The sequence below is a fragment of the Meriones unguiculatus genome, chromosome 18 (assembly GCF_030254825.1).
Source record: "Meriones unguiculatus strain TT.TT164.6M chromosome 18, Bangor_MerUng_6.1, whole genome shotgun sequence".
Taxonomy (NCBI): Eukaryota; Metazoa; Chordata; class Mammalia; order Rodentia; family Muridae; genus Meriones; species Meriones unguiculatus.
The window spans coordinates 24,409,814-24,466,158 of NC_083365.1; the positions used below are offsets into that span (position 1 = coordinate 24,409,814).

General features: G+C 42.0%; 1 protein-coding gene and 1 pseudogene across 1 annotated transcript; one reads left to right on the forward strand and one right to left on the reverse strand.

The window, feature by feature from the left end:
• Positions 1–5,771: 5,771 nt before the first annotated feature.
• Fam98b (family with sequence similarity 98 member B) lies at positions 5,772–29,852 on the reverse strand. Its single transcript, XM_021662666.2, has 8 exons — positions 29,741–29,852; positions 20,617–20,762; positions 19,422–19,556; positions 18,399–18,577; positions 16,152–16,232; positions 15,159–15,275; positions 9,853–10,020; positions 5,772–6,707 (listed from the first exon to the last, which is right to left on the reverse strand). The coding sequence occupies exons 1-8, from the start codon at positions 29,809–29,811 to the stop codon at positions 6,312–6,314; spliced, it is 1,293 nt and encodes a 430-aa protein (XP_021518341.2). The 5' UTR covers positions 29,812–29,852; the 3' UTR covers positions 5,772–6,311.
• LOC110553646 (protein DBF4 homolog A-like) lies at positions 29,810–40,958 on the forward strand (annotated as a pseudogene).
• Positions 40,959–56,345: the final 15,387 nt, after the last annotated feature.

Genomic DNA, 56,345 nt, shown 5'->3' on the forward strand with positions numbered 1-56,345 from the left:
ACTACTTTAATTTGCTAATTTTTAGTAAGATGATGTCCACACATGCTCCTAGGTACCACAGGCTGGACAAAGACATGGAAAAAGGATGGACAGAAGGCGTGAAAATGGTGGTGTGGGGGGGAAATCCATGAAATTAAAAAAACCAAGCAGCAAAGAGAAAATATCCAAAAAGGTACAAGTTTTCAGGGAGCAGTGAAATGCTATTCACCACCCATCTCCATGTATTGTCCTCAGTCCATTTATAACCTTCTCAAGTGATGATCTTCCACCATAAAAGCCCTAAGTTACCCTATCACCAGTCCAGGCACGAAAGAGCAAATAGTCTGCAAACAAGTTTTGAGCAAAGACTGTCATCAGAATTCCACCTAGGCCATGAGGCTGCAGAGAACAGGAGGTGAAGGTCACAGGCTGGGTTCACAGAACTGGCTCCACTCTGCCATGACTCCAGAAGTGCCCAGCTGAGGACAGACTGCCAGTGGTTGCCAGGAGACAACCCCAACAGCACTCATAAAAGGGACCAAAAATAAGTAAGTAAATAAAAACTCAAAAGAAATAAACTAATGTCTCTGTCATGTTTACATAAATCTTTAGAGCTAAAAAATTTAAAGAGCAGATATGGTGATACGGGCCTGTAATCCCAGCTCTCAGGAGGCTGAGGCAGGATGATGCCAAATTTGAGAATCAAGTTTAAGAACAGCCTACGCTGCACAGCAAGAGCCTGTCTCAAAGAAAAAGAGAAATTAGCTGTAAATTGCCTCCACTCAGTAACTAATGTTCATAAAATGGAAGAAATGCAAAAAATAAATAAATAAATAAATTCTTTTTCAACAAACTTTTTTTTTGCCTACCCCACAGTATTTTACTCACATATAAGTATATTTTGTGTTTTACTTTTCAGAATGCACAGCTACTGATAAACGTGTTTTCTTAATTAAGGAAAGCCGTTTGCTTCAGTTACCACAAATGAAAAAATAAATAAATATATACACAAAAATTCTAAGTTTACAAGTGAGAACAACACAAAGGTTTTTTTGTTTTGTTTGTTTTTCTCCCACATTCTTCAAAGAGTCAGCTTGAAAAACATGGCAGGGTAAGCAGCACACACACTTACACTTTTAACATTATCTTAAATTTTACCACAGAGGTTACTTACTACACAATAAAACACTGCACAACTGTCAGTTATGCTAGGATCTCAGACTCTTGGGAGACACAGCTCTTGGGTGTGTCCCTGATAGTGTTTCCATTAGGAGAAAACCCTGCCTTAAAAGTGGACGGTGCCATCCTCTGAGCTGAGGACCCAAGCCCAATAAAAGCAGGAAGGAGGAAAAAAGTCCGCTGAGCAAGCATGCATGCCTTTCTGCTTCCTACAGACTTCCTTTCTGCTGACTACAGACTCAGTAAGACCCACCACGTACTCCTGCCATGTGCCAGCAAACATGAACCATGAGCCAAAATAAGCTTTTACTCCTCCAAGTTGCTTCTTGCCAGGTATTGAGTGTAACTAAGATACCAGCTGTAGTGGCTAGTCTTGCCGGTCAACATCTGAAATCAACTGAAACCCAAGCGGCTGGCCATGCCTGTGAGGGATTTTCTCGGCTGGATCATTCAATGTAGGGTGACCACCGTAAATCTGGATCTTTTAAGGTGGTAAGACCCACTTGAAATCTGGGCCACAATTTCAGGCTGCAGCCTGTATGAAGGACCTGGAAGAAGGAAGCACTTGCCCTTTGCCTGCTTGGCCTCACGATCTCGGGCAAGCTCGTTCCCTCATTGGTATTAGAGCCTGTTTCTTTGGGATTCCAGCATAATGCTGAAGCCCAACTGAGACACACAGCTTCATGGATTCCTGAACTTCCCATTGTGAGGCAGCTGTTGTTATCAGACCATATACTGTGTCCGAGTCACCGTTCTATTGCTGTGCAGAGACACCATGACCAAGGCAACTCTCGTAAAGGAAAACATTTAATTAGGGGCTGGCTTTGTTCCATGAATTTAGTGCGGTACTCTTCATGGTGGCAGGCAGGCAGGCAGGCAGGGTGCTGGACAAGTGGCTGAGAGCTTTCCATCCTGATCCTCAGACAGCAGGCGAGACTGGGCCTGGCTTGGGCTTTTGAAACCTCAAGGTCCACCCCGAGTGACACACTTCCTTCAACAAAACCACACCTCCTAATCCTTCCAATCCTTTCGAACAGTTCCACTCCAAGCATTCAAATATTTGGCCTACGGGGACCATCCTTGTTCAAATCACTACAGCACACCTCTCTAATAAATCCCATATATATTTTTTCAATTGTTTCTCTAGAGAATCCTGACTAATACACAAGAATGAGAATCATGTTTTTTGTTGTTGGTGGTGGTGGTGGTGTTTTTGTTTGTTTGGTTGGTTGGTTTGGTTTGGTTTGGTTTTTGTTTTGCTGTGACCCATGACCAAGTTGTCTCAGGGTAGAAAAGCCACTGAGTTTTCAAAGCTCGGTGAGCTGTTGTGAGAAACATATAAGATTAAAGGAGCTATTAAGATGATGGAGGAATGATCTGTGAAGTTTCAGGGAGAAGCAAAGACTCTATTGGGGCTGTTTGATATTTTGAATTAACAATCTGTGGTTTTGGTCAGCTGGACTAAAGAATCAGCCATGATTAACAAGAGAACAGTACCACTAAAATAAAACCTTTGCTTTACTGGGACAATTGATGTTGCTTAGCTAGTGGTGTCTTCTGGGAAGTGTGTCCTCAGGATAATGCCCAGGAACTGTGCTCCAGAGGTGGCCAACGTTGTGACTCATGCTGGCAGCTGAACTTGGTCATTTGTAAGTCTCCCAGGTGGTACTGGCTTTGAAGGCATGAAGGGGTCATGGAGAATAACTGAGGCTTGGCACTGTGTGACAGAGCTGGAATCCCTGAAGAGAGGCCAGGAGAGACTATTGATGAACCTTCAGCTCAGTTGCAGTAAAAGACTCCAGTAATTTGAAGATGCCAGTACCATGGGGTAACAGCAGCAGAAGCCATGGGCTGGAGCCAGCCTGAGCCTAGAAGACAAGCTGTGTGTGCTGAAGAGGGCCAAGTCAGAGAAGTGACCCTTCTGAGAGAGTCGTGAGTGAATCCTAGACTTTGGACACAGAGTTATTTATATTACCAGAATTTGCTTTTGCCTTGGTTTCATTTGTGACTGTGCCCTAGTTCTCCCCTCCTGGAATAAAAAAGTAACTTATTTTGACTTCATAGGAGCCCACAGATGAGAGATTTGGAACTTTTAAAGAGATTTTGGAGTATTACAGAGACTTTGAATTTTAAAAGACTTTCGGTTCTTTTTTCAGAGACTGAATCTGAAACTGTAAGACTGTGATACTTTTTAAGTTTGAAAATGTTTTATATTGTCTTTATTAAAGTTTGATCTTGGGGATAAACAAGAAAAGAACAGTTGTGGCTTAAATGTGATGTGTTTGTGTGTCCAGGTGACAAGGAGTTAATTGTGCTGGCTAGTTTTATGTCAATTTGACACATGCTAATGTCATCTGAGGGGAGAGAACCTTATTTGTAAAAGTCCCACCATAAGACCGGGCTGTAGGCAGGTAAGTCTTTGGGGGCATTCTTTTAATTAGCAATTGACAGGGCAGGGCCAAGCCCATTGTAGGGAGTACCACCCCTGGACTGGTGGTCCTGGGTTATTTAAGAAAACAGACCAAGCAAGCCAGTAAGTAGCACCCTTCCATGGCCTCTGCGTCAGCACCTGTCACCAGGTTCCGGCCTGGTTTGAGTTCCTGCCTTGGTTTCCCTCACTGAACTGTGACTCAGGATCTGTAAGCCAGATAAGCCCTTTCTTCTTTGCCTAGTTGCGTTTGGTCATGGTGTTTCATCACGCCCATAGTAACCCTAAGGCACCAGCTCTATTTTTTTTCCTCTCGACAATAAAAGGAAAATATAAACCACTCACAATAGCAGAAATACTAGACACTAAATACTTGACACTCTATTTTGTAAAATACAATTAACAATATAGGGCAAATCCAAGGAATACAAAGGAAACAAGTCTATTCCTTTCTGTTACAGATAGGGGTCCTTTATGTATTTCAATCTTGAACAAAATGCCCATTTACAGGCTAAATTCAGTATTTAGAATGTAAGTAGTGCCTGTACTTGTATCTTTATGAATGACTTCTCCAGGGGTGTCTCCTTTCTTATTTCTCAACTGAAGATAAACAAATCTTTGGGAATTAGGTCATTTACACACAAAGCACTTGTGGCCTAGTACCATAATCTGAATTCACAACTCTTAATTGCCAAACCTTTGACTGTTCTAATTACCAAATCACATATAGGTTGGCATTTTCCAAGGATGCCTTACCCAACCTCTGATACATTGAAGCTAGAGATGATGGCCTCAGTCCTGTGATGCAGGCTGCCTTTTAGGACTTGCTATCTAAAGTGAGGGTACTTTGTAGGAAGTTTATTTTTCACAGCATCACGTAAAAATGGTTCTGTACCTTTGTTCCTTTAAAGTAATTCTGATCTCATTTTTCTCTCTTTTACTGTTTGAGATTTTCACACATGCACATAGTAATTTGATTAGATCTACCTTCCTCCCCTACTATTCCTCTCCTATCCCCCTGCGCACACATACACAGAGTCACGTTTCCTTCTCAACTTTATGTGCTTGTGGTTGATTTTGTTGTTTTTTGTTTGGTTAGGTTTTTTTTTGTTATTATTTCTTTTTGGTTTTTTGAGACAGAGTTTCTCTGTGTAGCCTTGGGTGTCCTAGACTTATTTGTAGACCAGGCTAGCCTCGAACTCACAAAGGATCTGCCTGACTATCCCTCCCTGAGGCCTGGGATAACAGGCATATACCACCACAACCCGCTATCCTTCTCACTGTTTGTTTCTAAACTGAGTCCACTTGGTGCTGCCTCCATGTGCCAGGGTATAAAACATCTACTAGGGCATTGGTAACCTCACAGGACCCGCATCCCTGGGTAAAAATGGCTTGCCTGCCCCCAGCAGTAATCAATTACAATAGCTCCTTAGCTAAATGATGGGACTTCATGATCACCTCCCTGGTGGGGGTTGGTCTGGTGCTGCTATGTATTCAAATGCTAAATACTGGTCTCCAAGATCTGCTTACTATCTAGAGTACTTTCTCACACAGAGCAAATGATGTTGTGTAAATTTTGCTCCCTTATTATCACTGATTGGCTAATAAAGAAAGGCTGGAGCCTGTAGCTGGACAGAACAGAGATAGGTGGAGCTTCAGTTCCTGGGCTGGGGATCCTGGGTACTGACCACTGGAAAAAGTGAGAAGGGGGAGAAGAAAGAAGATAGAGGAAGAGGATGTGACCTGATGTGGGCAGATCCAGCCCAGACTTATTGGCAGGTAATGTGGGGAATGCAGCTAAAAAGAAGCCAGATTGGCTTAGAAAATTAGTTTAAATTGTACCTACCCAGTTATTGTGCTAAAGCTTTTTAAATAAATCATTAGGTCTCTGTCTCGATTATTAGAGGTGGGGCTAGCTGGGTCATAGACTAGCCCTCACGAGTTTAATAAATGTTCAACAACACCTCCCCACTCCATGCTGGGATTTTGTCTGGCGTGATCTTGCAGTAGATACAACATGCACATGCTGTCACAACTGTATGAATTCATATGTGTAACTGCCCTGAGGGTCCAGAAAACACTATTTCATTGTAGTGCCTCTAGTTCTTACAATCTTTAACTTAGCTATTCAGTCGGTCACACAGGTTCAAATCCAACTGGCAAATAAGGCACATACACAGTGAGATAAAGAAGACTTTGTCTTCAGTCAACAGAAATTTAATAGGAACCTGACCAGAGGGACTTCAACCTATTAAAAAAATGGCAACTGCCTACTAAGCACAAATATTAGACACTTTCTCTATTTTGTAAAAGAGAATTAACAACATAGGACAGATCCACAGGAATACAGAGTAGGTAGGTGGGTGCCATTTATGTGTTTCAATCCTGAACAAAATACCAGCTGATAGTCTAAATTCAATCATGACAATAAAATACATTCCATTTTCCAAGTTGCTGGTAATAAATATTTACATTTTAAAAAATAGGTTTTTTTTGTTTTGTTTTTTAAAAAGACATAGCATGCTTGAGTACACAGAATATGGAAAAGATCATGTTGCAGGATCACCCGGTAGTTTAAATGGCCTTCCGTATTCAAGAATGTCAACCTCAAAGACACTACCATGATCTACCTCAGGGTGATGTTCAAGTATGCTCCTCGGAACATTACGTCTACTGTATCTAGTAAGAAGCAGTGTTCTCTAACATCTGCAGGTTTTAGTATCTTCTATACCCACCTCCTCCTCCTCCTCCTCCTCCTCCGCCATATGGATCTCCATAACCTCTTCCACCATAACCCCCTCTCCCACCATAGCCCCCCCTTCCGCCATAATCCCCCCCTCCCACCATAGTCTCCCCTGCCTTGGAAGCCTCCTCTGCCACCCCCTCCCCCGCCACCTCCTCCCCATCCTCCTCCCCCTCCTCCAGCCCCTCCCCACCCTCCTCCACCTCCCCATCCACCTCTTCCACCCCCACCACCTCCTCTACCTCCGCCTCCACCTCCACCACCCCAACCACCCCTCCCTCCGCCTTCTTGTCTCTTCTGCCAAGGGGGCATTTCAGGGGGTGGTGGCTCAATTTCATTCGGGCGTCCTCCCCTGTCAGGCACCCTTCCCATAAGCACCTGTGGGATAGAAAGAGTTTTCTTTAAGTTTCTGGTTTTCAGAGTTAAAATTTACAAAGGTCTCAAACGATATTAAAGGTTATTATTTCCAAAAAAGGAGCCAAATCTTTTGAATAACATAAAAGGATTGAATATGGTATAAACTAATACTGAAAATGTGTGATGTTTGACAAATTCTTTAGAGTACATTTTTAAACAAACTAAAACAGTATTCCTAAAAGTTAGTCTTGTTAATTTTCTCTCATTTAAATTTGTTTAGCAAAATATATGACAAACGAGGTATTAGGCACACTAAGAACTATTTTAGCAAAACATTTTTAAAGACACAAACTATATAACGTACTTAGTCAAGTTCATACTTGTGTAGAGCCATAAAATGACTGCTTGATTCTAGCCTGCTTGGAATCCATGATGTATATTGTGCCAAGCACGGCACAGTGATTTTTCATCCCTGGACGGCAGGTATTCTTTGATTGTTAGAGGTTTGCTCAACCGTTTGGATTTGGCAGGTATAGTATGAGAACTTTACTCCCCCTTTGAGAACTTCCTTGAGAATGTCCTGCTCTGTGATTTTCACTGAAACTAGTTCCTCCCCCAAATTGCCCATTCTTACTTTTTGTAAGTTATAACCTAAAGAACAATAGATGGAGACTTGATCAGATTTTTGTCTTGTCTCCATTCTTCCCGTCTCCTATTCCATCCCCTTCCCACACCCGCCTCCAGGTTCCACGATGACAGTCCTGCTGAGCGGGACACATACTCATTTATTTATAAATGGACCACACTGAACTTTGCACAGGGGTTGACAGGACAATGAGTTATCCAATAAGACCGCACTCCTCAGGCACACTGTCGCTTGTCAGTGTATAGACTACATAACATGCAGAGTTGAGCATTACAACAATCCCAAGTACAATTTGTAGCAGTTTCCTCCCAGAGGGAAACATTACCATAGGAAGCAAACAACTCAAAATAGCTTCAAGAAGTCCCTGAAACTGACCAGACTCGATAGGCCTCTCCTTCCACAGGAGTATGTAAACAGAACCGGGTGCTGAGCATCGCTCTCAGACAACCCAGTTGCAAAGACTATTCCAAGACTAGTCCTCCTGCCTGGAAGAAGAAATGGAAACCAGCCTAGCTGCCAGGAGGCAGCTCAAACCAACTGAGCACCTGAAAGGACACTCTCCAACCCGTGGAGCTGTCTGCAGGCCATGCGCCATGTTCTGGGCTCAGAGCCTTTGCGGCTGTCACTCATACTTTGACCACCTGGGCTCTGAATCTGGGGCGAGTCTCCCCACACAAAGCCTGTCATCTAACAAGTGACAGTGAGAGAAGGATTCTCCTCAACTGCTCCTTTCTTTGGGGAAACTTAAGTGAGGCACCCTAACTCTAAATACAATGTGAAATGCTTCACAACTCAAAACATTCTGAGCACCAACATGATGGCACAGTGAAAAATTCTACAAATGACATCATGGTTTGCACAGTAGAAGCTGACAGGCACATAAAAGGATATGGCACAAAATGTACCCCCAAACTATTTGTATGAGGTGTACACAAAACAAATTCCGTGTTTTAATTGATCACTGTGGATATTCTAAACTATATATAATTTAATTTTTTATTTTTAAAAAAATATCTGAATCTTTATTGAACATCATTTGAAACACAAACATTTTGAATGAGGACTACTAAACCTCATTCAAATGAAAGAGCATGCACACAAAGACCAGTTCCCTTAACTGTGCTTTTAACAACACTTGAAGGATAAACTACAGAGAGTTGAAGTTTCCACTCTTCAGTGGACATAAGCTATGTTACATGCTCTGACAGAGTGAAAGATCAACGGTAATTGTGGAGGGTGCTACAGCCCTGGCAGAGCCACGGGGAATCAAACAGCTTCCTGCTCCTGCTCTGCAGAAGGCAAGACAAACTATTCACCCCTCAACCAAAGCAGTCAACGCTTTGCAAAGCCACCTCTAGGCAAACTCACATAGAAAAAGAGGCCATGAATTGGAGAAAGAGAAGAAGGGTTCATGCACTAGGGGAATGGGGGTTACATGGGAGGGACGGGAGGAAGGAAAGGTGCAGGAGTTCATATAATCACATTATAAATTTAAAAATTATTTTTAAATTCATAGAAGTTATGTCAAATATTGCATTCTGGCAGGTGTGGTGGCCTGTGCTTTACATCCACATATTTGGGAGCCAGAAGCAGACCTGTCCATCTTTGTGAGTTCAAGGTCACCTGAGTTCCAGGCCAGCCAGGGATACAAAGTAATAAAATACTAATACACTCTCCTTACGCAACAACTTCCACATCTAAGAATCTTTAACTCCCAACAGTAATGCCCTAATAACCAAACCATATACATCTTGCCAGATATATAGAGATGTTGTCCAAAAACAGCTCACAAGCTCTCCCCAAAATAAACTATAAAATAAACACTGAGAAAAAAATGACTTTAAATAATCACCCTAAGGGACAGCAATGTAGATCTAGTAGAGCGATTACCTAGCATGCAGGAGGGGAGGAGAGGGGAGAAATAGGGGAAACCAAATGCCCCTGGCAAGAAATCCTATCTCAGAGCAAAGGGAGAAGAAATCTTTAGCAACGACTTGCATCCTTGCTTTTGAGTTTTTGTTTTTTAGTCATAAAATTGCCTGTGGATGCTCCACTAGACAGATAACTTCCTGTTCAAGCTGATGGTGATGTTCTGGGTTCATCTGTGATGCAGTTGCCATTACACAATCAAATCTCAGCCATCTTAAACTTCATGAAGACCACTGTCCTAACCTGGATCCCTACTCTGAACTGGGAAAAGATGCTTAGAGATTTTAATTTAATAAAACAAAGAAGTGGTAGCAACAATTCCTGGGGATTCTTACTAACCAAATGGATAAAGCAAATGTTTGATAAAGCTACAGGGAAAGGCAATTCTCAATTCCTCTAATTCAGAAAGCTTTGATTTACTTCATGGCTACAAAAACTGAAAGGTATACACAAGTGATAGTAAGTGTAAAATTTAAATGGATGTAAATCCTTCTGACACCCTTTTCTCATCCATCGAACATAAATGGGGGAAAAATGTGCTAAAATCTGTAAAAACAGCAAAGCAGAAAGCAACCCGAAAGAAAAACTGACCTTATTGATGGCACATGCCGTCTTCTCCCGGCTGATGCCACTGCTTGTCCTGATGATTTTAGATAGATCCTCACGGGCAGCAAGTAGATGTGCCAATGTGACTGTTGTCTTGGGCGACAAAGCATAACGCTTGGGCTGGTAAATTCTTGCTATGTTATCTGTTTTTGCCTAAATGACAGTAAGGAAGGAAAAATTTGCACATGTGACTCTGAATAAAAAGCAGTAACTTTTTAAAAAGAAGAAAATTCATAATATACAAGCAAGGAAACAGAAAAAAAGAGCAAGCGCCCCATTTCTAATGCAATGTATGAAGTCAAATACACAGACAGAAATAAGACAAATAAATAGAAGAAAATACTTCTACTCATGTTAACAATACAGAGTGGGTAAAAAATCTTGTAGAACAAAACCCAAGCCTGAAGAAACAGTGAGGACTATCAAATGTCTGGTTGGAGGTGCTGGTTATCCTGTTTCCCTCAGTTTAACTTAGATATTTAGAGTGACTGTACCCCTACTGAGAATGGTTTTAAATAAGACAAGAGAATAAATAAATAAGTGAAGTTCGAAGGGTAACCCAGAAACTAAATATGTAGGAACTTAATGACTTAAAGGACTCTTAAAGTAGAATCCTACCATATACTAATATGTGGTATGAGTAAAAATATCATTTTTAAAGCTAACATTTATACTTACTAAATGTTCCAGGATTTAAGTTTTATCTTAAATTTAAAACCTACCACACTACAAAGATTAAAGTTTCAATACATTATATACCAAAGCTTAAAACAGATTCATCAAAAAACTGAGAAAATATTCTTAAAAGGGATATGTCAACTTTCTTAACAACAACAAAAAAAGCTCCATCAAAAGGAAATCAGGAAGATGTAGGAAATAGCATCAAGACACAAACAGAAAACAGGAAATTCAAATGACTAATAGGCTTATGGAACAAGTTCAATTTTCCTGACAAGTTACTCTTCTTATCTATGAAGTTAACAAGGAAGGCGATGCCACCAGTATCAGGAGAGAGTGAGACAGTACTGATCTGCACACAGGAGCTTCAAGTACTAAAACTAATAGCCTTTCACACGGCAAATATCCTCCTGGGAAACCACCATAATACACACTGAAATTTGCTGTAAATTATGAAAGTTAGAAAAATTAAATATAGAACAATTAGAAGCAGATGTCTAAATTATGAAGAAAAAAAATTCATCCAGGGGATTGAAACTTTGAAAAAGAAACAGACAAATACTTGAAGATGGTTAACCAAATAAAAAACATATCTAAAAGCATCATTAATAGACAAGACCACACAGAAGATCATACTTCAGGGATAGAGGGCAAAGCTGAGACAAAAACACAGACATTTAAAAGGAAACTATTAAGGAGCATGAATAAAGTCTGGTATAAAAAAAAAAGTTGAGAGCTAAAATGAAATGGAACAGACAGACAGACTATTTTTGAAGATATAGTAGAAAATGTCCCAAACTTAGAGAAAGAAATAGTATTCAAACACAAGGCATATGGAACTCCAGACATGACCAAAAATGAAGCTCCACATAGCATGTCATAGTCTTAATGTCAAAAAAAGATAGAAAAATAACCCCAAAAAGCACAGTAAAAACATCAACTGATACACAAAGGCAGACTTTACATCAGCACCCATACGAGCCAGAAGCGCTTGGAATGAAGTAGCTCTAACTCTGAAAGCAAGCAACAGTGAACCAGCAATGCTATACCCAGGCATTTCCCAAAACTAGTGAAAAAATAAAGTATTTCAAGAGATACACAAATTAAGGCAATTCTTAACAACCAACCCTGCACTGCAGAAAATTCTTAATAGAGTACCTAACAGGAAGGAAGAAAGGAGGGAAGGAGGGAAGGAGGGAAGGAGGGAAAGAGGGAAAGAGGGAAAGAGGGAAAGAGGGAAGGAAGGAAGGAAGGAAGGAAGGAAGGAAGGAAGGAAGGAAGGAAGGAAGGAAGGCCTGTCTCTTTTACTCACTGAGTATGTGAAAATGCACACTCCATGCAAAGCTCAGATAAACAAACTATACCTAGGAAAGAAAAAAGCATATCCAACACAGCAATTCAACAAACTCTCAAAATTAGCACAGAGAAGTAAAAGAAAGATCAATAATTTAACAAAACAAAACATTATAAAATATATTTACAGGAAATAGTAAGCTCTTATTTATAATAATCACACATGTAAATGGCCTCAATTCACCACTAAAAAGATACAGACTAAAAAACTGGATTAAAAAACAAAAAAACCAAGAACCAACTATACATTATCTTCAAGAAATAGCTAGCAAAGACATGAAAAAAATGGAAACAAATTACCAAGCAAATGGAAACTGTAAATAAGCACGTATAGTTATCCTTATAGCAGATAAAGTAAACTTCAAAACAAAACTAATTAGAAAACATAAAAAGGAATATTACATATTAATAAAGAGAACAATTCATCAAGAAAATACAATAGTTGTAAACATTTATGCACTGAATATACTGGAGCCTCTAATTTCATACAAACACTTAATGCGTAAGTCCTTACACAATAGGAGTGAGGGTGGCCTCAAGACTCCACTCTCCTATTTAGACAGATCTTCTGAACTAAAAGCAACTAAGAAATTCAGATCTAAAATTCACTATGGATCAACTATGATATACCAGAATAATACAGAATATTCCACCAAATTCAGAATATATATATTATTTTCAGCAGCACTTTTTTCAAAACCGATCATATCTTAGGACACAAATCCAAGTCTCAACAAATACAAAGAAAGAGATAGATAGATAGATAGAGAATCCCTTATGCTGTATTAGAACACAATGGAATAAAATTAGAAATCAACATGAGACACAAAAATACTTAGACACTAAACAACATATTTTTGAATTAGCAGTGGATCACCCAAGAAATTAATACAAAAAAAACCTAAAATTCTTAGTGATGAATTACAATGAGAACTCAATTTCTCAGAACCTCTGGAGTGCTGAAAAGGCAGTCCTGAGAGGAAGGACTTTTAACTGAAAAGCTCACACAGGAAAAAAAAAAAAATCTGAGTGCAGCTCAAGGCTCTTGAAAAGCAAGAATCAGCCAATATCAAGCCCTGCAGATAGCAAGGAACAATAAAGATTAGAGAATTAATGAAATAAAGATTTAAAAAAAAAAATACATACAATTAACCAAACAAAAAGCTGATTGTTAAACCTTTAGCCAATCTGGTAATAGGGTATCATCACAACAGAATCAAATGAAATACAAATTATTAGTGATTCTATGAAAACTTATATTTTAAAAAGCTGGAAAACCTAAAATAAAAGAACCTCTAAATACAGACTATTAACCAAAAGTAAAGCCAGATGATAAAAATAAATACCTTAACGAGACATACTACAGGTAATGAGATAAATCAAGTCTCTCCTCAAAAGAAAAAGAGGAAGGGGGGGAGGGAGAGAGGGAAAGAGAAAAGGAGGGAGAGCGAGAACAGACAGTGGGAGAGAGAGAGAGAAATGAGACAGAGAAAGAGAGAGAGAGAGAGGGAGAAAGGGAGGGAAACAAGCCCAGGACCAGAGAGATTCACTGCTGAATTCTATCAAACTTCCAAGGAAGAACTCAACACTGATTCTTCTTAACTTGCTCATAAAATAGAAAGCTAAGGAACAGTATTAAATCACTCCACAAAACCAGTATTATTCTTCTACACAAATGGGTAAAAACAAGAACACTACAAACAATTTCTTTGATGAATGTAGGTGCAAAAATTCTCAAGAAAGTACTTGAAAACAAAAATCAGAAACACATTAAGATCATATATTATGATCAAGTGGGCTTCATCCCAGAAAGACAAGGTTGGTTCAACATAAGTAAATCAATAAATATATTATACTATTTAAACAAACTTAAGGACAGAACCTACATAATCGTCTCAGTTGATGTTGAAAGGCTTTTGCCTGAATTCAACATGTCTTCACAATGAAAGTCCTGAAGACATTAGGGATAGATAGCGAAGACCTCACAATATTAAAGGCTACATGTACAACAAACCCCCAGCCAACAATATAGGAAATGAAGACGAAGCATTTCTTCTAAAAGCAGGAAAAAGACAGGGATGCCTACTCTCCCATCTCTTCTTTAATATAGTGTTTGAAGTCTTAGCTATAGCAGTTAGACACGCCAAAGATATACAAGGATACAAATATGAAAGGAGAAATTTAAACTATTATTATTTGTAGATAACATGATTTCTTTAAAAAAACATCCTATGAATCAACTAGAAAACTCTTGGACCTAATAAATACAAACTTACGTTACTGGATACAAAAATCAGTATTAACAAAGTAGCTGTCTTATGTATTAATAGTAAACTCATAGCAAAAGAAAAAAATGAAAAAACATTTCATTCAGATCAATTCTTCTCAAATTAAGTGTCTAGAAATTAATTTTCTTGATGACAGCCACCTGCTTTGGTGTCTGTTATTACTGCAGACACAGGACTGGTTTCCTTGTAATACTTCATACACAGAGACAGAAAAATCATCAAGGACCACGAAGAGAATGCAAGTAACACAGAGCTGCTCCTAAGAACAGACATGTAAACTAGTGTCTTAGTTTGTCTAGCCCAGGCTAGCCCCTAGCTGAATGAAGCTCATAAATTGCTTTTGTGATGAATCCCTGAGGCTGGATACCTTGTAGGTTTGTTTGGCTTATCAAAAGAATCCAAGATAGCAGTCCTTGAAACAGAGAACGTCCTAGGATTGCCCCTATTTACTGTTCGGAACATTCTGAACTATGATGAGGGGGAGCAGAGAGAAGCCCAGGCTAACACTGGGTAAAGGATTAAAGGAACCAAGCTATCTGAAAAGCTTCCAGCTGGCAATGGCTCCATCCTTCAGCTGTCTTAAATGAGAAGACAAAACACAGTCACATGGCCTAAAACACGCAAGAAACCTGTTCCAACATCAGCACTACCTAAACCTGTTCCTACATTGCTTTCTTCATTAGTTACTCACCTCAATCAGTTCACAGAGGTACTCCTTTTATAAGTACTGGAATAAATCACACCGTGCAAATTAAAGCCAAAGGTGAAAGCCAGGGGGAAAATGTCATCAGCAAACATGAACCTGTAGGAGACTACCATCGCTGTATGTATAAGCACTGGTAAACTGAACATGTGGCTGGCTCAGAACAGAACTCAAGTTTGAATGTGGCCTAGGTGCTAACAGCAGGGAAGGCGCTGCAGGAGCTGCCCCACACTGCCACCTACAGGACACCAGTGGGAAAGCAGCCTCACCTTTGCTCTATCGGACCATCCAAATGACTGCACTGTCACATCCAATCGTTTCATTAACATCCGCCGGCGGCATTCATATTCACTGGAAAGAGCATCGTTAATTCTTTCCAGTTTTTCCTAAAGAATTTGGGGATGAAACCACAAAGATTACACTCTTTGATTCTGCTCAGAGAGGAAACCTGAAAAATCACTGTACTTTAAATAATGAGACTATGGAAAAATATTTAAATAACATTTAATTATAAAACACTTACAGTGTTCAGAAGCTATTAAAGATTCTTATCATATTTTTCATTAGATATTTTTACTTAATTAAAACATCAATTTGCTAAGCAGTACACATTAATAAGGAAAGAATATAGCAATAACTGTTGTCTGCTGGCTTCACAAACTACCCTTTCAAATCACAACTCTGCTAATATACTGACATACAAATATAAACATTTTTAGCTAGGCAGATATTTTAAATCGGTAGCTTAACTAAAGTGTAATGATAGATTACTCTAGAATATCAATTCTAATTCGCCAAAATACTAAATGTCCACTTATTAAGGAAGGCAGTTCAATGGACTAGATGTTGCTTGTCCCCTCAAAGGCACCTGTATTGAAGGTCTGCAAGGTGGCAGGTGTAGGGAGGAAATAGAAAAGCATAGAGAGCCTGTGTGAAGTGAGGCCCAGAGGGGAGTCTTAGGTCAACTGCAGGTATGACCCTGAAAAGGACTATGGGATGCCAATCTCGTGACTTTTCATCTGCTATCTTCTCTACGTACACAAACAGCCTTGCCATCCACCAGGAAGTGACAGAGACAAAGGACAGCCCCGCCGAAGCTGGCACTATGCAGTTTAGACTTTCAGTATTCAAAACTGTGAGCTAAGTCTCTTTTTAATGGTAGCCTGTCTCAAGTATTTCATTACAGCAACAAAAACATTTAAAAGTGAACTAATACAGTTATGCTCTGACTTAGTTATAAAACTAGTAAAAGGAACACTTACTGCCTGTTCTGAGCTTAAATCAACCTTTAGCAGTGGTTTTCCAACATGGTTTTTCTGGACTTTAGAAAGAATATCCTTTACCTAAAAGTAAATATGAAAGAATTACAAAATTACAAAAGAATACATACATATAATTTAAAACTATCTTATTATTTGATGTGCTGTTCTGAACACCACGTAATAACCATGTTAAGGTGAAACTAGTAAAACACCTCCACCCAGCAGTACCAAATCCCCAGTACACAAAAAGTGCCAGTTACATTAATTCAAACCACAGAGCATTCTTGCCAGAGTAAAAAGTGTAAGGTTCCGGAAATGTCAAGTTCAAATGATGAGTGTACAATAACTTTGGAATTTTTTCTCAAGATGGCATTCTTTACTTTCCAGTAAACTCTCAAGAGCGAAACTAAGACATTTTAACAAGTACTTCAATTTTTCTCAAATAAATACTGTAATGTGTACTTGTTCTTTCCTGTTGCTTTAGTAACATCACAGGTCATTCCAATAATAGTAATTTAGCCTGAACAAGTTGACTACAGAGTAAAATTCTAAGTTGTGCTCATCCTTCTAACTGGTGAGTTGTTCACTGTCTTATTTTACAGTAACCACAGCAAACAATCAGGAGCAGTAACGTTTCTTTAAGAATTCAATCAGGCTAAAGAGATGGCTCAATGATTAAGAGCATTCATTGCTCTTTCAGAGGGGCTGGGCTTGACTCCCAGCAAGATCCCTATGTAACCCAATGCCACAGGCTCCAACAGGCACGCACGTGGTACACATACATGCATGCAGGGAAAACAAAGTAAATGAATACAAAGAAATTTCCAAAAAATTCAAAATCCCCTTGAAAACTGAGATGATAATAATAAGAAAGAAATGACTGTAAACAGGACAGGTTTGTTTTTCTGGGTGTTAAAATGTTCTAAAGTTATTCAATAATTAGTAATAATGGCTACACAATACAGACATTTGTACATGTAATATGGGTGAACTCCGGCATGCGGACTATGGTGGTATATTTAAGCATTAGCCTGCACAAGCCTGTGCAGCGCTGCCCCAAACTGTAAAGCCTCTGCTCTTCAGAGCAGTGTACCCCCACAGCGTCACACAGAACCACACAGGGCGCTGCTTCACTTCTACACTCATTCATTTTCTTAAAGCATGTTGTTTCTGTGAGTTCCCCAAGCCCCTAACTACCTGCGGGGCTACTTTAATCTCTTAATAACCAGGGGTCAGCTGTTGCCTCTCACTCGAGAGGGCACGAAATGCATGAGACTTAGTAACTTGTTATGTAGCGGGCTATAAGCAGGGGCTCTGGGGGCTGAGTGCCTAGACATCAGACATCAGTCTACCTCACTGCAAAACAGAACCTCAGTTTCCTCACGCAGAGATTGCAAGCAATAAAAACACCTATTATCACAACATGCAAATACTCAGAGCAGTAAATGACATGGATTTGCTGTCACATTACTGAACAGCGTAAGTTAGAAAGTAAAAACTGTCTTTTTCAATCATAACAAAGTATCTTCTAGGAACATCACATGAAAAAAAATAAAATACAGAAATTCTTACTTCTGATCAGAAATGAATGGCATAGTAAGGTGTTTTAGGTAAACAGCCCTGGTGACATTATAAGGTAAACGCAGGAGGTACAAGGTGACAGCTGTTTTTAACTACCCGATCAGAGTTCTTATTTATTCATCTGCTATACAATACACACTTACTAAGCAACCAAGAAAGTATGCTTGCTCACCACGAGAAAGAAAGCCCAGTGTGAACACCCCATGGGGTGTGGGGGAGGCACGTGTTTTTCACCTTGCAAAATATCTACTTCTTTCATTATGTTGTATTACAACGCTAGCTACGAAAGCGATCCTTGAATTTGCAAAGTGATTTTTATCATGGAAAACTCTGGCAAAGCCTTCGGACCCACTCAGTAAGATAGATTTCCTGAATATTAACTACAAATTAAATTGTATGTATTAAATACACATCCAAAACTTAGCTTACATATAAAGCTTTGGGGGAGTATTTTTGTTTTGGTGCTGGGGAAGGTACCTGGGACCTTCCATATGGCAGGCAAGGGCTAAACCACCAATACAAACTTCTAGCAACACAAGTTTTTCTCTTGAAATCAACAGCCTATATCACAATGAAAGGGAAAACTTTTATTTAGAATATAGCATTGACACGTTAGCATTTAGTTGAATTTTTTAGTATATCTATGTACGTATGTAGGTATAATACCTTTGATTCCACTTGGCTCAAAAGGAGTGGAATGTCGGAAGTGTTTGACTTGGGGACCCCAAGGGCATCACACACAGCTTGAACTTCCTGGCAAATTTCACTGTTTTTATCTAACTGAGAATTTTTATGATTTTTCTTCTGTAATATCTGTAAAGCTTGAAGTTCTGTACTTAAAAACACTGCAACAACAACAAAAAAAAAACACCCAGAAAATAACATTAATACATGCATGAGAATTTGAGAAAATTTCCTGAACTATAATTTACTTAAAACAAGTATTAACAATATCAAAATCAAGACTAACTTACAAAGAACCAAAGAGAACAGCAGCTATAGAATGCCTCAAGCCTGAATGACAAATAGGCATTATTCACTGAATTCTAGAAGTAGCACAAAGTTCAACAAATACATGCTCTAAGGAAAACCTTAGAGCAGCTGGGGGAATACAGATCGATGAGACATGCCAAACCTCCCATGATATAAACAAGCCTCACTCAAGAACCCCGAAGGCACAAACTATATTTTATCTTCTTTTCTGTGATATATTCTCAGTGCCAAAGGCAGTTCCTGGTATAGCATTAGGTGATCAATAAATGTTTCAAAATAGTCAATCAATGCCCATCACGACCAAAAACAAAACAAAACAAAACCAAAACAAACAAACAGTAATCTGTGCAACAGCCTAATTTCCCAACAAATTTTAAAAATTAGGTAAGACTTCAGAGATGGCAGAGCAGAGTCAGACATTTCATCATAAATGGTCAGGTGTGAGTCAGGCAAAGGAAGACTTGCTAAGTTGGCAAAGAGTGCACAAGCACAGGGATTTACTGACCACACTGTGAGTGTTAACGTGTACTAGTAAAGTTTAAGCTGTTTATGTATGTCTAAGACAGTGTAACACTTTTAGTCAAACACAAAGGCCTTTCTAGTAAGAGATCCAATGTCTCAATAATCAGTCTATAAATTCTGATCTGAAAATATGATGAAGGCATGCATTTAAAAGCCCCAGGGAAGACAACTTACACAGAAGTTTCAAGCAGTCTTCTTTCTTTGTGAGACGGTCTTTAATGTCTCCCGATATGAGTACCGAGTATGGACAGGCCATCTCTTTTAAAAAACCACTTATCTCAAGCTGGAAGCTCTCTAGGTCGTCTCTCCCTTTAAAAGAAGTCATACTATTCACTGAGTGCTTACCACATAACCCACTATAAAATTTACCACAAGTTGATTTCCATTTTACATTCAGTTCCAGATTTTCACTTTCAAATTCAATCTTTAGATAGGTAGTTGCAAGACTTGGGTAAAAGCAAGCACACAATGTCTACATATAGAAAGTGACATCTAAGTTTAGAATGAAGGACATGTCATGGGATTGGAAATATTGTACATTTAAATCTCTGCTAAGTTTCTCCAGATGGACTCTCCATGAAATCAGTTAAGCTGGACATTGAGCATTAGCAGCTAAAATATTCAAAACCATCACCAGAGCTACAGATATTAACTGGCTCCATGCAACTGTTCAATTCTACTGTTTCTCCATATTCAGATAATGAATGTAATCATGGACTGCTTTCTTTAATATAATTTTGAGGAACCTGCAGCATACTTGAAATATAGGTATTTCATTTTGCTTAAAATGAAATGTCATTATGACAAAGAAAAATTAATAATAATAAAAAAAAGCTTAGGAAAGGAATGCTACTTTGTTCCTCAGTAAATACCCAATAATTGCTCAGCTTTCCTTTTATCAGACTACCTGAAATGCTACAACAGACACAGGAAGACTCCAGCTACAGGATGATGATGACTTGAAAGAGCTGTATAAGGTACTAAGAGGGTCTTAATCACAGTATTTCCATGTTAATCTTTGTCCTGAGATAAAGACCTGAGAATAGTACTTAAATTGAGGACTATAATTATGTTTAACAATTCAAAATCAGTCAGGATCAAAAGCTCTGATTTTTAAAACAGCCAGTTCACACTACCTTTTCCAGGGAATGATACTGAGTCCATGACCGCAGATAGGCAGGGATGGCTCATAATTTGTAGCAAATTGAAGAATCAGTTTTGGATTACTGTAAAATTTAATTCAAAGACTCTGTAATAACCTGGACTGAGGTTCTTTTTATTTCTGACTTTCCCTTACACCGTGGCCATGCTGTTGATAAAACATTTGCTTTACTGCTAAGTGAAGGGTGGACAGAGCAGAGCGGCTTACCCGCTGAACTGATGCTTTCCTCCAGGTTGCATAAGGTCTTTATTTGGGAGCCTAACCAAACGCAGAGCTCCGAAAACTCAGGCGAAGACAGCCCACCCTCTGCCGCCTTGGAGAGCGCCTGCTCCTCTAACAGTGGACCCTTATACCTAGAAAGAAAGAAACAACGGTTTAAAAAGGAACACAAGTTGTTTTGATATTTGCTATTTTCTAACAAGAGTAAGATGAAATCCCTGAGTGTTTTAAATCTGCATTGCCCTAATTGCTAAGGATAATGAACATTTGGGATGGGGGGATGTCCTTGGCATCTTAATTTCTTCTATTGCGAACTCTCTGTTCATATTCATAGACCCAGTGCAGTCCAAATGACTCCCCAAACACTACAGGCTGTTGCTCCTGCCCTTGGATATCCGTCAGAGGTTGAAAGTCAGCCTCTTCTGCTGAGGACACCAAGGGCATAGGACTCGGGTTATGTGAGTGGAATCTAACCTGAAGCCTCCTTCCTGCAGTCTAGCTCCCACAGTACCAAAAGGTTTTATGCACACTGCCGAGAGAGGGAAGCAATCTGTGGCCCTACCCTGCTGCAACACCTATGAAACGCAGTGACCAGCAGCAAGATAACCATAAGGTACAAACTCGTTTCTGTTGTAAACAACAGCTGTCTAAGTCATCAGGAAGGAACTCATGGCTGGCCAGGAAGGAACGTAGCCAGGTGGGGCTTGTCAGGGCACAGTCTTTGAAGAGAATCTGCATCACTTGGCTAGGGCAGCATAATTCCTTAACTACATTCTAAGTTTTACCCTCATTCCCACAGCTCCGCGTAGCTTCTCTCTACAGCAAATGGAGATTGTTACAGAAAACCACAAAAGGACACAATGCAGAGAGCAACGGATTGAGGGGAGCCCAGCCCCAATGGATAGCTCTGCAGCAGAGTTCCTGCATCCATGGCTCAGGGAACACCAAGGAACAAGGGACAGAAAGAGTGTCAGAGCCAGAATACCAGGAACTCTGCTGTGGGGCTGCTTCTCTGAGAGAAGCCTGCTGAAGTAAGACCTGAACAACAGTACCAACAGACTGCTAACATGCAAGGGAGACAAGAATCTCCTGGGGACTCAAACCAGACAAAGACCTACAGTCAACAAAAGACTGCTGAGAGAATTAGCCTTTCCCGGGATGGGCACCCTGACTGGTTTTCCAGAACAAAGTGGTCAGCCCTGAGACTACAAACAGCAAAACTGGACTCAGCAGGATGTGTATACATAGTAGAATATATACTGATAGATGTGTGTGACAATATAATCAAAGAAACAGGCTGTAAAATTGAGAGTTGTGGGATATGGGAAGAGCAAAAGAACAATTGACTTTTCTTGTTTACTTTTAATCTCTTACTTTCTCTAGAGGGGAAAACCTCTAGTCCTCATCAAGCCCTGCTACCTGTTTTTATAAATCAGACTATAGATATTACTTATATTGATTTGTGATTGTGGCTGCTTTCAGGGTAGAGTAGAATAGCTGTACAATTTACTGATCATTCTAACTAGTATTTGGCTTTTTCACGTATTTTCTAACAAATTAAAATATTATGAATAAAACAATATCAAACAGTCTTACAATAGTATGAACTATAGTGAAAAAACACAAATGCAAATTTCTAGTTTATGAAGCAAAGCTAAAGAGGACTGATGAAATTTTAACCTGCAATATTTATTTCAGTTTTATCATTTAAAATATTCCCACAAGGTGTATTAGCCAAGACAACAAAATTTTCAAAATACCTAATATAATTGCCTCAACTGTATTAGTTATCAATTTTCGACACATATTGTTTCTGCAACGAAGGCTTATTAGGCACAATACAGCCAGATTTTAGCAGAAGCCACTCACAGTTTTCACCTGATATTAAGATCTCTCTCTGTCTCTCTCTCTCTGTCTCTCTCTGGTTAGTAGAAGCACATTCATGTGACCAATGAATCTTATGAGTGGTCCCCAGGATTTGTGACTATTTTCTCACTTTCCTGACAACCCAGCCAGACATTTCTCTACCAGGATGGTATCTTTAATTCAAAATACAATTATGAGTTTCATTCCCAGAAAATTCACCAGTCACTATTTGATAAACACGATTTTGTTTTGCTCTTTAATTTTTAGGAATTTGCTTTCTTTTTCTCATTTTACTTTTATTTATTGTTTTGCTGTGTAATTATGCAGAATACATAGTTTTAAAGTGTAACTTATAAAATGAGGTACGTTCACACAAATCTCACTTCCCATGTATTTGTCTTTTAAATAGACCTCAGTGGATAGGTCCGGCTGTTCTTAAGGTTACTACAAGTTCCAGGTTGATCACCTCACAATCTTCCTGCCCCTGCCTTCCCAAGTGCTGGAACCACAGCTGTGTGCTACCACACCCCTAGCTGGCCATCTGAGTCTCAGCGCCTCTGCTCGGACTCCCACCACATAAGGAACCCTATTAGTTAACTGGGGGCTGTCCAACTGGGGGCTGTTCATCTGCAGCTATTTTTAACATAAGTATAAACAAGCTTTTGTTTCTCTTTGAGATGAGGTAGCTGCTACATGCTGTTTGGTACCTCAGTCTTACTGCAGACACAGTTGCAGGAGTCAGAGCAGGCCTTCTTAAGCTTTTTCTAGGTGTGACGCTCTTCTCCAGAGAACTTGTTATGCATCCTGGGGTATATGGGTATGTAAAGTACGTAGAAAATCCAACATTTACTGACAATAAATCATAAATTTTCTCTACTAACATTTTACCATTCAGTTATCAGTAGTACCCATTCCCCTACATCTCACCAAAGTTGCCAAACTTTTATATTTTTACTACCCACCGAGTCAAAATGAGTTGTATTTCATGAAGAATATTTTCTGGAGCTCATTCTGTAGTATAGGCTGGCTTCATACTCAGAGATCTGACTTCTTCTGTCTCAAATGCTGGGATTAAAGGCATTCGAAACCACTATCTATCTAGCTATAAATATTTTCAAAAGTACATTTTGCAGATAATTTAAGCCAGGCTGGGCATGGTGGTGCATACCTTTAATCCCAAAATTTCCCCCTACTTTTTCACAAGCAGAGGTAGGTGGTGGATTTCTGTAAGTTTGAGGCCAGGCTGGTATATATTTTTTAAAATTCATTTATTCACTTTACATCACAATCGTAGGCCCTCTCACCTCTCCTCCTGGCCCTATCCTCCCTCCCCTTCTCAAAGAAAGAGGAGGCCTCCCCGACCACCACCACATCAAGTTGAATCAGGACTGAACACATCCTCTTCCCCTGTGGCCTGGTAGGGGAAGTAATCAAAAAGCAGACCACAGAGTCCATGTCAGAGACAGCCCCTGCTCCCCTTACTAGGGCACTCATAGCTACCCATTGGCTGCATCTGTGTAGAAAGCTTAGGTCCAAGTTTATGCATGGTCCTTGGTTGACGCTTTAGTACCAGAAAGCCCTTCTGGGCCTTGGTTAGTTGGTTCTGTTGGTCTTCTTGTGGAGCTCCTGTCCCTCCAGGTCCTTCTATCCCCCTACTTTTTCACAAGACTCCCTTGCTTCACCCAATATCTGGCTGTGAGTCTCAGCATCTGTTTCAATCAGCTGTTGAGAGTATCCTCTCAGTGGACAGCTATGCTAGGCTCCTGTCTGTAAGCATAGCAGAGTATTGTTAATAGTGTCTGGGGTTCAACCTTGTCTCCTTAATGAGATTTAAATAGCAAGTCGAACACCAGGCTAGACATGCATATTTCTAAATCATCTGATCTTTGTTTCAATGCTTTTTGGTATTAGTCTAATTCTGTAACACCATCAGATAAGTGTGGCCTTAAGATTTAAGCCCCAATGTGACCCCAAACTCTCTACAGAAGCTCTTAGACCTGTGTCAACACCTGTAATTAAATGAAACAAATAACCTATTCCCCATCTCAGATGATGCCTCCAGGAGAAGACAGAGCTGTGGCTGGGACACGGTCTGCTCCAGCTCAAGGTTGCTCCCTACATTCCAGTCTCCCTCCAGGCCTTACATGGCCCCTCACTGAGACTCAAGAGTGAGTATTCATTTCCCACGTTCATTTCTACAATAAAGCATTTGTAAGAGTCAACAAACACTGACCGAATCACCAAAACCGCTGACTTTAGGGAATGACACAAACATAATCGTCAACATCTTAGTGCACCAGGTGAGGTGAAAAAACCGAAAACAACGCATCTAACAAACTTGAATGTGAATTCAGAATGAACCGTAGCAGTGACCGACACAGGTAGACTGTTCAGTGCATGCTAGGCCAGAGGGAAGTATGCAAAATACCTCATTTCATTACCATACTACCCCACAATTGAGTGCTGCCATTCGGCTCAGTTTACAGGTGAGCAAAGAGGCAACGGGTAAGCAACTCAATTAGAATTGCCACAGTCCTGGCAACTGACTAACCTGAGCTGTACAATCCTCTATTGCCTGTGTTAAGCCAGAGCGAACCTTCCGGAAATGTCTCTTTTCAATTATTTATATAAAAATATTCTATGGGATAATAATAAGTTGGGTATGAAACAGTGTATCTGACTAAAACAGCCCCAACTGTCTGTCATAATCCAGTCCAAGCAGTGCTGGGTGCAGTCTAGGAACTGCTTTCCCTGTCCCTGGACATCAGCAGCCCACTCTGTATTAGCACAGACCCGGGGTACTTCCTTACTGTCACCAGTGCTCTCTAGATGACAATCACCACGACTTCTCCCTGAGAGATTAGAGAAGTAGGAGGTGCATTCTGCCACCTTGATCTCAATGAAAGTCTGTTGCTGGCTGAGGGTAGCATTTCAGTATCCGTATTTAATTGGGGAAGTGCTACTGTTACTCTAAACAGCTACAGAACCCAGCACCTCTTATTAGAATCATAGCTACTAGTTTGACATTGCTTCAGGCTAGATGAATAAACCATGGCATTCCCATTAAAGTGTTGTGGTTCTTCCTCCAAAAGCCATTACCCAAAGCCTATTTTTTTCCCTTTTTTTTTTTTAAAAATATGTATTTAATATGTATAGGTGTTTTGCCTGCATGCTTGCCTTGCCTAGGCACTAGGTAAATACCTGGCGCCTAAGGCCAGAAGAGAGCACTGGATCTCCTGGAACTGTAATTACAAATAGTTGTGAGCCGCAAGTGGGTGCCGGGAATTAAATCTGGATCTGCTGAAAGAAGAGCCAGTGCTTTTAGCCACTGGGCCATCTCTCCAGTCCCCTAATTTATTTTTTGAATATCAGCCAGTGCAAACAATATGAGCCCTTTCTTTTCCTACCATTTACCTATACTACTGGTCCTGGTGCCACTTTAGCCCTCTAACTCTCTGCTTTCCATGCCCAGCCACACTGCTCAATCTGTAAACAACTACTCTAGTCTTCACCTGTCTCAGGCTAGCCCTACTCCTGAAGCATTAACTTCATCCAGTTCCTCCGGGTTTTGGCCTCCTTGCTCTCACAACTACCCTTGCTGTCTAAAGCACTGGACAGTTTCTCCTGCAGTTCCAGCGATGAGCCTCTTGAGCATCTAACACTGTTTTGGTTAGATGTAGATTTTCTTCTCCATCTACTCTTACCGTTAACTTGTACCTCTCCAAAGTCCACAAGCAAGTCCTATGAACACCCTGAGCCCTCCAGTCCCTAACCTCCTTCTAGAACCACTTCATGTCAGTAACATGCTCCCTGGACTTTGCCACAACTACAACTATTCTACTTCCCAAATGGCGCTTTCCAGCATGTCCCTTCCTGATCATACCTCCTAACTCCCCAGCTTCTTTTTCAACAACTGTTCTTTAACCTCACTACCTCCTAGCCAGTGGTTCCTCTTCGTTCTCCATGCTTTCTGGCTCCTTCCTATTTTTACATTCTTCCCTCTCCAATTTTGAGTCCATGGTATGTCATTTTACTTTGTTGCTTAATACATACCAATTGAAGAAATGAATCCTTGAGTACTAAAAATCCGTCACTGAGGATCATCACTAAGTCCCATAATGCACTTCTTTCCTTCACACTATGATGAACCCACTACCACTAAACAGCCATCATGTCTTTCCCAAACTATTAAATAAGATCCCAAAATTCCCTAATGTGCTGGCAGAAGGAACTTTCAAGTTAAGACATCTAATAATCTGCCAGTCCTATTAAAGAGGAAAGAAGCAAATTAACACCACTGCTGTTATAAACGATAATGAAAATCCCAACTGTTCTAATTTATCAATAAGGACTGAGGAGCCAGAGCTGGGGTGAAAACCCGATAGATCAAAGAGGCAGAGAAAGCACCCAGCTGACCTTCCTTCTCAGCTCAGGTCGGGATGGAAAAAGCCCAAAGGCTCACTAGAAGGAAAAGGCCAAAAAAAAAAAAAAAAAAAAAAACCAAGGCCAAAGGCTTGCTAGTTCAAAGCCCAAAAAACCATGGAGCTGAGGAGCTGAAGCCTAACCTAAAGCTAGAACTTGAGCTAAAAGCTCTGCTTCTTCTCCATGCTGTCTTAAATACTCAACTCAATGTCCTGCCTACTCTTTAATCCCTGTCAGCTGGTTTCTTGCTCTGTCTCTTGACCTAGGGTTAACTTTATTAAATCTGGTATACAGAGAACTCTTGGATTAAAGGAGTGTACTAGGCCAAGGTGAGCCACACATAATCACCTGTTTACAATAAAAGAAAATTCTTGGATTAAAGGTGTATGTTAGGACACAACCAGACCAAACAATAAACAGGGTTGTACAGTTCACAACTTTAGGGTTCACAATGGGATCAAATATCCTGCAACACACCATAGCTGTAAAGGTACTGCATGCTCTGGTCCAGCCTACACCAACCTTGGCCTTCGTACTCTGCCTTCTAGCGACATTACTTCCTCTTGATCTAACACAGCATGGTCCTGCATGGTTCCAGGCCTTCCCATCTCCTAACATATAGAACATACCATCTCCCTTCTAATACCATCTAATCTCACTTAGTTGATTTCTACTCCTCCTTCCTCCCTCAACTCAACTATCACTTCTTCAGGAATCTATCACTAACCCATAAGCCTCCCGTTCTATCACCCTGCTTTTTCCTTTGAAGCACTGATTACAGTGTATAAATGGCCAACCACATCTGTTTTTACTCTCAACTGTGAGCTCCATAAAGCCAGGAACCAATCTGTTTTGCTCACCAATTAACTCCTCAGAACAGTGTCAGGACACAACCGTGCTCCATAAATGCTGTGAGCCTGGGCTGTGAAGCTTCAAACCTCTGCAACACTATGTTATACCTCTTAAGATTATGACTCAGTGAGTCAGTGGTACATACCAGAACAGAACCTTTTCATCAGCTCTGTGAGTGACTCCAATGCACAGCCAGCCCAACCAGCTGAGATGGACTCGTCACAAAATCAAAGGCCATGAAATCATCTGCTTGAGGGTGTTCATTTGACGGAAGAGGAAACTGAGTCCTACGCAGTTTTCTTTGTAACACACTACATCTCTACATTGGCCTTTCACAGTTTTCCTTTTTAAGTCATTCCATTAATTTCTTACTTTACATGGCTGTCATGTAAAGTAAGAAACCATGTAAAGTAAATAACCATGATCGCACTTTCACTGAGACACTAAATGTTTTCATCACAAAATAAAAATACATTATTCAAAATCTGCATGGAGATCTGAAAAGACAGTGGTCAATTACAAATACATTATCAGTAATATTTTCCAGATTTCGTTATCATAGAGGGAATTTTTCAAACTTTAAAATCTAGTTCTTGGCCATCCCAGGAAATATCAATTCTAAAGTGTGCAACTCTTCTACTTCTCCATTCTGAATAATATGAAACAAGTGTTTCTCTGAAATGTCAGCCTTACAGCAAATTTCACTTTCTTAAACTCTACGGCAGGAACATAAGTTTAAGAAATCAAAGAATAAAGCCGTTGTCTTCCCATGGCTTAATGACTTACAAGATCTCCAAAAGTTTAAATGTCTGACTTGGGAGCCAAACTGGAGCCCAAACTCTTCAAAGTACTTTAACTTCATATATTAGTTACATCCTCAGGCAAGGCAAGAGAATTTCCCAGAAATACAAATGGCCCTAAAATAATCACTGGTTCTGTTCTTTCATTTTACAAACATTTTATTCAAGGTCAAGCAGATGCAAGGTAATAGCAAAGTATGCATCAGCAGGGTAGAATAAAAGTAACACTTGCTAGAGGCACAACCAAGTTTGAGGGAGCAAAAGTAAGGGGCGGAGCATAAAGATTTCAAGCTTCTTTAGAAAGTTACCCTAAAACGACACCGCATGTGAGAAGGGAAATGATTATGTAGAGAGCACCAACCAAGGTAAGAGATTTGTTTAGCAGTCCTCAACCGTTTGGCCCTTTGCTTAGAAGTATGCACCCTCCTTTGAACTTTTTCTCCACTCATATATCCAACCTGGCACTGTTCGTTCCTCTAGTACGTTGCCAGGGCCTCGGCAGTGAAGAAAGCCCACACAGCACTCGTTTTTCAGGAGCTGGGTGAAGTTCACAAGACAAACATGGAAAAACAGCAAGGGCTGTGAAGAAAACCAGGGTGGGAAGAGAGCAGTAATACGGCGTGTCCAGATCGCCTCATTACCGCCACCCCCTGGGGTCCTCAGAACACTTAGCGCCCTGGATGAGAAACTGTTAATACCACTCTGAAAACTGTCATTCCTCCCCGCCTGCCACACAAACGGGCATCAAGGAACGGAGAAGGTTAAATGCAGGGGTTCACACTCAACCAAGAGTCTCCTAAGAAGCCGGAGTGAGTCCTCCCGAGCCCGGGGTAAGCTGCCGATTGAGGAGCGTGCGACACAACGGTCCAGAGGCGAAGTGCGGTGCGGCGGGCGCAGGATCTACGTCCACACAAAAGATCCCCGAGGCCGGGGGAGAGCCGGCTGCGGGCTGAACGTGACGGGCAGGACAGGGGGCCGAAGCTCCCGCAGCCCGCAGCCGGCACCCGGCTGGCCTCTCGTTCCGGCCGCTGGGTCCCGGCTAGCGGGAGCGCAGAGGCCTGCGCACTGGCCCGCACACCGCCGGGCCCGGGAGATGCGCGCGCCCTTGCCGCAGCGGCCACGCGCGGGGCCAGCGGGCGCTCCCCTAGGCAGCGGTCCACGAGAACACTCACCCCAGGGCCTCCAGGGTGTCCAGTATGTCCCCCTCCATGCTAGTGTCGGGCCCGAGCTCTGGCCCTCTCATGGTCGCTTGGTCCAAAGCTGTTCGTCACTCTAAAAATCCCGCCGGAAACCAGCGTCATCGCGCCGAGGTTCCGGGGCGGGTAGCCATGGCGACCGTGGAGGCGCGCTTGGGACCCAGGCCTGGAAACAATCCATGCTTGGTGCAATCTGAAAGACGTGTTTGCAACAATAGTAATTTTTATTAATAATGGAAAATAAGCCATATGTTCATAATAAAATGGAATTTTTGTGCTGGGTCTTATCCACGTGTGGAAGTCAATCAGTTAATCTTTTATCATGACTCTTCCACCTTAGATTTTTAATTTTTATTTATGGTGTGTGTGTGTGTGTGTGCGCGCCAGTGCCCTACATGAAGCCAGCAGAGGGCATCAGATTATGTCCTATGGAAGAGGAGCCACCATTCTTAACCAGTGAGCCAACTCTCCAGTCACCCACGCACATACATCTCTCTTTCTATAACAAAAAAATTCTGAGAGGAAAGTATAATTATCTCCAGCTAGAAAGTAACAGCGTGTGCATATAAATAAGCCCATTGAGCCAAAATATGCAGCTGTGTTCCTGCTTGAAGAAGAAGAGATCGAGAGTATTATTTCATTATGAATGTAGAACCAAATAGATGATATATCCTTCCCGTTTATCTGTAGAGTCATCTCAAATATATACTCAGATTTCGTGTTGTATTGATGATCATATATGAATGTATATCAGTAAACAAAATACCAATAGTAGCTGCAAGTCCAGATTCAGTAGAAACATCCTTAATAAATAAAAGATAGGCCACTGCATGCCTTTAATTCCTGCACCCAGGAGGCTGAGGCAGGTCTAGCTCCATGAGTTCAAGGCCAGGCTTGTCTACATAGTGAGCTCCAGGCCAGCCAGAGTTACAAAGTGAGACATTGTATCAGGAAATAAACAAACAGCTTTAAAAATAAAAAAAAAAAATCAAAAAGAAGAAAAGAAAGACATCTTCTGAGAATCAAAAATTAGCATACACTGTTTCCAGCAGATTTGTGTCAAAAAAAAATCTCAGGGTTGTTTGACTGAAAAGAAAATAATGACAGATGAAAACACAAGACTGTAAAACATGATGAAAACTACTCCTAGGAAGAGCAAAATGAGATAAATATTGGCTGTTCAAAACAGCAATAGTAATGTCTTGTGAAATTTGAAATGTAAAATGTTGGGGGAAAGAGTTAGCAAATAGAGTGAGTGAATTATAGTATTCATGATTCCCAAGAAGTGATAAATAAATAACTTATGATAGTGAAGCAAGATTACACACCATTGTCATTAATGTATTCAGTAAATAAACAATCAAATATAACATAGAGAAGGGAGGACAATGCCCAGCATCTATTAAGGAGAAGGAAAAATGGAAAATAAAGTGTTAGGCCATGATGTAAGATAGCTAGAGCAACATTAAATGCCGTAAAAATTTGCTAGGTAATTAAGTATTGTAGAGAGAGGTAAGCAAGAAGATTTTATTATTTCTTTTTAAGTGAAGGGAGCAGAAACCTGCAGCAATCGTAAATGTTTGCTTTAAAATTGATGTTCAAAATGTTTTTTAAACCACAGCACTAATATAATCCAAGGGAGTATTTTGATGGGAAGACTTGAAAAATCTGTATCCCTGAGGAGGCCCATGGCATATGCTATACAGCAGTGTGATTTAGGCACTGTCCCATCAAGAGCTACATTTATTTTCCTCTTCAAGCCAGGCACTATAACCACTTTAATCAATAGAATACAGTAGATATAATGTTAAGCCAATCAGGTATAGTCTTTAAATAGTTGGTCACATATAAATATGTGTATGATTATGCATGAATGTGTATGATTAATCATAGCTGCACATATATGTGCAAATATATAAGTGTGTGTGTTTGTGTGTACTTGGAATGGGATGCCTTATCTAGAAACCCAACCACCAGGCTAAGATTTTGCAGTTATGTATAGAGACCAAGTATCAACATACTATTTGGTGAAGCCAGATTAAGATCCCAGGACATATCTATCATCTTGGTCATTTCTAACTGAGCCATCAGGTGATCTACTATAGTCCTAGGGGTAAGGGGAAAGTCAACAATTGTGCAAGGTCTCAAGAAAGAACTATCAGCCCAGTCCAGCCACCTCATAATCAAAGAGACAATAAAATATTGTAAGGAAAGGATTTATTTGGCTTACACTTCCATACTGCTGTTCATCCTTAAAGGAATCCAGGAACAGGAACTCAAACAGGACAGGAACCTGGAGGCAGGAGCTGATGCAGAGACCATGGATGGGTGCTGCTTACTGGCTTGCTCCTCATGGTTTGCTCAGCCTGCTTTCCTATAGAACCCAGGACCACCAGCCCAGAGACAGAACCAACCACAATAGTGCAGGCCCTCTCTGACCAATCACTAATTAAGCGATGCCCTACAGCGGGCTCTTTCAGAGGCATCATCTCCATTGAGGCAGCCTCCTCTCAGATAACTCTACTTTGTGTGAGAAGCTGACACAAGACCAGCCAGCCTGGTAAAGAAGCTGCCACATGCACTCATCCTCTGTGCTTAGGAAGTGACCGGAACAACACTGCACTTTTCCTGTCACAATATTCTCCTAAAACCCATCTCTCTAGGGAAACTACATCTACAGTTTGATCATATATCAAACCTAAAGCTAAAACGACCCAGAGACCTAAACATAACCAGAAACCAAAACCTTGCAAGAGAAAATGTAGGACACTCTTACGGATCTTAAGTTGGTCAGAGATTTCAGTGAGACATCGTTACAGGCACAACCCAGGAACACAGACATGGATAAACGGTGCTTTATCAAGATTAAATTTTTTGCTCTTTAAAAAAATTTTAAGAAAATGAAAAGCAAGCCACAGACTTGGGGAAACTATTCACAACCCATACTTGATGAAAAGACCTGTATTCAGAATATATTTTTTAAAAAAAACTATTAAATCACAATTTTTTTCCTAAGAATTTTTTCTTTATTAATTACACTTTATTCACTTTGTATCCCCCTGTGGTTCCCCCACTCCTCCTGTCCCAATCCCTCCCTTCCTCCACCCTCTGCATGCATGCCCCTCCCCAAGTCCACTGATAGGGGAGGACTTCTTTTCTTTCCTTCTGATCCTAGTCAATTAGGTCTCATCAGGAGTAGCTGTGTTGTCTTCTTCTGTGGCCTGGTAATGCTGCTTCCCCCTCAGGGGGAGGTAATTAAAGAGCAGGCCAATCAGTTCATGTCAGAGACAGTCCCTGTTCCTATTACAATGGAACCCACCTGGATACTGAACTGCCATGGGCTACATCTGTGCAGGGGTCTTAGGTTATCTCCATGCATAATCCTTGGTTGGAATAGCAGTGTCAGGAAAGGCCCCTGTGCTCAGATTTTTTTGGTTCTGTTGCTCTCCTTGTGCAGTTCCTGCCCTCTCCAGATCTTACTGTTTCCCACTTCTTTCCTAAGATTCCCTGCACTCTGCCCAAAGGTTGCCCATAAATCTCAGCATCTACATTGATAGTCTGCAGGGCAGAGCTTTTCAGAGGTCCTTTGTGTCAGGCTCCTTACTTGTTTCCTCTTTTCTCCTTCTTCTGATGCCCAGCCTCTTTGCCTTTCTGGATAGGAATTGAGCATTTTAGCAAGAGTCCTCCCTCTTGATTAGTTTCTTTAGGTGTACAGATTTTAGTAGGTTTATCCTATATTATATGTCTATATGAGTGAGTATATACCGTGTGCAGTGTGCATCTTTCTGCTTCTGGGATAGCTCACTCAGGATGATCTTTTCCAGATCCCACCATTTACCTGCAAATTTCATGATTTCCTTGTTTTGTTTTTTTATTGCTGAGTAATATTCCATTGTGTAGATATACCACAATTTGTGCATCCATTCCTCCACTGAGGGGCATCTGGACTGTTTTCAGCTTCTGGCTATTACAAATAAGGCTGCTACAAACATGGTTGAGCAAATGTCCTTGTTGTGTACTTGAGAATCTTTTGGATATATGCCTAAGAGTGGTATAGCTGGATCTTGAGGAAGCGCTATTCCTAGTTGTCTGAGAAAGCGCCAGATTGCTCTCCAGAGGGTTGTACAAGTTTACATTCCTACCAGCAGTGGAGGAGGGTTCCCCTTTCTCCACAACCTTAAATCACAATTTTTTAAATAAAGAACACTCAGGGCTGGAGAGAGGGCTCAGAGGTTAAGAACGCTCTTAACTGTTCTTCCATAGGTCCCGGAGTTCAATTCCCAGTGACCACATGGTGGCTCACAACCATCTATAATGAGATCTGGTGCCCTCTTCTGGTGTGCAAGCACACATGCAGGCAGAGTGCTGTATAAATAATAAGTAAATCTTTAAAAAAAAAAAAAAAAACAGACACTCAATCTCCAAAACAGCAAAAGATTTTAATATATGAAATCTGAAGCAGAAATGGAGCAACACATCTCCAGGAGCAACGCAAGCCAGTGAAAATGAACCGTTTCAGAAACTAACTCATGGCTTCCTGGGATGCTGAAAATGCATGTGCGTACAATCCTCCGCTCTACAGCTAGACATTCATACCGAAGACAGCCTGTGTCCTAAGATTTGCGTGCAAATGTTCATAGCATCATTTGTGATAGCTCCAAATGGGACATGACCTCATATCAGTACTGTCTTGATATGTAAATGGAACGGACAAACAGATGGTGATAAAATATGACTTACCAATTAAAGAAATCAACTGATACCTGAATTAATATGCATGCATTTCAAACTAATCAAAAGTGAAAGAAGCTGACGTTTAAAGGAGTGAATCATAAATATTCATTTATATAGAATTTGAGGGAATACACAGTAACTCCTACTGACAGAAAAGGATCAGCAGTTGCCTAGAGACTATGAGAGTCAGCGCTGTCAGGTGAAATGAGGACAGCAGAGCTGTGGAAGAAGCATTTGAAGATGATTGGTACTTAAAAATTATGTGTAACTAAGTCAAAATGTAGGAAGTTGCATGTGTGTGTCAGTGTAGTTCAACAAAATAGTTTTGAAAGCAATTTCATTTCTTTTTTGCTGTTTTTTTTTCTTTTGGTGTGGTTTGGTTTTTTAGTTTTTCAAGACAGGGTTTCTCTGTGTAGCCTTGGCTGTCCTGGACTCACCAGGCTAGCCTCAAACTCACACAGATCCACCTGCTTCTGCCTCCCAGTGTGCTGGGATTACACGCATGCATCACCACTCCCGGCTGCAATTTAGTTTATTTTTTTATTATTATTAAGTTTATTTCTTTATTCACTTTCCATCTCAATAGCAACACCCTCCCTCCTCTCCTCCTGGTTTCACCCTCCCACCTTCTTCTCCCTTTCTCCCCTCCCCTTCTTCTCAGAAAAGGGGAGCCCCACCCCCATTGCAATTTAGTTTCTTAATGTATAATTTTAATTGATAATTTGCAGTGTCTGGGGATTGTGAAAGGAACTCTACTGATGGTTACATACAACAAAGCCTTTAAACTCGTCCTAAAACAGCCACTGGTCCATCTCATTCGATAGAGAGCATCAATATTAAAGAAAAAAATAAAACCAAAAATGCACACAGTTGCAATTTTTGTGAAGGTCTCTTTCATTATTGGGTAGCGTGCCTAACAGTCAATACATTTAAACAATGCAGAGTTGACTATAGCAACAGAAACTGGAAGGCCAGTAACTGGCCAAATAATTAGAACACCTCTTCGGTGGAGAGATAGGTGCTGGTCACATGGAAATACGTTAAAGCTAAGACTTATGCTATTTATTCCCAAAAATCTTTTGGCCAGATTGTACCTCCAAACCCAGGGGAAGCCCAAGCTTGTGACCTCCAGCACTGACACTCTTCCAGTGTAGCAGAGTACTGTTAAGCCTCGCAGGAGGCCTAGCAGTCTGAGTATGGCCTTCTCAATGAAGGTAGCACTGCTGGACTTTGCGGAAATGGGAGTAGTGGGATCCAGATGGCACTTAGCTGTGATCCCAAAAAAAAGTGCAGGTGGCACCTAGTGGACTCCACACAAGCTTGACGAAGTGCCAAGATCTCCACGTGATTGCTCATCAACCGAGCCTCCAAATAATGCTTCCTTGTGACCTTTGTGTACAGCTGGAAGTGTCCATTCCCGTAGCACGCTACAAAGGTATATGCCTTGCCAGCTTTGAACCGTCACTCTCACAGGTCGTGTGGTGTCCATCAAGCCGGCCTCCCAAACCAGACCTTTGAGCTACGCATTGTCAGCACAATGGATGTCTATATGTCCTCTACTCTAACGGACTTGATTTCTGCACTTTTCATCCCAGTTTGGTGTGAACGTAGTGTCGGATAGCATTTTCAAATCCTAGCAAAACTGGTCGTCGATTTCAATTCTGTTCGCTCCATTCATATTTCAGCTCCAGTGTGCCAGGAACCAGAGCGTAGCTTTCAGTGAACCATAGTTTTAAACAAACCTGATGCGGAGAATTCCACACCACTGCATGACTTTATACATACAGCTTCCCACACCCAAACCAAAGGCTTTGCTGAAATTACCTTGGGCTGCTATGTCAAGGTTCCCATGTGGCGGAGGGTTACATCCTGGTAACACACACAAGCAGCTACTACCTCTGTCCATAGGCTGCCACAGAGGAGAGCACAGGAAGAGGCAATGTAGGGGCCTCCTAAAAGGTGCCTCCATTGTCATTGGTCTCCCAACTAAGGCTCTGGGCTCTCTCAGGGTTGAGCTGCAAAAAATGAATGGAACTGGAAATCACCAGGTTACGTGAAGTAAGGCAGATTCAGGAATGCAAACAGTGTGTGTCTGTGTGTGTGTGTGTGTGTGTGTGTGTGTGTGTTTTCCCCATAGATTTAAAATTATATGTGGGGGAGGGGACAAGAAGATGAATAGAGGTGAGCACAAGAGAGAAGGAAGACATCTTAAGATGAGGAGAGGGAGGGTGATGGAATGTGTGGCACATGATTAGAAGAGAGACTATTTGGAAAAAAAAGGAAGGGAACCAGACAAAGGGCTAAGGGAACATGGAGAAGATGGGGGGAGTACCCCAGACTTACTTTATTAAATGTGTGCATGTGTGTGTGTGTGTGTGTGTGTGTGTGTGTGTGCATGAGCACGTGTGCACGCCCACGCACGGGTGTACATATGGAAGGCCGGTGGGTAGGTGAAGATCTGAGGTTGATGTCACGAATCTCCTTCAGTCACTCTCCGGCTTACTTTTTAAGACGTTGTCTCTCATTGGTTGGACTGGCTAGCCAGCAGGGACCTGCCTGTCTCTGCCTCCCCAGTGCTGGGATTAGAGGATGCAGGCCCAGGCCATTACTGTGGACAAATCAGCATTCTCTCCGAGCAGGTCTCTCCCTGGGAAAGATAGGTTCTCTGTCCTTACTGCTCACTGGAAAGGTTTGGGCTAGAATTATCATGTGAGGCCTACTTCCCTGGGGAGGAAACTAGAGAGGGGCAAATCCTAGCTGGGACTCTGAAAACCTTCTGCCTAGCTCTTTCAGGAAAATGAACTCCGGCCTTCAGGTTTCCCCACCACAGAGACTAACGCGTTCCTTCTTTTCATCTAAGTGATGTGGTCTAAGCTGCTTCTGACTGGACAAGCCTGTTGGCATTTCCCGAGGTTCTACATACTCTCAGCTGAACCCCAAAAGAAAGCTTGATCTGCCTAGCTCGGGAAGTTCTACCTTGGAGCTTCCTGCCTGTTACTGAACAGCATCTTTTCCCTTCCGGAGAAGTAACTCAACCTGGCTTCCTTTTCATAAAGACATCTGGTTATCTGTGGGGATGTTTTGCTTGTACTTACGTATGTGCATCATGGGTGTGCAGTGTCCACAGAGGCCAGAAGAGGGCATTGGATCCCCCAAACTGGAATTCGATGGTTGTGGCCAATGATGTGACTGCTAGGAACCAAACTGAGAACCTCTGCAAGAACAAGTGCACGTAACTGCTGAGCCATGTCTCCAGGCCTAACCTGGACTCGTAAGAAAGTACACCTCCTGATTGCTGTGGAAGGTCTTGAGACTAACCAACTGTGGTGCTCAGGATGAGATGCCCTCCATAATCTTGGACATTTCAACACTTGTCCCCCAAATGATACCACAGCTTGGCAGGTTAAGGAGGTATGGCCTTGTTGGAGCAAGTATATCACCGGAGACAGACTTTTAGATTGCAAAGTCCCCTGCCATTCCCAGTTGGCTCTCTCTCTCTCTCTCTCTCTCTCTCTCTCTCTCTCTCTCTCTCAATCTCTCTCTCTCTGCTTCATGCTTATGGCTCAAGAAATGAATCCTTACCTTTGTCCTCCTGCCACTGCACCTTCACCCCACCATCATGGACTTTAGTCCTCTGGAAATGTGAGCCCAAATAATCCCTTTCTTCTATAAGTTGCCTTGGTTGTTGCATTCTATCAACACCACAATAGAAAAGGAACTAATTCAGCAGCCAAGCAAAATGTGAGTGGCACAAGTGAAAACATTTTTTTTTCCCCACAAAGATATCGAGATCTGGAAAACCTCTAAGTCCATAATAACCACATCATTTAAACCTATTTCATTATACGTAAATCCAGTATAAGATGGTAGATTTGAAATTAAAGAAGGGTTTGAGTTATGAAGTTTCAAATGCCAATTTAGAAATAGTATGTATTTAATTTAAATCAATTAAGATTCTTTCAGTTTCAATAGCTAGTCCTGATATGATTGGGCTTGTAAATTAAAATTCTATAAATGTGGCTGTTTCGGAGTTTGAAGTACTTACTGCTTTAAGACGTAACAAATAAATGTTGCCACATACTGACTTAAACTCTGCATAGCTAACAGGAATTTCTGAGAACATCTTTCAGAAAAAGAAATATTTCACTCTTTTAGAGCAAATTGAAATTTGTAGTTGGAAAAGAGTCAATGAAGAGCTCTTTCTGTTCTTGGAAGCCAAACACATCTACAATAACTCTCTTTCAGTAACTAGAATGTACGCACATTCTATACTGTCCATAAACCTGGAAGCATTACTCTAAGTGAAAAAAACAAAACAAAACAAAACCAGCAGTAACAACAATCACATTACCTGGTTTCACTTATGTAAAGTGTCCAAAACAGGTAAATCAATGTGTTAGTGACATTCGTTTTATCAGAACAACAGAAAAGATGCTATTGTAATAAAATACAATGACCAAGAACCGGCCCTGAATATCCAGCCAGAGGACGTGGCTCAGAGCCCAGGGTCAGGCGAGCCTCGGAGTCTTGTGTTCATGGCCATACCATGCCGCACCTGGTGGGGACCCAGCATGTAGGTGCCTGGTGGCTGCCGTGAACCTCGTGACCACGAGGATCCACAGCAAAGCACCTCTCTCAGGTGGCATCCAAGACAAGAATGAAAGAACAGACTGTCTTTAAAATCCCTAAAAACTGATAATAGACTGGAAAAATCCAAATATAAGCCGCTTTGGGGAAAAATATTTTACGTTGACTTGCCTTCTATCACCATTTGTGAAAAACTACAAAAAATATAAAGGACCTTGGAGAGCGAGTTGAAGAATTTCTCAGCGAAGATACCAGTTATCTAGTTTCAAACAAAAAGGAAACAAAGTATGCACAAACGTTGGGTCTAATTTCTCCTGCAGAAAACAACTCACCTCATCCCAGGCATGATGGAAGTTCCTTTAAGTCTCCAGACAGAGTGTGTTTGAGCCGGGGAAAGTTATTAGCTGAAAAAGCTGTCAAGGATCATGATTTTATTCCTGCTAATAGTGTATTATCAAATGCCTTATCATTGGGAGAAAGGATTCTTCATATTGATGACATTGGATAGTACATTGAACAGAAGAAGAAAGAGTTATGTGCACTCAAGAAAGCAAGTACTTCTGTGAGGGATTCAGGGAGGAGTGCAAAAGGCAAGAACAGGGAAACTCAAAAAGCCTTTTTTCAAGGTTGAAGACATGAACCGGTCTTACAGACCACTTTACCTTCAGCTAACCAATATGCCCTTGATAAACTATTTTACTGAGAAGACTTGCAGTCCATTTGATGTAGATAAGCCATACAGCACCCAAAAGCAAGCTCAGCCTAAGCTCAGCACCTTCTGAGTGAGAAACAGAAATTTTGCACAGAGCAACCCCTACCAAGTTGTTGATATTATATCTAAGTTAGTTTTTTATTTTGTGGAATGTGAAAGAGGCACACCTAAAAAGAAAAGAATAAGGTACAGTGTCGGAGCCCTTTCTTCTGTTCCTGCAAATATCCTGAAAAACACTGAAGCAAAGGAGAAGCTACCGTTGCAGCCCATTTTCCATAAGGATGTAGGAGAAAGCAACGGGTAACAGTTCAAGTGGAGTTTTCTGTAGGAAGAATCCCAGAAACCTGAATGAAAGCTTGTGTTTGCTTCAGATCCCATGCCCTATTCTTCAACTGGAGTGAAAGGGCGTGATGAGAAAACAGTGAGCATGTTAAATGCAAGTGAACCTGACATGAAACAGAATTTCACACAGCCACCTCCATGTAAAAATAAACGGGGAGGAATTCTTGATGTTTCTGAACATAAACTGACTATAAATAGAAATGATGCAAAAGAGAGGGTGGGTACCACTCCAGGTGTGCCTCAGTCACCTGCACAAGCTTCTTATCTCAGTCCAGAAGATAGTCCACCCCAGGCAAAGTTAACGGCAGATGTTACACATTTTCCAACAAAAGATCAACAGGGAAAGGACCTTCATTTTGTGTCTGGTCATGATCATGACCAGATGACATTCAGTACATCAAAAGAGCATCTAACGATGAAGGCTAGAACTCCACCCAGTATTCTCAGGAACCTAATGACATTTGGGAATATGGAGACTCTGCCTTCTGGTAAAATGCAACGGAAAGTGAGAATACTATTAGAAAAAAAAAAAAAAACCCACTAAGGAACCAAGTGCTGAACTGGACAGAAACAGAACCAAGTGTCTTCCTGCACATGAAGACAGAATTTGTGTGTCACCAGTACCATCTCTCCTGGACCTCTTTCAGACAAGCTACAATCTACACTGAAAATAGTGGAATATGTGATGTTTTAGATACTCGGGAGGAAGAAAATTCTAGTCGTCTCCTATCAACATTTTTCTCTCCCCCTTCAACTTCTACATTTGTTGGATTTTTAGTGTTTAATATACCTTTTCAGAAATGGCAGTTATATTCCTGAAATTTTATAAAGACATATACAATTCTTAGGGTGTTTTGTTTTGTTTTTACTTTGTTGTTGACAACTTTGTTCATTGAGCCATTGTAAATTTTTTTAAGATGGTTTGCATTGTTTTGTTTTGTTTTGTTTTGTTTTTACAGAATTGAGTAGCTGTTACAGATTATGCAATAAAATCTTGATTTATTTATTTTTTTAAAGTACTACGACCAAGGTATTTTATCTAAGAAGGAAGTTTTACTTGGACTTTGGTTCTGGAGGAATAAGAGTCTAACGTGGTGAGGAGGCGTGGCAGTGACAGCCACAGTGGCAGGAGCAGGAAGCTGAGAGCTCGTATCCTAACAAAAGCAGGAAGCTAGAGAGTGAACTGAAGTGGAGCAAAGACATATGTACCCTTAAAGCCCACCCTCGAGTGAGATCATTTCTCCAGCAAAGCTGCACTTCCTAATCGTCTCCTCAACAGTGCCACCAGCTGGGGATCATTTGCTCAAACACCCAAGACGACGGGGGACATTTCTCGTTCAAACCACTGCTCTCGGTAAAGACAGAAAGTGGATCAACAATTGCTTGAAACCGGGGGTGTGGGATGTTGGGACGTCATGACAGAAGCACGTGAGGTTCCTTCGACGAGGAGCTGAAGACGCTCCGCAGTTGACTGCAGTGATGATCGCAGGACCTGGTAACCTGATCACATTGCCGAAACGTGCAGTGTGGACGGGTTCACTGTGGGAAGGTGCGGGACAGGCACGCGTTAGCTGCCCCTCCCCCCCAGAAACGATAAGGCGCGGTAAGGTTGAGCGGTTCAAAGAAAGCCAGAGCCAGTGACCGTGTTTCCTACGCCATGGGTGCTCCTTCGGATCTTTACATGAAAGAGATCACAATTAATCCAGTACCCAGGGCTGAAAATCCTCTCCCATCCCCCCAGTGCATGCCTCACACCCACTCCAGTACAGTGCAAATCCTGGTGTCTCAGAGCTAAACAAAAACACCCCAGGGTTCGGAACCCCATCTCAAGGCAACAGAAATTATTGTCTGACATTCGAAAGCATGTGTGGCAGTAACATTCAGACCCTTCTCTCCCTCTCCTGCCTGTTCCATCCATGCCTCTCAGCTTCTCCAGCATCCGCTGTCCCCACACTCCTACAAAGCATCTCTTCATGCTCTCGGCTTTGTGCCACCGTGTTCCCTCTTTGCTCCTAAGCCCGCACTTTAAGAACATAGGAGAAGGATGTACGACCATTGACTCTACTTAAGCTTTCCGCCTGCATCACCACACGACATAGTACTGCCAGATATAAACTGTCCCTCTAAAGCCAAATAAGTGAGGATCCGTCTCAGGAGACAAGAATATGTGTTCAAGACATGGGCTGGGAGGGAAACGAGTATTCAAAGCAAATATCCTCTTGAGAAGGTGGAGGTTAATAAAGGCTCTTCCGGCCATAGATACTATGTTAACTCGGATACCATGTGATACAGCAGGCTGTGCTGTGAGTCTCTGGCCCCCAGAGGGCTTCTCTTTGTTTCTAAGCTGTGTCTACGCTCATCTCTTCTACTGTTACTATCAAGAATCCTATACAAGGATCCTGGCATGCTCCAGGCAATGACTTTGGTTTCTTTCCAGATATTCTTGCCTGGAGTTAGGAAAGGGTTACACTGTTCTTTGCCAGCGTGCAGGGAGCCCTCCTCCATAACAGGCGCATGGACCTGACCGGCTGGGACTGTGTCTGCATTGTAGGTCTAGCTCATAGGTGGTGTACACTTGGCCACAGGGCCAAGGCTGTGCCTTCCAACCAGCTTCATGGGGAACAAAGGTGAGTTTTTAATCTGCACTTTCATCAAAAACTTATTAATACTTCTCACCTATGCCCAAGTTCTGAAGGAAAAGAAAAAGATGCTACAGACCAGCTCTTCAAACAGCTAAGTAACATGTAGGTTTTCACACTTTCTCTCTGGGTCATGAGCAACTACATCTTGGTTTTACAACAATTTGTTTATAAGTCGAGTTATTTCTGTTGCTTATAACCACCCAAACAAAGAGAGGCCTCAAGAAATATGAAGATAAACCAAGATTACACCATGTTCAGTTTAGGATCATGGGTGACAGTAAAAATAGGTGGTTCTCAACCTATGGGTCCTGAGCCCTTTGGGGTCACAGATCAGTTATTTTGCATATCAGATATTTACATCATGACTCGTCACTGTAGCAAGATTACAGTTGTGAAGTACCAACAGAACAATTTTATGGTTGGGGGGTCACGGCAACATGAGGAACTGTATTAGGAAGCTTGAGAAGCACAGGCTTAGATGTTTTCAAAGCAAAGAACATGTGTAAGAGTTATTAGGCTACACCCTGTAACTGTATCACACCCCAAATCCCAGTCCTACGAGACCAGGGACCCCGAGACTCATTTTCCATCCCATCTCACAAACCCCACTGTTATTAACCTGGCATGGCAAGGTGATCCACTTCTCAGCGCTTTAATTCTATAGTTTATTTTAAATCTGTTTCAAGATGAAGCTAATGATTACCAGTTACCAAGAAGGGGCCAAAAATAAGGTTCCAGAAGTAATCTGATTCTACTTAGAGTCTGGTATCTTTAAAATAGACTTCTTTCTTCCTTAAAGGAAATAGTAGCAAATTATTCATCATCCAAAAAAATATTATTACTTAAAGCCACTTGTTTTTAAAAATTTATGCTCCATTCTAAAGTAACAGTTAAGAAAATGTAGGACTTGGAATTGATTTCACACTGTCAGAAAGAGAGCAATCTCTCCAAAGAGAGAATATTTATAACTGAAGCCAGCTAAAGCATGTGCATGCTGCAGTTCTTTGGGTTATTTCTTTGTTTGCATGTTTGTCTGTTTTTTGTTGAGATGGGGTCTTGCTGTGTAGTCCTAATTGTCCTGACACCCACTCTGTAGATCAGATTATCCTTGACTCCACAGCCACCATCCTTTCTGCCTCTGCCTCTGCCTCTGCCTAAGTCTCCTAAGCGATGAGATTATAGGCATGCTCCACCATGCTCAGCTAATTGTGATGCTTCTATGAAAACCTTCTTGCTCTACAGTTTGTGATGAATGTCTGGTGATTCTATCTTCTTGAGATGCTGAGGTAGAGGCTGGCACCAATGCTTAGAGCTTTTGGGTTACTTGATGTCATTTGCAGCAAGCCTGACTTTGAAAACAGCACAGAAGCACCAAAAGGAAACTGTGGGTCGCAGTAGAGTTTCTAAGTCTTATGTATGCTTGTTCAAGCTTGATTTTTGTTGTTGTTGTTGTTGTTTTGGGGTTTGTGAGATAAAGTCTCACTAAGTAGTCTAGGCAGGCTGTGAACTTGCAGTGATTTCTCTTCTTCAGTCTTCCAAGAGATGGGCTCATAAGCAAGCACCAACTCTTGTGTGTATAAAGCTTATAGAGTCCAGAGGTCAACCTCAAGTATCATTTCCTCAGGTGCAATCTATCTTTTTTTTTTCCAGATGGCATCTATAACTGTCTTGGGACTTGTCAATAAGGCTAGGCTGCTTGCCAAAGCCGCCTTCCCAGTGCTGGCATCACTATCGTGTGTCACTGTCCCCAGCTTTTGTATGTGGATGCTTGGGTTTAAACTCAGTCCCCCTTGTTTACATAGCTTGCTCTTTCCTATCTCCCAAGCCTCAAAGGTAGAAACTACTGCTATTGACTGTCTCTGCAGGGAGACCCCATTCCTCCAACCTCCCCCCCCAGGTTCTCTCTTTACACCACGTTTCTCCCAGCAGATGTCATGTGTAGTTGCCTCAGTTAGTAAAAGCACAAACACTGTTCAGATCTGAAATTCACAATGGTCTAGGAAGCTGGCATATAGTGGGCTGAGAGTCCGATGTCAGTGGCACACCTCACCATCCTCATCGCTGCAGACCAGCTGCTTAAAGAAGGGCAGTTCCCCAGGCAGAGCTTTGGACCTCACAGGTCAGTCCTTCCAGACCATAGCATGACCATATCAGGAATACCAGGGCCATCCTGAAGCCCAGCTGGCCTCCCCCTGAGCCAGCCTCATCTACTAAACCCATCCCCCTGTATCCTTGGGGAAATTTTCTTTCAAAAGACCTTCAGCCAGGACTTCCTGCTTTGGGTATTGGTTCTGGCTACGCTCAAAGACCCTGGTCTTCTTGTCAGGCAGTCCACCTGCTACCTGGGGGCTTGCTCTGTTTATTTAGGCAATAACATGGCTTTAGGTAATCCTCACAAAAGGACAGGGATCCTCCCTGATGCCCTCAAAGGGTCTTTTCGACCTTAGGTTTTCATAACAAGTCAAGTCCGCTCAAATAACAAGAAAGTCTACTTTGAAAGTGATTGCTTTTTAATGTTTTTAAATTCCGATAAAGGAAACCACTGCTTGAATGTTACTCTCCCCTTGACCTCCCAGGGTTTAAACCACGTCAAGCAAATGCACTTCAAGCGGTTTCCACAGTTTGCACTTAGTTATTGTGACCATGCACATGTCTGTCAGTTTACCATGGCTTCGCACTGGACCGCGCCGTGCATTACACATTCGATCCTCCTAATGACCCTGTGAGCATGAAGTAAGCAGCTGAATGCGTTCCAAGGTTCATCAGCGGTGAGGAAGGGGTTTGCTTAGCTTCACTCCACGGTTGCTGTCCTGCCTCCCTGACGTGAGGAACGATCCCAGTGCTTCACAGTTGAAGTAACACTTCTGCAGCTGCCACCTCAAAACCGACTTTCCACAGGCATGAGTAAAGACAGAGATATATGCACACAGACATTCATACATAAGACACATGGGCATGTACACGGACACACGTGCACCTGAAAATATAAGAAGTGACTTCTAAGCCTCTTTGCTTTATACATATCTCTCAGTTCAGCTGCATATGCATACATCATCGACATCAGCTAAATCTACCATGCATATACCTGTATATAGACATATGCATATCACTGCAGGCCCTAAACACCAACCTATTCTGGCTTTTGAGCCTGTCCCACAGGGTTTTGTTTGTATGGAGGGTTTAATGAACATTACAGAAACGAGAAGGTAGTGACCAGCTTTGTTTGGACCGATGTCCAACCCTTATCATCATTCCTTTGGCTTAGAGCACAGGAAACCAAGAAACAATGGCCATTCATCAAGCATCTTTCTGGAAAAGATGGTGAAAAAACTCACCCTCTGGCGGGGGGAAGGGGTAAGGACACCCAGAAGCTTTCATGGCCTTTAGGGAATTCAGGACACACACAGTCCTGTTCTCTTTGCTAGCTAGTTCGGGTGGCTTCCCAACATTCCAAGACAGCAGCAAACCAAGATGTCCAGAAGCAGAAAAAAACTACATCAGAAGGTGTAGGGAGCTCTTGAGGCCTGGTGCTAGGGCTTACTAGAGAGAATGGCCTCATTCATTCATTCATTCATTCACTCACTCACTCATCCATCCATTCATTCATTTGTAAAAGGTAGGTCCACAGTGACACAGGATCACAACACACAGGTTAGCATGAAATCCATTAGGCGAGCATCAGACTTGCAGGTACCATCTTGCCTGAGCCTTCCAAGTGGCTAGGATTATAGGCATGCACCATCCGACATAGCCAGAGAAGAACACTGTTTCTTTCCTCATTCATCTCTGTCCCACATAATTAGGGTGGAGAGCAAAAACTGTTTGTAACTCCAGTCCTCAGGATCTACCATGGCTCTTCTGGCTTCCCTGGATTCCAGGCACACACATGATGTACATATATGCATACATACATGCAGGCAAAAGACCCACATGGATAAAACAAAACTAACTAAATCCTTTTTTAAAAGGAATTAAAAGTGTGTTGCCCTTGAAGCAGGTACGATCTACCTGAAGGTACAATCAGTTTGCCTCTCCCCCAAGAAGGGGTGAAAACCGGTAACACCTTGTTATTTGACATAGTTTTTATCTGTAAGGACCCTTGCTGAGTATGCAGCGATGCTAGAAGGTTAAGCCAAGGGAAACCAGTCTTCCATTTTAAACTGGAGCTGAGTGGGGTGTCGCCTATTCACAAGGACCTATTTATTAATCTGTCAATTAGTGTTTGTTAAGTACGTACTGTATGTAAGACTAGATTTTATGCCGAGACCTAAGTTGTAAAGATGAAAGAGAGTCTATCCCCGCCCAGGCTCGTGCATAGTTCAGTGGTGTGCATTTCCCGGGTCTTACGACATGCGCGAGTTGCTTCAAGAGGTTGAGAAGCTGTGTAGATCTCGTGCTGCTCGAGTTCTGTGGAGCCGTGCACCTCACCTCGCTGTGGGCGCTCCCCCTAAACACGGGAAGGATCTGTCTCTCGACAGCAGATGTCCAGCATGGGAAATGAAGGGTGTGAGTGTTGGTTTCCATTTAAAGCCATGGGAGAGGGAATGAGAACCCCGAATCCCCCCCCGTCGATTTCAAAGACACGACGAGCTTGCGGTGACAAACGGAAGCAGGCAGCCAGCAGGAGGAGGAGCCCACCCGCCAGAATTCTTCTAGGAGGAGAATCTCCGTGGAGCCGCTAGGGGCCGACACAGCTCTGATGCGCAGAGGGGCCTGTCCTGGACCATTCAAGGAAGCGCCAGAAAGGCTCCCCGTTCCGCTTTTAGGTTTGGTCCTCACAACTCGTTCGTCTGACCGTCAGTCCGTCCATCCATCTTCTGTTTGAGACAGGGTCTCGCTATGTAGCCCTGGCTGTCCTGGCACTCACTGTATAGCTTTCAAGATGACAGCTATCTTCCTCCGGTCTCAGCATCCCAAGTACTGGGGTTGTGTGGGTGCACCACGACTTAACTGTGGGATTTTGCTTCTTCTCAGAAATACGTATTTACGGAAAAGTACACACTGCTGCATTCACACATTAAGAAAACAAACCACACTCACTGAAAGGAGTTAGTGTCTGGGAAGGGTGAAGGTCCTACCTTAGTCATTCAAGCTGTATCATGAATTCTATCCCAGTCACAAAAGAGATAAAAGAAGCATGCGCTGCATTCACTGGGGTACAAAAATGCCCAGGCAGGGTAACGGACCTGGTGATAGACCCTGCAGAGTCACGGGGCTGAGATAAGAGGGATAAAGACCAGCTCCCTGTCTATCCCAAAACCAAGACTGGACTTTCTCTGCACAGAACAGGTGCACAGCTTAGAACCCCCGACAGGGAATGGGCCCAACGTGCAGAAGACTCAACACAGGATGGGAACTTATAAACAATAAACTATCCAGCTCTGTTCACATTAGCAAAATACGTGCACTACCAAAGTGTTAATCACATTGTTGTTGTGTGCGCATGCGCAGGTGGGGTTATAGGTCAATGCTAAGCTCAACCATATTTTCTGTCACCCTGTCATCCACTGAACTGGGAACTCACTAGGTTAGACTGGCTGGCCAGGGAGCGCCAGGCACCTGCCTGTCTCTGCCGCACAGTCCTGAGACGACAGGCATGTGCCGCTGTGCTGTGTCTGGCTTCTTATGTGGGCGCTGGGTGTTCAAACTCAGTTCCTCACTCTTGTGCAGCCATCACTTTACCCACAGAGCCATCTCTGCAAGCAGGGAGCACGTGTTTAAAGGACCGGCTTAGTGAGGATAATTTGAGAGAGAGAGAAAAAAAATCCCGCTAATGTTCTTAAAATAGGGAAAACCATTAAAAAAAAAAGTAGAAATATAACACTCCAGAGATGTCTATGGCCTACTGAGATAAGCAAAGCATACTCATTTGAAGAATTCAGCCCCATCGCCATCCACGCTGATTCTAAGTTTAGTGTTGTGGGTTATTTGACTCCCTCACGATGGTAATGTTGAGATGTCAAATGTAAGGCGACATTTCGATTTCAAGTTGAATGTGTGAGGGACCAAAGTGCCAGTCAGCATTCTGTGTGTGTGTGTGAGAGAGAGAGAGAGAGAAGACACCAAGGTCAAACATCAAACTTCGAAGCAGTAGGAGAAGATCTGCTTGAAGAGTTTTCGCCTGTGTTTTTGTTCTTAACTATTTAACAGTTCATCTGTTTCACTATTCAATTTTAGTTTTCAGCTACAGTGTTAAATGGGAAACTGCTGAAGTTTCAACTATCAAGAAAATATAATTTGCGTGAGCCCTACATTAATGTTTATGCGAATGTATATTCTCAGAGATTTTGAGTCTTAGGCTAGTCAACTTGTTTTGGATTAGGGACAATGGTGCCCTTTTAAAGTAAACAATTAGATAAAATTAATTAATTAAATACAAGCAGACAGATGGCAAAATGGGGTTTCCTACCAACCCCAAACACCTGACTTTGATCCCTGGGCCCCACAGGGTAGGAGAGAATTAGCTCCTGAAAGCTGTCCTATGACCTCCATGAGTGCCCTGGCATGTTTGTGCAACACACACACATACATACATACAACACACACACACACACACACACACACACACAAGGTTTTTAAAAATAGAAAAAAGGTAGAATATGGAGAAACAAAAGGCCCATCAATCCCAAAATTCCATGTGTTCTATTTTCCAGGCAACTGATGTCTCAAAGCTAGTGTGCTTTTGGTGGTGTATCTGCAAGCTGCTACCTTGCAGGTTCACCATGGAGAACACTAAGAGGCCCACAGAGGGGCCTGAGAGTCTGCTGTGAGCAGATGACAGTCAAGGCAAGCAGAGGGCACCCATCCCCACCTCTAACCCAACTCAGGCACATTACAGTTGTAATGAGTGTAAATGTACTCGAAGGCAAAATGTTGCTGCTAAAATACATGATTTAGAAGTGATGGAAATATTATCCCTTGGAAATGCCCATTTTGGAGGCTGTCAGCAATTATTTTTCTATTTTGTCTGTATTTTCCAAACGTCTAACAATGAGAAAGCATCGTTTGCGTAATTAAAGCACTTCCACAGTTACATCCGAATAAAGAGTGGCTTTGCTTACTTCTCTAAAAACACAAAGTGCTGAGAAGGCATTCTGCTGGGATCTGGGCATTTTACATGCGAGCTGCAGTTTTCAAACAGTAGCACAGCTGTTTTGTGTCTTAGCCTGAAGCTGTGAAAAAGGGGGAAAGATTTCAAAAGTGGGAACTGGAAAAAGAAACCAAGAAAAGTAGCTGCTATTTCCAGGCTGCAGTCTCCCTGGCAACGGTGTTCTCAGAAACTAAGCCTTCCTCCCAGGACTTAATAGGATGGATGAGTGAAGAAGCCTCAAGAGCAGTGGAGAGCAGGGGATCTCTGAGACAAACAGAGAACTGGGCCAGTCAGAGAACCTCAAACACATGGTCTGCTGCACACTGGGCTGTCTCGTGGCCAGCATCACAGAGTGGTCCGTACAGACCTACAGGAAGACAGGACCAGTGGGTGTGTGTGCATAGATGTCAGGAGGAGACCTCTGTAATCTGAGCAGGCCCAAGATCTCAGGGACTAGACCATGAAGTGCATCTCCGAGGACCAGCTACTAAACCAGGCCAAATTAACAGCAACCAATTGGCACATACAAAAATAACCCTACAAAACTGTTAAACGTGGTACAGAATCAAAATCAATCCTTTAGGCAATATAGTAATGATACTAAGAGAGTAGAAACTTGGTCTGTGATGCTTAGAGATGAGAGCTGTGGGGGAATGATCAGGTTTATATGTGATCATAAGGGTGGCGTTTCCAGCCTGACTCTTCATGGCTTTTGTAAAGGGTCTTGGCTAACTTTATTATCAACTTGACACAAGCTACAGTCATTTGGGAAGAGGGACCCTCGGTTTAGGAAATGCCTCCATAGGAGTTATCTGTGGGCTAATCTGTGGTGCGTTATCTTACCTAGTGATCAACATAGGAGAACCCAGCCCATGGTGGATGGCCTGCTGGTTCTGCATGATACAAGAAAGTAGGTTGAGCAAACTACAGAGATCAAAGCAGTGAAAAGCACTCTTACATGACCTCTGCCTCAGCTCCCACCTCTAGGTTCCTGCCCTGAGTCCCTGCCCTGACTGACTCCAATGATGGACTGTAATGTAGAAGTGAAAGTGAAATGAACTCTTTGTGCTCCATGATGCTTTTTTGTCATGGTATTTTATCAGAGCCATAAAAGACCCTAACTAAGAAAGGACAGAGACCAGACAAAGACAGAGATACACACACCTTTTTACAATGACGTGGCATAGTCAACAGGACCTTCAACTGAGTCTGAACCATGGGGTTTGGACTTCCATCTTTCACAACTGTAAACTAAATGAACATCTTTATAAGGCATCCTCCTTCCTCAGCTGATTCCTTATAGTAAGGAATAGCTAACTAATAATGAGGGTCTGGAAATATGTCTAAATAAGATGCTCTCCAGAACCACAACAAAAAAAGAAAAAAGAAAAGAAAATTAGAAAACTAATACCTGTTATGATATGTTATAATTTGGGGACCTTTTCTATTCTCCCACTTTAACTCCCAAATAAATGACACAAAGACCTATAGATTTATTCAACAAGCTTTAAAGCACTAGAGCCAGTCAGATATGATCTATTCTAATCCTCTAGACCAGGTCTGCCCCGAATTACTAGCCATGTTGGACTTGCCTGGGCTGTTTCTGCTCCATCATGTCAGTCTTCCTCATCACGTGCTTCTTTGCCTCTTTTTCTTGTCTTCTCTCAATCCCGTGATTCCCTGAGGCCTGGGAACCGAAGTCCCGACTGTTCTTTCTCAACCATTTACAGGCTCTCAGCAACTGTTAACCAATCAGAGATAACTGGGGAGAAAAGTTTACACAACACTGATCAATGAACATGGCAATGACCACATCTGGACTGCAACCAGATTTCGGGGCACAGAACTTGGTACCAGATTAACCCCCAACAAATACCAGTGTAATTTAAGAACAGTTTCACCAAATAAAGGAAATTATCATACACTTTCCTACATAGATCACTAAGAAGTGTCCTCTAGCAACCTCTTTGCCCACCCATTTCTTGCACACCTTTTGCCAGGGTCTGGCTGGGCAAATGGATGGAACTAGAAAAGATAATACTGAGTAAGGTAAGCCAGACCCAAAAGGACAAACACCACATTCTCTCTCATCTGTAGTTCCTAACTCCAAATCTTCAGGTGTGGGTTCATAATCTGGAGTAACCACAGAAACCAGGAAAGTAAAAGGGGGCCACGCCAGGGAAGGAGAGCAATAATGAGGAGAATAGCAGAATACAAGGGATTTGAAGGGGAAATGTATGAGGGCCTTGAACTGAGGAGGAGGAGGAACATAAATACAGATGATGATAAAATAATAGTGAGGATGCTCGAAAAAAAATTATAAAAATCATATTATTATCTATCTACCCAAAATTGCAGTGAATGCATATAAGTCTGTGTATGCAAACATAGATACAGTTTAAATGAAACTTTCCCCACTGGGCGGACAATACTCCCTGTAAGAGCCATAGACTATCTAACAATGTCCTAGCACCTGGCCTGAAATGACACCTTTAGATTTTGCGGGTCAGAGCTGTCCGAGAGACGGCTACAACAGAGCCAGTAGGCCGTTGCTGTTGCCCTTGGTTGCTTTCCAGAGGCTGGAGATAAGTCCCTGTGGATGAAGACACCATGCGCTTTGCACACAGGACCTAGAGGACCTGAGCTGGCTATGACCTGAAAACCTCCTGCCTGAGGACTAGATTCCTGGCATCAGAAGGTGCCATGCAAGCTTCAAAGGGAGGAAGTAACCAATAATCCTACCCAGCTGTGACACCTACTGTGACCACCATGGCATGAAAACCCTAAGGATGCAATAAAGCACACACACCTTGGCAGTAACCAATAACTCTCTAATGGACTTAAGGCCCACTCAACAAGAGGGGAGCCATGCCTTGGATTGGAAATTGCCAACTACCCAAGGCTAGTGAGTCATACACAGATCTTGGAGGAGAACATACAGCTGTCACTTTACCATACCAGCATAATTCTCAGCTGCATTCTAAATATTTGTCCTTATACAGACAGATAAGTATAGGTCTCACTCCACATCAAAGAAACGTCTCCTTGAAACAGACAGAGACCATCATAGAAAACCACAGCCGATCAAAATCATATGGGACCCAGCTCCAACTCAGAAAAGCACAGCACAACTCCGGCATATAAGGCTTAAGGACTGTAGGAAAACAAGAGTGGAAAGACTATAAGATTCCCAAGGAACAGGAAGTTTGCTGTGGACTTGGATCTCCCAGAAATGTCAGAGAAGCCATGCCCGTGACATCTCATCATCATGGCCACCTGAATAAGACCTCAACAATGGCAACAACAAGATACAAGCTAACATGGAAGGAGGGATGGGGAATCTGACAGTACCTCTACTCTAGAGAAAGAATCCCAAGCCACCAAGGAATGCAGGGAGCAAGAAAAATCTTCCCCAAGAAAGAGCCTCTAAGTTGGTTATCCAATACCAAGTGGCTAGCCCTGAAATCATGTACATATAAATAACTTTATATATACTGAACAGATAGTATTTATCATGAACATACAAGTTACTTTATATGTACTGAGTAGGTTTTATTTTTTTTTAGTAGGTTTTATTTAACATGTACATACAAGTAACTTTATATGGACTGAGGAGGTTGTATATAATAACAATTAATGAAAACAGAGGCCATGAACTTGAAAGAGAGAAAGGAGGGGTATATGGGAAAGGGTACATGGGGAGGAGGAAAGAAAAGGGAGAAAGAAGTTTGTTTTTTTTTTTAAAGATTGATTTATATTTGTGCTTTTAGATGTTTTGTCTGTGTGTGAGTATATTTATAAATAAAAACACCTTAAGGATTTTAAGGATATTTTTGGCCACAACTGCTTCTTTAAAAACAAACCAACAAGTGGTCTCTATTTTCATAATTATTTCAACTGCCAGAGTCCATTCTTTCTTTCTACCATGTGGGTTTGTTGGGGAGGAAAGCGAACTTGGCTTATCAGGCGTGGCTGTGAACGGAGTCTGAGCCATCTCTCCAGCCCACTTTCTGTTTTTTTGAAGATCCCAAATTTGTAATCAGTATCCCTATTTCAATTTCTACCCTGTCCACTCTGTGCTTGACATGAAAAGGCACTTAATAATGATTCATGAGTAAATAACAGGTCAATGATTACCTTAGGACATTCAGGTTTGGGTCTTCTGTTGTCTTTCCTCCCATGATTTTCTTTTCTTGTTTTGGTCCGGTTTTTCACGTTACTGATTAGGCGGAGGCCCTTCCTCTTTAAGTATTCTACCATTGAACTTTATCCCCATTCATTTTTTTTACTTTTTAAAAAGTTTGTTTTTAGGCATGTTTTCACTAAGTGGCCCAGGCTGGCTTTGAACTCATGATCTCCCCACCTCTGCTTAGGTGTGGCTGGAATGACAGGCCAGCCCCACCAGGCCCAGCTTCCCATGCTTCTTTCCCTCCATGTTCTTATTTGTTCATCTTCGACGCTTTCGTACTTTTTGGTTCTGTTTTTGTTTCTTGGTACCAAACTTTTTAGAGTTGTTTCTTTCTTACGTCTTAGAATCTCGCCATTCTTATTCCAGTTCGTTTTTGTTCGTTAATCCATCGAGAATTTCGCACATTGCACTTCGACCAGATTCACCCCGCCCCACCACCCCACTGCTATGCCCACGAGATCCACCCCCATTCCCTACCCACAAGACTTAGTGTCCTTGGTATTTTGTTTGTTTGTTTTGGGGGTCTGGCTTTGTTTTCCCATTCATCAAAGCCAACTTGTGCTGCCCATATTTTCTTGGCCATATGGCTATCTCCTGGAGCATGTAGATCTGCCAAGGCCACACCCTTAAAGAAGATTAACTCTTCCTTTCCTGGCCCCTGCTGATTACCAGTAACTCCTCAGCTGGGGATGGGACATAGACCTCCTTCCTAGTCTATGCTGGGATTCTGTCTGGTTTGAACTTACACCAGTCTTGTGAGCACCCTCACAACTGTTGTGCATTTGTATGTGCAACTGCTGTGTCCTGAAAACACTGTTTCACCGTCATCCACTAGCTCTGATCCCTGAGCCTGAGAAGTTCTGTAGGCTTCGAGTTCTACAGTTTCTTACGGTTCGTGTCTCTATCCTGGGTTTTGTTTGTTTATTGCTTTGTGTGTGTTTTGTTTGTTTGTTTGGTGAAACAGGGCCTCACTAGGTAGCCCTGGCTGCTCTGGCCCTTCCACATTGACCATGCTGGCCTCCAGCTCACAAAGGTGAATCCACCTGCCTCTGCTTCCAGAGTGAGTGCTGGGATTAGTGTGGGCCTGGTACAGGTTTGTTCTAGTTCTTAAACTCCAGCTCTTGAGAACTCGGATCCCTCACCTCCCCCGCCCCCCACTCCCGCCACCTTTTTTCTTGGCAGTACCCTAGCCTCACCTTTCACCTGCTTTATCCTAGACTGAAGTGAAATCCACACAGGTCCTGTGTTCGGGGAAATCATGCTTTGCCCTTGGCCCTACTCCAAGCGCAGTGCACTGAACCACCTTCTCAGATCCACAAGTGATATCCATAGCTGGCTCCCAGTCTGCAGCAGGATCTCATCTAGCTGGGATCTGCCGAAATGAAATCGGATCTTTCCCTGCCCCACTCCACAGCTTTTGGATGCTCAAACAGATGGAGTTCATAACGCGCAACAACCCCGAGGTGCCGCCAGAGCTTCCCCGATGGTTTCCACCACAGCTCTTCGCTTGTGGGAATCAAACCTCCCAGGATGAAATTCAGCCCTCCCTCACTTCCTGCCCAGTTGTTTCTCGAAAGTGTTCTATTTTGCTGAGCACAGGGAAAAGGTACAGCTGAGAAACGGAGGCAACGCTGGCTGCTGGGACACAAAGCCTCCGACACAGTGGAGTCCTCTCTAAAGATGGCCCATGGGTCTTTGTGGCACAGGCGTTCCATTTCTGGTCCACAGGCTGAGGATCCATCGTTGCTCTCGCTCTCGTTGTTCCTGTACGGAAGAGAGAACCAATTTTGTTTTCCAAATCAGTCAGTGTCTTAGGTTTTGCGATTGTAAAATTCTTCCAGATGCTGGCGCCGGGTGGGCCAGTGGTCAGCCAATGTGTTTTTAATGATACTTTTCAAAACACGCACTCCGTTTATCAGCCTGAAGAATACACATTTTTTTTCCCAGCCGCGTATTGATGCTCCCGCCCTAGTGATATATCTTTGCTTTTTCTCCATTTGCTACAGTGTGTTTGCTTTTAACGATTACAAATTTTGCACTCTCAAAAAATTGTTGAAACTCAGCTCAGTGTTGCATTGACACTGTAGCCTTCTGGTTACTAATATCTTGTTTATGACTTCTTTGCCTTTGTCGGAGAGGAATTAGCCTGCAATGGCCTTCTGTGTAATATCTTCAGCGTGGAGACTTTGCTGGCCTCCCCAGGCGACTGAAAGCACTCTACATTCATCATTTGCTAAGGTTCATGGTTATGCCATTCTTATACGATTAGGTCTCTCTCTATATTA

Excerpts from the sequence above, each read along its gene's own strand:
- Fam98b (XM_021662666.2), bottom strand. The coding sequence starts at position 29,811 with ATGAGAGGGCCAGAGCTCGGGCCCGACACTAGCATGGAGGGGGACATA. Across the intron at positions 16,233-18,398 it reads TGAGCCAAGTGGAATCAAAG|GTAAAGGATATTCTTTCTAA; the intron begins GTATTATACCTA and ends ATTTACTTTTAG. Across the intron at positions 15,276-16,151 it reads ATTTAAGCTCAGAACAGGCA|GAAAAACTGGAAAGAATTAA; the intron begins GTAAGTGTTCCT and ends CAAATTCTTTAG.